Below are 72,089 nucleotides of genomic sequence, written 5' to 3' on the forward strand. Positions count from 1 at the left end.
CAAATTTTTGTTATACAATTTGTAAGTTTTTTTTCTTTATCAACGGTCTGGAATATTTTTAAAAAGATTTGAAAAGAATCGTTGAACTAATCTGTACATGACTATATGCCTGACCGTTTTCGAAGAAAAAATAAGGTAATGAGCTGCCAAACCTAGTCAACCAGTAAGTATTTTTGTTCGGGGAATAACTACCTAAGTATGTTGATTATCTTTATTTGACAAATTCACATAATTTACAAGTCAACCGAGCTAGTTCCTCGCATCTTAGCGGTTAGAACATAGAATACGACTTAAATCTTTGGTTATATTAAGTACTTCGGAGTCAATCGTCATTTGTTTTTATTTTAGGTGAACGTTTTGTAGTAGTGTATTTCAACTCTATTTGAGAGCGGATTTCTTGTCCCATTTTGTGTCCCATTTCGTGTCCCACTATACTCTTCTTGTGACACATCATTAACTTAAGAGAAATTGCTATTAATTTTATTATATGAATGATGACGTGTCGCAAGATAAAAGCAATGGGACAGAAGATGGGACAGAAAAGCGGGACAGGTGATCTCTATTTTTGAGAGCGGATTTCCTGTCCCATTTTGTGTCCCATCTCGTGTCCCACTATACTCTTCTTGTGACACATCATTAACTTAAGAGAAATTGCTATTAATTTTATTATATGAATGATGATGTGTCGCAAGATAAAAGTAATGAGACAGGAGATGGGACACAAAAGCGGGACAGATGATCTCAACCTCTATGAAAGTTTATCGTTGTCAAGAAAAAGAAAACATAATATACTCCTTTTGTTCCAGTTATTTATTTACCTATTCTATTTTTGTATATCTTATTCATTTATTTATCTATTGGATGATATTATATGATGTCGTGATCGTAATAATATCGTGTAATAATTCTCCGGTATCATATCTTCGATAATATTAATGTGTACATATTCTAGTTTCCATATTAGCCTATTGTGTATATATATATATATATATATATATATATATATATATATATATATATATATATATATATATATGGTCGGGATCCAGTGAGAACCGTCCATATAATGAGAACCGTGAGAACCACCTTAATCTAATACAATACCAGACGCGCGCGCTAAATCACTACCCCTAAACATTCTAAACTCCGCCATTTCTCCTATTTTCGTTCCCTCTCATCATTCTTTCTCTCTCCTCGAATATCACCATCTTCACAACACCATTGATCCTCAACTACCGATCCATCAATCTCTTCAACAATCACCTATTCGACGCGTCCTTCATGAATGGAACCTTTTTATTCAAGGTAATATTTCAAGTTCTTTGATTAATTTGTTGATTTTGAAAATTAGGGTTCAGTAATTTGAGAAATTGTTTAAATTGGTTGAAATCGTGATATTATTGGCTGAGTTTTATGAATTAGACAGGTTTTACAATCGTCAAATTATTAGCTACGTGTATCAAATTGTTGCTATGTGCGTCAAATTAGGGTTTACAGTTTGATCTGTTTGTAATTTTTCAATTAATCGATTAAAATTAGGGTTTATAGTTTGATCTGTTTGTAATTTTTCAATTAATCGATTAAAATTACGGTTTACAGTTTGATCTGTTTGTAATTTTTCACTTAATCGATTAAAGTTGTTGAATTTGAGCAATTAGGGTTTCGTAATTTGAGAAATTAGGGTTCTTTAAAATTAGAAATTGCGTAAATTGGTTGAAATCGTGATATTGTTGGCTCAGTTTTATGAATTAGACAGGTTTTGCAATCGTCAAACTATTAGCTACGTGCATCAAATTATTGATATGTGCATCAAAAATTCTAAATTTAGTTTTAGTAATAATTCCCTGATATGATTTTATTGTCGATTAACTTAATTTTAAGTCGTCGTTATTATAAAGAATGACATTCTTAGTTCAATGGGGTCGCGTAGTTCTTCTAATGTCATTACAAATGACATTACAAATGAAGGACAGATGGTTGAAGTTATTGCATCTCAATCCATATCAGAAATATCTGCCCTTAACATTGATGTTCCTGAAATCGTACAAGGTATAATTCTGTTGAACTGTTTGTGCTGAATGATCAGATACTATTCTATATAACCGTGCTGTTGTATACTTGAGTTATCCAATAAATCTAAATCTTAACTCTACTTTAATTTCATCACATTTGCAGATAACGTAGTAGACGAGGCAGAAGTAATAGAGGAGGCAGAGGTAATAGAGGATGCAGAGGAGGAGGAGGAGGAGGAGGAGGCGTCCGGTTCAAGCAACATGAATCGGATTTTTGGTTGTCCTACCCATCTCAAGCCTATTATTGGTATGGTCTTTGATACACTTGAACTCGGTATTGCCTTTTATGAAGCATATGGAAAAGAATGTGGGTTTGTGACTAGAAAAGGCTCACAAAAAAATAAACAGGGTGTCACTACACATAAAACTTGTTTGTGTAATAAGGCTGGAGAATGTGAAGCGAAAGGCAAAAAACACCGTAGGCAAAGGACTCGGGTAGGTTGCCTTGCTAGGATTAACTTTAAACGAATTGCTAACGGTCAATACCAAATTTATGGTTTTGTTGAAGGGCATAATCATATGCCTGCTACACCATTAACAATGGTACATCTGACGCAAACGAGAGAATTGAATATAGTTCATAAAAAAATGATAGTTGACAACTCAAAGGTTAACAAAGGTCCAGTTTATGACCTATAGGATGTTTAAGGAGTATGTCGAGGTTATCGAATGTGGGTGCTTCATTGGAAGACTTTAAAAACTTTTCAAGGGATATAAAAAAGTTCTTGTCAGAAGGGGATGCTCAAATGCTTATTGAGCATTTTATGAAAATAAAAAGAATGTGTCCATCCTTTTACTTTGACTTTGAGGTAGATGAGAAAGGTAGATTGTCACATGTTTTCTGGGCTGACCCTATTAGTATTAAAAATTATTTGTTATTTGGGGATATGACATCCTTTGACACTACCTTTAGGAAAAATAAGTATAGAATGATATTCGCCCCTTTCACAGGGGTGGATCATCATAAGAGATGTGTGACCTTTGGGGCTGGGCTTCTTATTAATGAGAGCAAGGAGTCATTTGCTTGGTTATTTACGAAATTCCTAGAAGCTATGGGGGGTCGTTATCCTGTGTGTATAATAACTGACGAAGATTTGGGGATAGAAGGAGGACTTAAGAAAGTCTTTAAAGATAAAGTGCAACATAGATATTGCATGTGGCACATATTGAAGAAGTTGCCAGAGAAGGTAGGGCCTGTTATATGTAGAGAAACTGAGTTTTTGAAAGAGATAAACTCATGTGTTTGGGGCGAAGATGTGGAGCCTGCTGAATTTGAGGAAAGATGGACATCCATTGTGGAAGCTCATGGGTTGTCGGATAATGAGTGGCTTCAGGAAAAGTATGGCATTAGACATTTTTGGATTCCAGCTTACTTTCGTGACTTGTTATTAGGAGGGTTGATGAGAACCACCTCGAGGTCCGAGTCGAAAAATCATTTTTTTAGCAATTTCACTAATCCAAATTTGACCCTTGTTGAATTTTGGATGCGCTTTGAGAGTGCAATGGATACACAACGATGGGCTCAATCAAAACTGATTGCACAATCTAAGTACTCATTTCCTGACTTGGCTACTCCTCTAGACCTTGAAAAGCATGCAGCAGAAACCTACACTCCGAGAATTTTCGAGGAGTTCAAAGTGGAAATAAAAGCAGCATGCTTTACATGTGCCATTGGGGACAAACAAAAAGATAAGAATCATGCAATTCTCTACATAGATGTCAAGGATCGTGAGAGAAAGAAAGACTATAAGGTGGGTTATAAGACAGCTGAAGTGAAACTAGTATGCAATTGCAAGAAATTTGAACGACATGGAATACTTTGTCGACATATTCTCTGTGTTCTTAAAGATTATGGTTTTGAGAAAATTCCAAGCGAATACCTACTAAATAGGTGGAGCAAACTAGCAACCCGCCAGCCAATATTCAATTCGATGGGCGCTTTTGCTGATTGCAGATCGATCGATGCACAAAAGAACAAACCGACCGAATTGTGGTCGAAATGTTCACTTGTGTCTCACTAGTTGAACGAGTCCCGTTAATTGTGATGAGTTACTAACCATTTTACGCGAGTTCAAGGAAAGGGTACTTGTAGAAACAACAAGTAGTGTCGCTGATGATGGTGGTAATAGTAGTATTGGAAAGAAAAGGGACAAAAATGCGGAAATTGGAATGCTCTTGGGTACAAGCGTGCCTAGCGAAATTACAATTTTGCCGCCAAGACAATGCAAAAACAAAGGCTCGGGGAAAAGAATGATTTCACAAAGAGAAATAGCAGGGGAAGTCAATAAGAAACCACTAAGAAGATGCAAGGCTTGTGGGCAGATGGCGAACCACGATAGCAGGAATTGTGACCGACCAAAGGATCACTGACAAATAGTCGAGTAAGTGATGTCTCTTATTAGCGCAAGTTTTCTACTTTTACCCTTTTTGTTTCCCTCTAATCTTTATCTTTGTTGACATTTGCTTTCTTATGTGTGAGATTGAAGTTTTTTGCGAGGAATTGACTATGCGCAAATGGAATTTTTGAGCATCATTTGAGAAGTCAACACTTGTTTTTGAGCATCATTGAAGTTTTTAGGATTATTTTTGAGCATCATTTAAGTTTTTAGGATTATTTTTGAGCATCATTTGAGAAGTCAACAATTGTTTTGTAATAAATGTAACGGGAGGCTTCCGGATACTTAAATTGTATATTTGAGAAGATGAACTTGTGATTCGATTTAAGATTTAAAAACATGTATTTCTCTGAGCAATTATGACATGCACATACAAGCTCATTTTATGCACGTATGAGGTCATTTTATGCACATGTGATAATTGTTTCTCCAAATTTGGTAATTAGAAAGCTGAAACATGTGACCAATTTATGCCAGCAATAAAATGTGATTAGTTGAATCATCATCGTGTATGACAAGTCGTTAAATATCATTCAACTAAAAGGTTATTCCATGCATATAGAAAGCCATTTTAATTCTCATTTCAAGTCTCGAAACTTAAATGTGAGTGATTATTAAAGAAGTCGGGCGAATCCTATCAGCACTTTAGGCACGGCCCAGCACGTCACGCTCAAAGTACATTGGTAACTCTAAATAATGCAAGTAATTTTGTTTTGAAAATTTTCATGCATGTAGAAGGCTGTTCCATACACATATAACGCCTTCTCATGCATGTAAATATGCAAGTTACTTTGGGATTTTAAAACAACACCCTGACAAATGGGGTTGATGGGGCATATTCTGCACCGCTGACCAAGTCAACACATTGAGCAAGGTCAAAGATATCCACAGCAAGTCAACGACTTATACAGCCTGGCCGATGCAGCCCATCGGCCTGTTAGCCTGGGTCTCGGCGTGACAACCCGCCAGCCGGGACACATACCCGCGTACTCATATCCAAGACCCCTCGGCGGCGAGTCAACACGGCCCGCCGGCCTGCCATAGGTATCTCGGCCGAGGGGTAGATCAGTCTTTCCACCTGCTAGCCACTTGGCCACTTGGCCACTACGTGACAAAAGGTGAAAGCCTATAAATACTCCTCAACCTTCATTGAGGAAAGGATCCCATCAACTAAAACCTAAATACACTATTCATCTGGTAATATCTCCCTTATCTCTCTACAATACGTATCTTGCCAAGTAACACAGCTTAATCCTTTAAGTTTACTGACTTGAGCGTCGGAGTGAGTACGCTTGGCACACAGCCAAGCCCTCAGTTCGTTCATTGTTGCAGGAGAGGCCGAGAGGGACGATAGAAGCAAGAAGGGTTCAACTCAAGACATTATTCTACAAGCCACGGGTGGTAACTAATAACTGCTCTGGAAATTACACCCGGAACAATTGGCGCCGTCTGTGGGGAGAGACACTAGAAGCTAGTCACATTCATTCCCAAACAAAAAAAAAAAAAAAAAAACAACAAATCAACAAAAACCCACCCAAAAAGCTAAGAAAATGTCGAAACAACAAGAGGTATTCGTGACGGACGAAACCGAATTTTACCACGATGATGTCGTCCACAAATCTGGAGTCGAACAACCCTCCACCGGCGGAGTAATTCAACCAGAATTCGGGATGCCAATAATACCCGACACACCGGTGCCAGCCAACCAGGTCACCATCATGGGACAGGTGGTTGACGTAGCAAAGCTCAAGATGCTCCCGGACCTAATCGCATACGCCCGCTCACACCGTCACGCCGACAAGAGCGGCAGAAATCGCCAGAGGCTAGGGCCCAAAATGTGACTCCGAGAAATTTGAACGGGGCACTAGGAGAAGCCGACCCAGCCAAGACGCCGGGGGAGCCCAAAGTGAGCGCGGTAGACCTAAGTCCTTCCCGCACTCGGGGGAGGACAGCGTCCCCGCCACACGAACGAGGCTTACCCCAAAGGGGCCAGAGGAGTCCGACTCAGCAGAGTTGGAGAAGAAGTCCGAGTCGAAGAAGGAGCCCCTCCCGCTACGGAGGGAGGAGCCAGGTTAGGGATGCAAGGAGCCGGTCGCCGCGTGTCGTTCGACACGTGGTTAGGCAGCCCCTCAACGCCTACGTCTTGGAAGTCCCGGTGCCGCATAAGCTCAAGTTGCCACCTCTGTCATACAAGGGAGATAGTGATCCAGCCGACCACGCTGAGGCTTTCGAGTCTTACATGTCGGTATGGGAGCAGCCCGATGAGGTCTGGTGCCGAATTTTCCCAACAACTTTGCATGGGATGGCTCAGAGCTGGTACAAAGGGCTTCCCGACGGCTCGGTGTACTATTACGCCGATCTAAAGGATGCCTTCCTAGCCCAGTACTCTTGTAACAAGAGAAGAGCCGTAGAGACATCTGACCTCCTGACTATCAGACAGGAGGGGGGCGAGTCTCTCCGGAGCTATGTGAAGAGGTTTGATGGAAAGGTCCAGCAGATTCGAGAAATTAATCCCGAGCTGGCGGCCTTCGCACTGATGAAAGGCCTCCCAAGGGGAGCCTTAAAAAACGAGCTCATCAAGAGCGGAGGCCTGGGCTTGAACGCCGCCAGGAAGTTGGCCGACCAAGCCATCAAGGTAGAAGACTATCACAAGACCTGGGTAGATCCCAGTGAAGCCGAACACTCAGAAAAGAAGAGTCACAGGCAGGACAATCAGGACGAAGGACGCCGCGACGACAACGGTTCGCGGTCCGATGGAAGACGCCGTGAGAATAATAGATCACGGTCGGACGATCCGACCGAAACAGACTCGGCGGGCGCCGATGGAACTCGAGAACGTACCATCGAGGCGGTTTAGTGAAAAGACCCCTCTCGTCGTATCGCCGCCGAGGTCTTCGCCCGAGCAAAACGAGGGCCGAAGTGGGAGAGACCCCCAAGCCAAAAAGTGACGGTGACACGAGCCAAGATCGTGAGTACCACGGCCACACCGCCATTTAACCAACGATCGCCGCCATCCGAAGAATGCCATAGAGGAACCGATCCGAAAGGGAAGCCTCGGCAAGTACGTTGCAAAAGGTCAAAAGACTAACGCCGGCAGTTCAGACAAGAAGTCCGTCTTCGAGCGGATAGGAGTGATTTACGTTGTCATCGGTGGCAACGAGAACGGAGGGTCCACTCATGGGCACAAACGACACCTAAACGAGCTATACCAGGCCATCAACTTTGTGCCCAACTCAGGGATCCCCTCCGCAAACATCCCCGACATGACTATCGGAAGAAAGGACTACGAAGGGGTCATCGCCCCTCACAGCGACCCGCTTGTAGTCAATTTGGACATATCCAACCACCTGGTCAAGAGGTGCCTGATTGACACAGGCGCATACACGAACATCATGTTTAGAGAGTGCTTTCTCGGCCTCGGCCTGAAGATCAAGGACTTGAGCCCCGCACCAACCCCTATACAAACTTCTCGGAGCCGGCCCGGTGCCGCCGGGATCAATCGACTCCGGTGACGTTCGGCGAAAAGAACGCGGCTAAAAACGTCCTAGCCGAGTTCGTGGTCATTGACGGCTCGTCCGCCTACAACGTTCTCATAGGCCGAGTCACCCTGAGCGAGGCCGACGCAGGTGATGTCCATCCGGGCCCTAACACCGCCGTACGTCTCGGACCGGGGGGGAAGCGCATAAGCTCGTCTCCAAAGACGAGAAGGATGAGGTGATCAACATCCAGATAGCTGCCCGAGGATGCAACATGCAATCCCTCAAAGAGGCAAGGAAGTCCGAAAAGGAAAAAGCCCATCCTTACAAAGGAAGGCGACCTCATGGATGCAACTAGTGGTGATCGGGAGGGGTACTGTGATGAGCCATTAGGGCAATGGCAATCTCGTAGAAATTGATGTAGTCATGAGGTGCCCAAAATAGTCAGGACACCCCAACGCATGTTTTTACCTAATGAAAAACCATCCAAGCCTTCCATCAAAGCAAAATTTTCACCAGATTATCTATCAAGAAACCGACGCCGCTCACACCGTCATACCGACAAGAGCGGCAATCGTTGCGAAGAAATACAAATACGCGTCAGCATCACCCCAAGTAGTAGACGCCACTAGCCACCCCAAGAGGTAGACTCCGTCGCAGTCAGTCCAAGTGGTAGACGCCACGTAACACGCTATCAAGATACCGACGCCGCTCACACCGTCATACCGACAAGAGCGGCGGTCTCCATCAAGACATCGCCAGCCGTCGCAGCTCACCCCAAGTAGTAGACGCCACGGCAGCCACCCCAAGAGGTAGACTCCGTCGCAGTCACTCCAAGTGGTAGACGCCACGTAACACGCTATCAAGATACCGACGCCGCCACACCGTCATACCGACAAGAGCGGCATCTCCATCAAGACATCGCCGCCGCAGCCACCCCAAGTAGTAGACGCCACTAGCAATCACCCCAAGAGGTAGACTCCGTCGCAGTCACTCCAAGTGGTAGACGCCACGTAACACGCTATCAAGATACCGACGCCGGCCACACTGTCATACCGACAAGAGCGGCAGCTCCATCAAGACATCGCCGCCGTCGCAGTCACCCCAAGTAGTAGACGCCACGGCAGCACCCCAAGAGGTAGACTCCGTCGCAGCCTCCCAAGTGGTAGACGCCACGTAACACGCTATCAAGATACCGACGCCGGCTCACACTGTCATACCGACAAGAGCGGCAGTCTCCATCAAGACATTAGCGCCGTCGCAGTCACTCCAAGTGGTAGACGCCACGTAACACGCTATCAAGAAACAGACGCCGGCTCACACTGTCGTACCGACACGAGCGGCAGTCTCCGTTAAGAAACCAACGCCGGCTCCCACGGTCAATCCGACAAGAGCCATCGCACATTACACTCGCAAAAGCATTCGAAGTGTCTTGGAAGCGTTGAAACACAGTTGAGATACGCACTCTAAAACGGCCCCGGCCAAGCCGAGGCGAAAACAAAAAGGGCGCTCAATTAGGAATACAGGAAGATAACTCCAACAAAGATAAGATAAAGACCTCGGCCAGGCCGAAGGCGAAAGAAACGAACTATTATTAGAAGTTACAAGATTACAAGTGAAAAGAATACAGACGACGGCCGTCCCCCCAGGGATAAGCCGAAACACAACCTACCAAAGTTGTACAAAAAGCAAAAGCTACAATTATGTTCATATACCAAGAGACAAATGGGGAGGAAGGGTGAGAGTAATTGGCCCTCGAACAAATGAAAGCAGATCTGTTGAAACTTGTTCTCATCAAGCAAAGACATGGTAGTGAGAAGTCAAACAGACTCTGCTGTAAACTTGCTCTCCTAAGCCTGTTCTTTGCCATCGCATGTCGGTAGCCGCATCTTCCCGAGGGCAACCCAAAGAGACTTTTCTAGCAAATTCGGCCTTGGCCTCGGCATCCTCACCGCCCTCATCCTTTCAGCTTCTTCCTTAGTCATCCTAGCCTTCTCAGCAAGAGCTGCTTTCTCCGCGGCCGCCTCCCTCTCCATCTTCGCCTTCGCCGCCTCCTGGGCCTTCTCCACCGCGGCTTTCTCCTTAGCCTCGAGCTTGTCATCAAGCAGCACGTTGAACCTGCCCCACGGGAAGGAACCATCAAGAGGGAAAAGCTCCCCAATAACTTCCCTAGCGGCGTCTTCGGCCAAGTCCCTAACTCGGCGCACGACAGTTTGGGAGCATGACGGTTTGGAGCATATTGATGTCCACCTCCTTTTGCTTGACGATGGCCTCTTTGCCCCGAATCACCTCCGCCTGGGCCTTAAACAGACCCCTGTATTCATCCCTCTGCTGGAGACAGAGGTCAGCACGCCTCTGAGCAAGGCTACTTTTCTCCAAAGAAACCTTCGATCTCGGCCGCCGCAGACTCGCCTTAGCCCTCTCGGCAAGGACCTCCTTTTCAGCGTCCTCCCTAAGTTTTCTCTCGGCCCGGAGCGCCTTCTCGCTTCTCCCCTAAGCCTCTCGCTCATTGAGGAGCTCAAGCTTCGCCGACGCAGCCCACCTTAGTGGCGTTACGCTCATGAACAGCCCGAGCCACGGCCTTCTCTTGCTCCATGAGACGAGCACCGGTAGCCACGTTCCACCTCGCCAGCTCCCTAATCAGCTTCGTGCCCTCCTCTATAAGCTCAGAGACGGAAGCCTTCTGGGATGAAGGGACGGTGGATACAATTTGACCACTAGCCCGCGGCTGGGAGACGAAAGCCTTCTGGGATAGAGGGTTGACGGCGGCGCCTTGGTCACCAACCTGCGCAGAGGACCCCATCGCCAGCTGCCTGACGTGAGCAACAGCCGACTGCGGCTGGTCTGCAGAAATCCAACTAAAACATCAGTATCAACATTGACTTACCAGAAACACCTAATGGCACGGCTAAATTTAAGCCACAAGCTAGATAGGTACCGTGTTTGGCCTTCTTGGCCGGAGGAGGCACTTCCTTGCCAGCGGTAGAAACTGTCCCTCTCCTCTTACGGATAAGGGGAGATCCTTCCGCGTCAGAATCCCCCTCATCGGGAATGTCAACAATCTCCACCTTCTTAGGGGAGGGGATGGGAGCGGGAACCGCTGTCGACGCCGTTTTCCGCGTCCGACGCACTACGCCGCTAACAACCCTCGCCTGCGCCTCCTCCTTGCTCAAGGCCTTCAGCCGCTGTTCCATAAGGTCATTCGGCGACGTCCTGCGATCATGGGCTAGAGCCTTGGGACGCAAGTTAGCAACGGTTTTATCTTTGTGCAGCCCCATTCTCCGAAGAAGGTCCTCAGATAGGTCCGGTCCAAAGTGGTCTGCAAAAGAAACGAAGAGTCAAGTAGAGGAAATAAATCGAGGTCCGAGAAAACAGGAACATTGAGAGCGGTGATGGGCCTCACACCGACCCCACTCACCCTGCGCTAGGGCCGGTATGAGGCCAACATAGCAAAGCGGCTCATCCTGAAGAATGATCTATGTCGGGGGGATCCATCTTTTCGGCATCCCACTCTTGTCCACCTCGAAGAGCCTCATCGCCAGCCTCTCGTCCTCCTTCAGATGGACCCTGCTGGCATCCATTTTCAGATGTTTCCGGGTGACCCATCTGTTGTAACACCCCGGCCCAAACCAGGTCGGGAGCGGTTACTTATGATAGCTCACCAGGCTGTGTACATGGCCCACAGATCAACACGGGTCCTTTATAGCGCATTTTTGTCCTCACTCGTGCGCATCCCGGGAACCTTCCCAGGAGGTCACCCATCCTAAGACTACTCCCAGCCAAGCACGCTTAACTTTAGAGTTCTTTCGCATGGATGACCATAAAAGAAAGTGCACTTTGTTGATATGAGTAGTACTTCCAATCCCTTTAAGCACTAGTCATTTAAGCTTATCACTGGACCTCTTCAATTACCGTGGGGTGTTACAGTCACCCCCACTTGAAGAACGCAACGTCCTCGTTGCGCCTGGGAGCATAACCGCTAACCCAGAATCCTCCCCCGCTAGGTGTGTGATCACAATGGAGCGTATAACCACTGCCTCCAGGAGCGTATAACAACTGACTCCGATCACCACACGGTCGCAGGGTTGCTCTGATACCACTTGTAACACCCCGGCCCAAACCAGGTCGGGAGCGGTTACTTATGATAGCTCACCAGGCTGTGTACATGGCCCACAGATCAACACGGGTCCTTTATAGCGCATTTTGTCCTCACTCATGCGCATCCCGGAACCTTCCCAGGAGGTCACCCATCCTAAGACTACTCCCAGCCAAGCACGCTTAACTTTAGAGTTCTTTCGCATGGATGACCATAAAAGAAAGTGCACTTTGTTGATATGAGTAGTACTTCCAATCCCTTTAAGCACTAGTCATTTAAGCTTATCACTGGACCTCTTCAATTACCGTGGGGTGTTACATCTGTCATGCTCCGCCCTAGTCTCACACCGCAAATTAACCTGGTGCTGGAAGGAGCGGGGCAGCGGATAGTCGTCCGGCACCTTAACGTACACCCACCGACCCTGCCAGTCCTTGCAAGAAGAGAGTTTGTCGACAGAGACATAACCCTGCTCCGTTTGCACACTATACCATCCGACGCGGCCAGAGATCGATGGTTTAAGATGATGAAGTCGGCGGAATAAATTCACCGTCGAGCCTCTCCCTTAAAGAGACAAAGCCGATTTAAACCGATTATGGTTCTCATGGCCAACGGGTACAGTTGGGCAACGGCAACGTTCATAGCCCTAATTATGGCCATAACATACCCGTTCAACTAAACCGGAGCCCGTACTCCAAATGCCGCATGTACACGCCGGTGTGGCCCGGTGGAGGGCAAAAGACGGATGACCCTCCCCCTGGGATAACAATTTCATATCCCCTACCAAAGAAAAAATGGCCCTCGAAAAGTTTCTCGCGAACAACCGGCAAACTTATGGGACCAAGCACGATCAAGACCGATCTTACGGACATAGCCGTGATCCATGACGTCTCGTCTCCCCTCACTAGGACGAGATATTTCCTCCTCCTCACCGAAATCATCACCGAAATCACCACAAGAATCTTCATCCTCCCATTCCTCCAGAATTTGAGGATCAACTTCAGGAGAAGGAGACCTATGACCCTCCGACACAGGCCCACTAGGTCCAAAGATCGCAGAAGGCATGTTCACAAAGAAATTACTAGCAAGATAAAAGAAAAATTCGTTTGTTTACCTTAAAAGGAAAAAGTGCTCGCCGGATCAAAGACTCTGAAGATTGGAAGAAAAGGAAGCCCTTGAAAGCTTAAGAAAGATGAAGATTTTAGGAAAATTTGAGAAAATGAAATTAGTGACCAAAATCACGGAAAAACTGCCCTATTTATAGGAAAAAAGCCCATAAAGAAGGACCAATCGAGAGCACAAATTCCCATGGAGTGACATGACCAATCAATGAGCGACACGTGTCGAGCATGCAACCACGGAATGTCAATCGTCGCAACAGTTAAACGTCAATCAATACAACAGTGACCAAGCGTCTTCAACACGCCCATTCACATCTCTTCGACTATTCATCTTCCTCAAACAAACTCCTAGGTATCCGGTCACCGCCGCCACCGATCAACCAAGCCAGAAGCACGGCCGGGGGGCAATCAAAATCAACCGGACTCTCGGCATTGGTCTCGGCCAACGTCATATTCTTTTCCACATCGGATGCCCTTTACGCATCCATGTGGAGGGGGATATGGTATACGGTGCGGCCTAACAAGAGCCACGCCGATCTGAAGAAGAAGCCGATCTGAAAAATTTTTCAAAAATACTTATGCAGAATATATGCTCAACGTACATCGGAGCCCATACCACGGCATAGACTACGCTGGGGGCAAATTGATGGGGCATATTCTGCACCGCTGACCAAGTCAACACATTGAGCAAGGTCAAAGATATCCACAGCAAGTCAACGACTTATACAGCCTGGCCGATGCAGCCCATCGGCCTGTTAGCCTGGGTCTCGGCGTGACAACCCGCCAGCCGGGACACATACCCGCGTACTCATATCCAAGACCCCTCGGCGGCGAGTCAACACGGCCCGCCGGCCTGCCATAGGTATCTCGGCCGAGGGGTAGATCAGTCTTTCCACCTGCTAGCCACTTGGCCACTTGGCCACTACGTGACAAAAGGTGAAAGCCTATAAATACTCCTCAACCTTCATTGAGGAAAGGATCCCATCAACTAAAACCTAAATACACTATTCATCTGGTAATATCTCCCTTATCTCTCTACAATACGTATCTAGCCAAGTAACACAGCTTAATCCTTTAAGTTTACTGACTTGAGCGTCGGAGTGAGTACGCTTGGCACACAGCCAAGCCCTCAGTTCGTTCATTGTTGCAGGAGAGGCCGAGAGGGACGATAGAAGCAAGAAGGGTTCAACTCAAGACATTATTCTACAAGCCACGGGTGGTAACTAATAACTGCTCTGGAAATTACACCCGGAACAGGGGTAATTCTCATTACAAGTCTCATTTAAAAAGGCCATAATCTAGTGACATAATTGTGCCCCATATAGTTAAAAAGTTGTTCCATTCACATATAACTCCTCCTCAGGCACGCTCAAGTCTCGTTAAACAGTCCCGAAAGTCGACAAATTACATGCACGTAGAAAGCTATTGCATACACATACAATGCCTTCTCATACACGTAGGAGGGTCTTCCATACACGCAAAAGTTACTTGGAATACCTAAACATCTGCAACCTACAAATTTAGTCCACCTACAAACTAATGCCTGCCCAAATCAAAGAATCAACAAAAGACAATGAGAAGGTTCTCTGCCACTCCTATTTGCTAAGCACGCAAACTCTCACCATATTCTTGCAAAAAAAAAACACCTAGGTATAATCCTACAAAAAAAAAAGGTAGGGAAATATTGTTACATTTAAAGTCACTTGACATCAATATTGAAAACTGATTGGAAAATAATAGAAACAAAAATAGATAAAGCATTCGGAAGATATTGTTATTACCGTTCTCTTGTTTTCCTCCCATCTGATAAGATCTACAATCATACTCTCACCATATTCATCCAAATTCTGCATATATATTTTACAACAATATTGAAACTGTTGCAATAAAATATGCCGAATAATATTTGACTAATATAACTTGGTTTAGACATCATTACCTCGTAACAAGTCTGATCGGACCATAATGATTGACAACTCAAGTTTTCTAGAAACTTCAGCAAATAGACTCCGCAAGAATACCTTTTGAAATAAGGAAATTTGTTAAACGCTTTAAAATGGTGTGTATCCCATCGAAAATATTTATCACGAGTAGAGTATAGTTTAAACAAGTAAGGTACCCATTCTTTTGTCGAGACACATCCACAAATCACAAACGGAAAATTGTTTATTTGCAACACTTTTTTTGTATCCTGGAAAGTCTCTTGCAATAATCCCCAAAGCAGGAAATAACTACAAAAAACCAAAAAAAGGTAAACACAATAATATAAAAGCGAAGGAAAACCAACACAAAATTGAGGTAACAAACCCCTAAGGCATACGGATATAATCATACCGTTTCAACTAAAAATTTACATCTTGTGTCAGGACGCCTAGGCAAGTTTGAGTCAAGTATAAAGTTGGTCTTTTTAACAAAGTCGACACGCAAGCAAACCAATGTTCACGGTCAACACAAACAAGGGAAGAAAGCCTGCAAAAACGCCCATACGGAAATGAAAAAGTGAGCGGATAATTACCAGTTCGACGGGATAATATACAAACAGGTTAGACAGGATATTTAATAAAGTTCTTTCTTGGGCAAGAACTTAATTAAGTTCTTTCAAAGTAGTAAATTCCGTCGATATAATAAAAATTAAAAAGTGACGGGATAATTACCAGTTTAGCTTTGGTTAGACATTTGGGCAAGTACTGAAGCTTAATGTAGTGACTTTGAAAACTGTTTTTAGCGACAACATCCTGAAAGTTGAGAAAATTTGTGAAAAATGTTGGTAATTCCAAGTAGAAACATTAGCGGCTACTAAGGATGAATATGAATACCTTCATTATTGTCGGAAAGTACACAAGATTTGGTCTTTCAAGTGTTAAACGAAGACCAACAAGGTCAATTACCATATCCATGATCCATTTTCCTCCAAACAAAGTCGACATTCCTTCTTGGGTTACTTGCAGCCATGGAGTGTCTACAACAATGTCACTAACAATGCACATATTGTAATTAGATGCACACACAACAGCAAAGTGGACAAAAACAACTCAAAAAGATGCTATATGGTCAGTGATAACTTACTCCTTATTTGCCACTTTTGTCCTAATAAAATTCATCAAGTGTTCATCTGTATAGGGCAAGTCTCGTGGAACTTCATTCCTGGGGAGAAAAAGGGAAAACACAGAACAATTACATAACCATAGCACACTTTTAATAAACCAGAAGTCATCATATAGTAATGAGAAGCATTGTTGGTAATAGATTTCTGATTACCGAATCACACAGCCATTCTTGTAAGCCTTTGCTTTAGACGTCACTTGATCTTTCACGATGTTGTCTTGCCAAGTCAAAATTTCATTGCAAACCCTCACAATGTAACACTTCACATCAGTTCTCTGAACAATGATATAAAGTAAAATCAACCGCAGAGCCTACACATCTAATACACATACCTACATATCTAATACACATACCTACATATCTAATACACATACATACATATCTCATACACATACAAGGCTGATTCATGAAAGAACGAAGCTAATACATGCATGTTGATGGCTTCTGGCGTCAGGAAATATAGAAACACCAACTAAAAATTTGACTTAAATAATGGAGACTTACGTCCTTGAGCAGCTTTAAAGTATACCGACACTTATTCCCATTGTACGTCTCCATATGTCGCATCATGTAAATTCCAAAGATCACGCTCGACAGAGAAACTTTTATTCAGAACATACTCTTTGGCTACTACAAAATATGTAGCATGCACTTTGGAATCATGGAAGAAAGCTTTGCACTTAATCTGTTTCTTCCATTAGACAAAGACAATGCCAAGCAAATAAGTTCACTATATAAGAATTAAATCAGACATTTAACATACTTATTGCCAAACGGTGTGAAAACATACCACATATTGAACACTGACATGAAAATCTACACACCCTGGATCACACGGGTGTATAACTTCATACAAGTTATGATCAATATCAAAACAATGAAGAAGTGGGCTGGGTGCAACAACAGGGAATAAAACCTGTCAAACAATGGTTAGTTGGGTTTGTATATTATTTAATTATGCACTTTTAAAACTTTTAAAATATTGAACAACTTACCAATTTCACGTCTCTATAGTTGATATCCAATGAGGCTATCTGTTGTTTCAATTAGGTGACCCGTATTAGAGAATAAAAAGGTACAAGTTGATAACCGAGACCAACAAAATTTAAATATCAAACTTACATCAGTTGTTTCAGTGAGAAAGAGACGGGAAATTGATCTACGATCTCTTAACCTGTTTCCATTATTCAGATAATCACACCACACATTGATCACGTCGATGTTAACGCTACCACCAAATAGCAAGGTCTTCATATCATATCGTGTAAGAATCTTGCCGCCACGGCTGAACAGAACCTCGCTACAAAAATAAAACCTTAGTGTTATAGAAAGAAAATATAATACATATACCGAATAAGAAAAAAATAAAAGCAAAATTAATAGACTAATACATACCCTTCATCTAAGTCGGCGGCAAATGCATAGTCACCCATCGGTTTTTCAGATCGACTCAAGGCATCCATCACGTTCACATTTCGTATGAAGAAAGGTGAACGAAAAACGCCGTAACTCAACTTTCCTCTTACACTTCCGAGTCTGGGAGGGGACGGTTGGGGACAGTTCTACAAGCGGAGAAGAAGGCATAATTGGAGATTCATTCAATGACATTTGTGACGAGATAACTATTGGTGATGCGGGGGATGGATTGGAAGGTGCGGTGATGTGCTTGCACGGGGAGGGGAATGAATAGAAGGTGCGGCGGGAGTGCTTCCACGGGGAGGGGATGGGATTGAAGGTGTAGGCGACATTGTTGCACGGGGAGGGGATGGAATGACAGTGCGATTGACGTGCTCGCATGGGGAACATCACACATATCACTGCACCTCGTGCTTCGTGGAACTCTTGAAATGTATATAACGCATCCTCACCGTGAAAGAGACTGAAAGATGGTCCCTCCATGAGTTCCTTGTCCATCTTTTCCTTCGTAACTTGGTGTTCTTTAAATGCCTCACCAACACGGTTATATGCACTATTCAGAATCCCCTCTAAATCAGCCAAGATGTTGGGATCATTGAAAAACTCATCAGAGTCCATATAATCCACATACTTCTTCCCCTCCTCCACTTTACTCTCGTCCTTTCTCTCCTCTTCCTCCATTTCATGGTCATCTTTCTCTTTGACCTTCTTAAATTTAGCCTCCACTTTACCCTCATCGTTTCTCTCATCTTCCTCCAATTCATGGTCGTCTTTCTCTTCATCCTTTCTTTCCTCTTCTTCCATCTCAGATTCTTCTTTACTTTGTTGCGAAAGTGAAAACCCTTCAAATAACGAATCTGCCAAAGTCGATATTTTGGTAACAGCTTCCATATGAGGAACCACAATCTTTGCTTGCATGACTGCCTTTGAGAATGCACCATAACAGTCTGCAAGAGTAACAGCAGTCCCCGCTAAAAACTTGATACAATCTGTTGTTTTCTTATCAACGGGACCTCCTTCTTTAGTATCCTCAACCTTTCCCTTTCCCTTTGTCGTCACTCCAGCACCCTCAACATTTTCCTTTTCCTGTGTCGTCACTGCATCATCAACCCGTTTGTCAGTTTCAGACACGGGTGGTTTATAAACAAATCTGTCTTCTACACGCCCCTCTCCAAAACCATTTGCGTCATGTTTTTCCATCTTCACCCTCTCTCTGATACGTTCGTCAGACCAATTGGCTAACAAAGGGAAAGATCGAACGACCGTTCTTGTCTTGAAAACGACTCTATCCAAGTAGATAAGACAGAAAATGAGAATTGGTCCCTTAAAGAACGTACCAGGGTCTTTAGTCTGCTTTTTTTCCAGGAAATGACATTTTCAATCATGTTGACTCGTGCAAACTTGCACCAATTAAATTTAGGTACATCGAGACGATCGGACAGTACTTAATATACGAGTGCTTGGATAATCACTAGCTACCCCCATCAACGTAATGTAATATATACAAGAAAATTCCTCTTAAAATCATCTCCAAAGATCCCGCCGCTTAATCATCTTCTCTAGTAAAACCTTCTTGGTAATATCTCGTGGTACTAAATTGGTCCTTAAATCTCCTGGACAGACCTCTAACCCTCTTCTTTACAAAAGATTCCTCCCAACCGGATTAATATCTAATGGCCCCATAGGAATTCCCGTGACAAGGTAGACATCCTCATCCGTGATAGTCAAATCCCCATTCATCAACGAACAACTGAATGGATTGAAAGACTCCACAATCCATCTAGCCAAATGGCCATGGATTACTTCCGACTGAAGTTTTAACAGCTCTCCAAAACCCATGCTCTGAATAGCTTCAACTTGCTTCTCAGACGGGTTCGACTTGATAAAATTAATTATCAAAGAAGGACTCATCCTAGTTACCAGCGTATCATAATCTTTACCACACTTCCTATGTGGACTTCCTTTCCTACTAGCAATGCTGCTAGCATCTTTATTATCAGTAACAGTGGACACTCTCCTTTTCTTGGTAGATGGTTCTTCAACATCTTTCGGTAAGACATCCTCATCAACTGGTGTTTTAGTACGAGGACTCACTCGACGCGGAACAGCTGGTTCTGTTTTAGTAGCTTCCTTGTCAGCTGTTTCTGGGTTAGAAGCTTCCTTGTCAACTGTTTCTGTTGTAGTAGCTTCGTTGTCAACTGATTCTGAGAAGACATCCCCATCATCTGTCAAATGTTAAACAGCATTAATTAGGTGATGTACAGAGTTTTTTAGAGAAGTAATGTTTCAGAATTTCAAATTAAATGACAAATTTTAGCATTAATGCATCAAATAGCAAAGCAACAGCTGATAAATTTTGATGCACATATAGTGCGTTGTCATACATGTAGAAGACTATTTGATGTGAACATTATTTGCGCACATTTAGTCCCCTAATTGAGCCTATTTTGCATACTATTATAGCATTTCATGGCCATTTTATCCGTCAAAACCTTCCTATTTGCTTTTCTATCGCATTTCATATGTTTTGTAGAAAAGGAGATAATAAGGCGGAAATTCCTGTCTTTCGTGCATATTTGGAAGCTTATTGATGATATTAGATGGACTAGTATGAAGAGGAGGCAAGAATGATGACCAAAGATGTAGGAATAAAGTGTATGTAGACCGATCAAAGGGTTAAAAGTAAGAATGACGAGAGGGAAAGCATTACAAGAAGAAATCGCTCAAAAACCGAACCAAGGGTTGCTCCTTTGGCTCTGAAAATATGCTAGATGGAACGGCATCGAAAAATCAAGTGATCTAGGCTTTTGAATCACTCCAATAGGAGTCCGGATGAGGAAATAACGTCCGTTTTACAATCCGAGCTCAAGATACAGCTCAACCCGCTCGGGTCAAATTCAACCCGCTCGGGTTGAAGCCCAGGACGCCCATATTTTTCTCGGGACGAGCGGATTCCTGGACAGGAAACTTTTCCTTACTACGTGAACCACAATCCGAGCGGATTCTCCCAAATCCGCTCGGATTGCATCTCCCAAATCTGCCCGGATTCTCCCAAATCCGCCCGGATTGCATTTTCGTAATCCGCCCGGATTCACCTTAATCCGCTCGGATTCCACCGCCCAAATCCGTCCGTCCCGACCTTATTCCGCCCGGATTTCTTCACAAACGGATTGTCTTTTTCAAGCTACGAAAAGAGAAGCCCTTCTCTCAGAAAATACCGGAGTCTCCTTGCTCAACTTAAAATGTGTAATTACTAGTTTAGCCCTTAGTTAACCCTAATGCATCCACCTAATTTTCACTATAAATACCCCATTTGTAATAATCCTTTAACACATCTTTTTAGCTAGTAGAAAATCCTTCCTTAGATTAGATTAGGAGTAGATTAGAATAGATTACTCTTTAATCTTTCCACAAATTACACATTAATCTCTCCTTAATTATTGTTCAAGTTTATTATTCAAGTTTATTATTGGGTAATTGAAGATTATTGGGTTTATTGGGAGATTGACAACCTTACATCAATCATCAAGTTCTTCTATTATTCTTTGCTTTATTGTTTGGATCATCTTAAGTTGGTATAATTCCTTTACTCTTTACTCTTTATTGTTCATTTCTTCATTCCATTATCATGTTGATACTTGTTGTGATGATTGACACCATTAATGACATGTTTTCCATGATAATGAGTGAGTAGTTTCTTTAGCTAGGATTAATGGGTAATTAGGGAAAACCAACATGGGATTGATTCATGCTTAATCTAATATGTTCACATGATTAAATTGCTTGCTTGTTGTGATGTCAACTTTATGCACATGTTATGTTTGATGAAATGCTAAGCCTATGAATCCTTGCATTTACAACCATCTCTTATCTATTCAACTTGACTTGTAAGATATAAACCAACTCGAGTCTTGTTAGACCATGCATAGAAGTTGATTAGGAGGAAAGTAAGTCGACTTGTAGGTGTTGTACAATCTAATCGATTCGGCTCCGGGACCCAACTCTTCCTAAGAACCGTAAGATATAACCCAACTCGGTTCCTCCACAACATTAATTGCTTGCAACCTTGTAAACATGTTTGTATGATCAAAACCATGAATCCCCTATGAACCCATGACATCCTAGCACTTTTAATCAATTGTTTACATCCTTCCTTTTATTGTTTGCTTTACTTTATTGCTTGCACTAGTCTAGAACACAACTACAAACCCAACCAAATTGTGACACTAGCATAAATTGAGATAGATAGACTTAGAACCTAAAGCACACCGTCCCATGGATCGACCTCGACTTACCGCTAACTAGTTGTATGTTGAGTATTATAAATGTGTTTGATTGGTTGAGTGACGACCTCGTTCCACATCAAAATGGCGCCGTTGCCGGGGATGGTGCTATGTGATTAAGTTCTTACTTGTTTGTCTATTTTGATTTTGCTTTAACCTTGAGGAACTTGTTCCTCAAGGATTGTTTTTACCGTTTTCTTGTAGTTTCCTTGTTTGTAGTTATATCTTTGTCCTAGTTATGATGATGACCGAAGGCTTGGCACATGGAGTATGTGGTGAATCTTTTGAGTATGACTACCATGGGTATGGGGAGTTTGAGGAGCAAGTCAACACAAACCTACCTTATTATTTGTACAACGAAAATCCTAACCACTACCCCAATTTTTCCCACCAAAATCACCACACCCAATATCAACAACAACCACCCACCCAATACCCATTTCACAATGAACTTCAATTGCCACAATACAACCACTTTCACACCTACCCACAACAAGAAGATGAACCCATTGAAAATGTGATTCTCCAAATGATGGGAGATCAACAAAACTTCTTCAAACAAATGCTAGAAGAGAGCCAAAAAGAAGATAATGTTCTTAAAGGCATTGTTATCCAAAGAGAGGAATTGGGGATTCAAATTGCCCAATTAAAAGAATCCCAAGCAATCACTCCCCACCACTCCTTGGACATTGACCATGAATGTGAGTTTGAAGGAGTTACCTTTGATGAGAAGTGGGAAGAGCCAACCTCTTTGGGGTCTTGTGAGTATGAAAGTGTGGTATTTGATGATGAAGACATGAGGTTGAGTAAGCCAAATACTCTTAGCCTTTGTGAGTATGAGGGTGTGTCATTTGAAGTAGATGTTGATGTGTTAGAGAATGAGTTGGTGAAGAAGAGTGAAGCCCCTATTTATGATTCATACGGAGAAAGCGATGATGATGCATCTATGGAAGAAGATGATGAGGGAAATATGGACTCAAATGATGAAGGGAGTTATGGGATTAGCTTTCTTGAGGAACCCGTCCTTGAGAAGTTTGAAGATTACTTCGATGAAGAGGAGGAATGCCTTCATGAGAACCTTTTCACACCCACTATGGAGCCCATGATAGTTGGAGATGACATTATGGACCTTCTCACGAAAGTCAAATCGTCATACAAGAATTACTTAGTGGAGAAGCTCAAAGAAAAGGTTAAGAAGGAGTCTATATGTGGAAATTTGGCATCCACTATCCCAACTCCTAAGACATCCCATCATCAAGACAATGAAATTTCACCTTCTATTCTTGGAAGATCACCTAGTCCAAGCATTTGCGTCATCAACTTTGGAAGAAATAGGAGCAACCGGAAAAGCCCCCATGACAAGAATCTCAAGTTTGCTAGTTTTAAGAGCCGGGAAGGCCATCATCACAAAGCAAAAGAGAAGGGGAAGGAGTTCAAAGGGAGGTCCCTCATGGATTGGCCCTACTCTATTTTGCAATGGTTCAAGACTTATTCATGCTTACTTGAGGACCATTCACAAGCTTTTGACCAACTATTGAGAGCATTGAGCTCCATGGATAATGGAACTTGAATGAGTTTGGTGGAGTCCTATCTCAAACCACCATTTGTAAGATACCCTTTTCTTTCACTTTGCATTACATTTCCACTTGCATTTAGTTATGTACATATACATTTAGCTTGCATTTGTATTATATTTCATATTGCATTTACATTATTTAGTTCATATAGTGTAGTTTCATTGTAATATATTTCACATGATTCATATACATAGTTGCATATAGACTAGAATTCATGAATAGTCACTAATGACCAATCCTATTCTTTTCTACATTAGAAATAATGTTTAAATCGGTTTGGGGAGGTTTGATCATAAGTGACTTAAGCATTTAGCATGCATCATATAGTATAGTTTAGATTGCATTCATTTGTTATATATGTCATATAGAATTGCATTTAGTTAGAGCATGCATTCATTCATACCATATCATTGCATTTGTACGTTATTTCAAAAAATCAAAAATCCAAAAACATGTATTTCTTTTTCATTCCTACTCCTACATGTACATTGAGGACAATGTCCAAAATAAAGTGGGGGATGGGAATTTATATTCCAAAAATGCATAAAAATTGAAAAATTTTGAAAAATCACAAAAATATGTCTTTTAATTTCATAAAAACAAAAACCATAAAAATTTAAAAAATTGAAAAATCCAAAAACATGTTCATTTCCTCTGTAGTGTAGTCTTGTATATATTGTTTTGTATATATTGTTTTTGTTCATCCTTATTCACATTGATTGACTACGCCACATCCGAGACATGAGGATATTGAAGACCGCATGGTATGATCTTTCCAATCTCCTTTTTCCTCTTTATGTTAATGACTATGTGGCTTTATTTTGATTGATGCGGTATAACAATGTGAATTTAGGACTTGCATTTAGTTTATTTGGCATATTAGTTGGTAGAATCATTTGCATTAGGATGTTTATATGTTAGTTGCATCATGGCATGTAGTTGCATGTTAGAAAAATTTTGCGAAACCGTCTACTTGGGAAGCTTAACAAGTGTATATAGGCCCTAGTAGATGCTTTTTGTTCTTAAGACTTTGCTTGTTAGAATACTTGTAAAACACCCTAGGATGTGTCATGCTAGTATCCTTTGACCCATGGTTTAAGGCCTAGTCAAGAGTACCTTGTGGTGTGATAACTCCTTGGCTACCGTTTATTCCAAGGTGACCCTTGAAACCATGCATCCATCCATCCATCATCCATGTTCTACCACATTTTTGTCATCAAAGGGAATAGGCACAAAAAGAAAATAAATTTGAGTTCAAAGAAATGAAAAGAAAAGAAAAAGTTTGCGAAAATGCATCAAAAGAAAAGAGGAGCAAAAATAGAACTCCTAAAGCTTCAAAAATAAGGCACCCTCCCTACATATGGGGTGACTTTGAAAATTTTCAAAAGAAATGAGAAAAGTTGAAAGTTGTCAAGTGTTGAAATGCCAAAAATCAAAAAGAAATGGCAAAAAGAAAGTGTTCTCAAATGTTATATGCCACAAGAAATTGGGGGAAAAACAAAAACGAAAGCAAACTCCCAAAATGAAACTCAAATTCTATCGATCCCTTTATCCACCGTATCCATTTTTGTGCATGGTAGAGAGGGGACGACCCTTCTTCTTGTCTAGGCAAGAGGGGGAATTCCGCGATCCTCCAGTGTTTCTAACACCATAGGGAGTCTACTCTTGACAAAAGCATTTAACGATTGAGGACAAAGGTACCCTAGCTTGACACAACTTGGAGGTGATTTATTGGTATCCTTCTAGGCTTAGTAGTTTGAAGAAATTGTATCTATGAAAGAGTGTGTACCCTTGAATTGCTTCCCTTGTAGATAATTTCCGCCACTTAGATGAGGAAAGTGGCTATTCTTTTGTAGATGCATCCATTATGTGATTTTGTGTGCTTAATGATTGGATGTATCGCCATTTTGGCAAGCCCCACCTTGCCTTGCAAGAAGGCATCCTACCTCATGGTTGTCTTGTTGTGAGTTGAAGGGGCGGAGTGAGACCCGCTAATTGTCTCATATCGGTTATGTTATTAGGTTAGTTTAAATAAAGGTCTAGTTTTAGTCACCTCTTTACTCGGGACGAGTAAAGGTTCGGTTTGGGGATATTTGATGTGAACATTATTTGCGCACATTTAGTCCCCTAATTGAGCCTATTTTGCATACTATTATAGCATTTCATGGCCATTTTATCCGTCAAAACCTTCCTATTTGCTTTTCTATCGCATTTCATATGTTTTGTAGAAAAGGAGATAATAAGGCGGAAATTTCTGTCTTTCGTGCATATTTGGAAGCTTATTGATGATATTAGATGGACTAGTATGAAGAGGAGGCAAGAATGATGACCAAAGATGTAGGAATAAAGTGTATGTAGAAGGATCAAAGGGTTAAAAGTAAGAATGACGAGAGGGAAAGCATTACAAGAAGAAATCGCTCAAAAACCGAACCAAGGGTTGCTCCTTTGGCTCTGAAAATATGCTAGATGGAACGGCATCGAAAAATCAAGTGATCTAGGCTTTTGAATCACTCCAATAGGAGTCCGGATGAGGAAATAACGTCCGTTTTACAATCCGAGCTCAAGATACAGCTCAACCCGCTCGGGTCAAATTCAACCCGCTCGGGTTGAAGCCCAGGACGCCCATATTTTTCTCGGGACGAGCGGATTCCTGGACAGGAAACTTTTCCTTACTACGTGAACCACAATCCGAGCGGATTCTCCCAAATCCGCTCGGATTGCATCTCCCAAATCTGCCCGGATTCTCCCAAATCCGCCCGGATTGCATTTTCAGAATCCGCCCGGATTCACCTTAATCCGCTCGGATTCCACCGCCCAAATCCGTCCGTCCCGACCTTATTCCGCCCGGATTTCTTCACAGCACGGATTGTCTTTTTCAAGCTACGAAAAGAGAAGCCCTTCTCTCAGAAAATACCGGAGTCTCCTTGCTCAACTTAAAATGTGTAATTACTAGTTTAGCCCTTAGTTAACCCTAATGCATCCACCTAATTTTCACTATAAATACCCCATTTGTAATAATCCTTTAACACATCTTTTTAGCTAGTAGAAAATCCTTCCTTAGATTAGATTAGGAGTAGATTAGAATAGATTACTCTTTAATCTTTCCACAAATTACACATTAATCTCTCCTTAATTATTGTTCAAGTTTATTATTCAAGTTTATTATTGGGTAATTGAAGATTATTGGGTTTATTGGGAGATTGACAACCTTACATCAATCATCAAGTTCTTCTATTATTCTTTGCTTTATTGTTTGGATCATCTTAAGTTGGTATAATTCCTTTACTCTTTACTCTTTATTGTTCATTTCTTCATTCCATTATCATGTTTATACTTGTTGTGATGATTGACACCATTAATGACATGTTTTCCATGATAATGAGTGAGTAGTTTCTTTAGCTAGGATTAATGGGTAATTAGGGAAAACCAACATGGGATTGATTCATGCTTAATCTAATATGTTCACATGATTAAATTGCTTGCTTGTTGTGATGTCAACTTTATGCACATGTTATGTTTGATGAAATGCTAAGCCTATGAATCCTTGCATTTACAACCATCTCTTATCTATTCAACTTGACTTGTAAGATATAAACCAACTCGAGTCTTGTTAGACCATGCATAGAAGTTGATTAGGAGGAAAGTAAGTCGACTTGTAGGTGTTGTACAATCTAATCGATTCGGCTCCGGGACCCAACTCTTCCTAAGAACCGTAAGATATAACCCAACTCGGTTCCTCCACAACATTAATTGCTTGCAACCTTGTAAACATGTTTGTATGATCAAAACCATGAATCCCCTATGAACCCATGACATCCTAGCACTTTTAATCAATTGTTTACATCCTTCCTTTTATTGTTTGCTTTACTTTATTGCTTGCACTAGTCTAGAACACAACTACAAACCCAACCAAATTGTGACACTAGCATAAATTGAGATAGATAGACTTAGAACCTAAAGCACACCGTCCCATGGATCGACCTCGACTTACCGCTAACTAGTTGTATGTTGAGTATTATAAATGTGTTTGATTGGTTGAGTGACGACCTCGTTCCACATCAAAATGGCGCCGTTGCCGGGGATGGTGCTATGTGATTAAGTTCTTACTTGTTTGTCTATTTTGATTTTGCTTTAACCTTGAGGAACTTGTTCCTCAAGGATTGTTTTTACCGTTTTCTTGTAGTTTCCTTGTTTGTAGTTATATCTTTGTCCTAGTTATGATGATGACCGAAGGCTTGGCACATGGAGTATGTGGTGAATCTTTTGAGTATGACTACCATGGGTATGGGGAGTTTGAGGAGCAAGTCAACACAAACCTACCTTATTATTTGTACAACGAAAATCCTAACCACTACCTCAATTTTTCCCACCAAAATCACCACACCCAATATCAACAACAACCACCCACCCAATACCCATTTCACAATGAACTTCAATTGCCACAATACAACCACTTTCACACCTACCCACAACAAGAAGATGAACCCATTGAAAATGTGATTCTCCAAATGATGGGAGATCAACAAAACTTCTTCAAACAAATGCTAGAAGAGAGCCAAAAAGAAGATAATGTTCTTAAAGGCATTGTTATCCAAAGAGAGGAATTGGGGATTCAAATTGCCCAATTAAAAGAATCCCAAGCAATCACTCCCCACCACTCCTTGGACATTGACCATGAATGTGAGTTTGAAGGAGTTACCTTTGATGAGAAGTGGGAAGAGCCAACCTCTTTGGGGTCTTGTGAGTATGAAAGTGTGGTATTTGATGATGAAGACATGAGGTTGAGTAAGCCAAATACTCTTAGCCTTTGTGAGTATGAGGGTGTGTCATTTGAAGTAGATGTTGATGTGTTAGAGAATGAGTTGGTGAAGAAGAGTGAAGCCCCTATTTATGATTCATACGGAGAAAGCGATGATGATGCATCTATGGAAGAAGATGATGAGGGAAATATGGACTCAAATGATGAAGGGAGTTATGGGATTAGCTTTCTTGAGGAACCCGTCCTTGAGAAGTTTGAAGATTACTTCGATGAAGAGGAGGAATGCCTTCATGAGAACCTTTTCACACCCACTATGGAGCCCATGATAGTTGGAGATGACATTATGGACCTTCTCACGAAAGTCAAATCGTCATACAAGAATTACTTAGTGGAGAAGCTCAAAGAAAAGGTTAAGAAGGAGTCTATATGTGGAAATTTGGCATCCACTATCCCAACTCCTAAGACATCCCATCATCAAGACAATGAAATTTCACCTTCTATTCTTGGAAGATCACCTAGTCCAAGCATTTGCGTCATCAACTTTGGAAGAAATAGGAGCAACCGGAAAAGCCCCCATGACAAGAATCTCAAGTTTGCTAGTTTTAAGAGCCGGGAAGGCCATCATCACAAAGCAAAAGAGAAGGGGAAGGAGTTCAAAGGGAGGTCCCTCATGGATTGGCCCTACTCTATTTTGCAATGGTTCAAGACTTATTCATGCTTACTTGAGGACCATTCACAAGCTTTTGACCAACTATTGAGAGCATTGAGCTCCATGGATAATGGAACTTGAATGAGTTTGGTGGAGTCCTATCTCAAACCACCATTTGTAAGATACCCTTTTCTTTCACTTTGCATTACATTTCCACTTGCATTTAGTTATGTACATATACATTTAGCTTGCATTTGTATTATATTTCATATTGCATTTACATTATTTAGTTCATATAGTGTAGTTTCATTGTAATATATTTCACATGATTCATATACATAGTTGCATATAGACTAGAATTCATGAATAGTCACTAATGACCAATCCTATTCTTTTCTACATTAGAAATAATGTTTAAATCGGTTTGGGGAGGTTTGATCATAGGTGACTTAAGCATTTAGCATGCATCATATAGTATAGTTTAGATTGCATTCATTTGTTATATATGTCATATAGAATTGCATTTAGTTAGAGCATGCATTCATTCATACCATATCATTGCATTTGTACGTTATTTCAAAAAATCAAAAATCCAAAAACATGTATTTCTTTTTCATTCCTACTCCTACATGTACATTGAGGACAATGTCCAAAATAAAGTGGGGGATGGGAATTTATATTCCAAAAATGCATAAAAATTGAAAAATTTTGAAAAATCACAAAAATATGTCTTTTAATTTCATAAAAACAAAAACCATAAAAATTTAAAAAATTGAAAAATCCAAAAACATGTTCATTTCCTCTGTAGTGTAGTCTTGTATATATTGTTTTGTATATATTGTTTTTGTTCATCCTTATTCACATTGATTGACTACGCCACATCCGAGACATGAGGATATTGAAGACCGCATGGTATGATCTTTCCAATCTCCTTTTTCCTCTTTATGTTAATGACTATGTGGCTTTATTTTGATTGATGCGGTATAACAATGTGAATTTAGGACTTGCATTTAGTTTATTTGGCATATTAGTTGGTAGAATCATTTGCATTAGGATGTTTATATGTTAGTTGCATCATGGCATGTAGTTGCATGTTAGAAAAATTTTGCGAAACCGTCTACTTGGGAAGCTTAACAAGTGTATATAGGCCCTAGTAGATGCTTTTTGTTCTTAAGACTTTGCTTGTTAGAATACTTGTAAAACACCCTAGGATGTGTCATGCTAGTATCCTTTGACCCATGGTTTAAGGCCTAGTCAAGAGTACCTTGTGGTGTGATAACTCCTTGGCTACCGTTTATTCCAAGGTGACCCTTGAAACCATGCATCCATCCATCCATCATCCATGTTCTACCACATTTTTGTCATCAAAGGGAATAGGCACAAAAAGAAAATAAATTTGAGTTCAAAGAAATGAAAAGAAAAGAAAAAGTTTGCGAAAATGCATCAAAAGAAAAGAGGAGCAAAAATAGAACTCCTAAAGCTTCAAAAATAAGGCACCCTCCCTACATATGGGGTGACTTTGAAAATTTTCAAAAGAAATGAGAAAAGTTGAAAGTTGTCAAGTGTTGAAATGCCAAAAATCAAAAAGAAATGGCAAAAAGAAAGTGTTCTCAAATGTTATATGCCACAAGAAATTTGGGGGAAAAACAAAAACGAAAGCAAACTCCCAAAATGAAACTCAAATTCTATCGATCCCTTTATCCACCGTATCCATTTTTGTGCATGGTAGAGAGGGGACGACCCTTCTTCTTGTCTAGGCAAGAGGGGGAATTCCGCGATCCTCCAGTGTTTCTAACACCATAGGGAGTCTACTCTTGACAAAAGCATTTAACGATTGAGGACAAAGGTACCCTAGCTTGACACAACTTGGAGGTGATTTATTGGTATCCTTCTAGGCTTAGTAGTTTGAAGAAATTGTATCTATGAAAGAGTGTGTACCCTTGAATTGCTTCCCTTGTAGATAATTTCCGCCACTTAGATGAGGAAAGTGGCTATTCTTTTGTAGATGCATCCATTATGTGATTTTGTGTGCTTAATGATTGGATGTATCGCCATTTTGGCAAGCCCCACCTTGCCTTGCAAGAAGGCATCCTACCTCATGGTTGTCTTGTTGTGAGTTGAAGGGGCGGAGTGAGACCCGCTAATTGTCTCATATCGGTTATGTTATTAGGTTAGTTTAAATAAAGGTCTAGTTTTAGTCACCTCTTTACTCGGGACGAGTAAAGGTTCGGTTTGGGGATATTTGATGTGAACATTATTTGCGCACATTTAGTCCCCTAATTGAGCCTATTTTGCATACTATTATAGCATTTCATGGCCATTTTATCCGTCAAAACCTTCCTATTTGCTTTTCTATCGCATTTCATATGTTTTGTAGAAAAGGAGATAATAAGGCGGAAATTTCTGTCTTTCGTGCATATTTGGAAGCTTATTGATGATATTAGATGGACTAGTATGAAGAGGAGGCAAGAATGATGACCAAAGATGTAGGAATAAAGTGTATGTAGAAGGATCAAAGGGTTAAAAGTAAGAATGACGAGAGGGAAAGCATTACAAGAAGAAATCGCTCAAAAACCGAACCAAGGGTTGCTCCTTTGGCTCTGAAAATATGCTAGATGGAACGGCATCGAAAAATCAAGTGATCTAGGCTTTTGAATCACTCCAATAGGAGTCCGGATGAGGAAATAACGTCCGTTTTACAATCCGAGCTCAAGATACAGCTCAACCCGCTCGGGTCAAATTCAACCCGCTCGGGTTGAAGCCCAGGACGCCCATATTTCGCTCAGGACGAGCGGATTCCTGGACAGGAAACTTTTCCTTGCTACGTGAACCACAATCCGAGCGGATTCTCCCAAATCCGCCCGGATTGCATCTCCCAAATCTGCCCGGATTCTCCCAAATCCGCCCTGATTGCATTTTCAGAATCCGCCCGGATTCACCTTAATCCGCTCGGATTCCACCGCCCAAATCCGTCCGTCCCGACCTTATTCCGCCCGGATTTCTTCACAGCACGGATTGTCTTCTTCAACCTACGAAAAGAGAAGCCCTTCTCTCAGAAAATACCGGAGTCTCCTTGCTCAACTTAAAAAGTGTAATTAATAGTTTAGCCCTTAGTTAACCCTAATGCATCCACCTAATTTCCACTATAAATACCCCATTTGTAATAATCCTTTAACACATCTTTTTAGCTAGTAGAAAATCCTTCCTTAGATTAGATTAGGAGTAGATTAGAATAGATTACTCTTTAATCTTTCCACAAATTACACATTAATCTCTCCTTAATTATTGTTCAAGTTTATTATTCAAATTTATTATTGGGTAATTGAAGATTATTGGGTTTATTGGGAGATTGACAACCTTCCATCAATCATCAAGTTCTTCTATTATTCTTTGCTTTATTGTTTGGATCATCTTAAGTTGGTATAATTCCTTTACTCTTTACTCTTTATTGTTCATTTCTTCATTCCATTATCATGTTTATACTTGTTGTGATGATTGACACCATTAATGACATGTTTTCCATGATAATGAGTGAGTAGTTTCTTTAGCTAGGATTAATGGGTAATTAGGGAAAACCAACATGGGATTGATTCATGCTTAATCTAATATGTTCACATGATTAAATTGCTTGCTTGTTGTGATGTCAACTTTATGCACATGTTATGTTTGATGAAATGCTAAGCCTATGAATCCTTGCATTTACAACCATCTCTTATCTATTCAACTTGACTTGTAAGATATAAACCAACTCGAGTCTTGTTAGACCATGTATAGAAGTTGATTAGGAGGAATGTAAGTCGACTTGTAGGTGTTGTACAATCTAATCGATTCGGCTCCGGGACACAACTCTTCCTAAGAACTGTAAGATATAACCCAACTCGGTTCCTCCACAACATTAATTGCTTGCAACCTTGTAAACATGTTTGTATGATCAAAACCATGAATCCCCTATGAACCCATGACATCCTAGCACTTTTAATCAATTGTTTACATCCTTCCTTTTATTGTTTGCTTTACTTTATTGCTTGCACTAGTCTAGAACACAACTACAAACCCAACCAAATTGTGACACTAGCATAAATTGAGATAGATAGACTTAGAACCCAAAGCACACCGTCCCATGGATCGACCTCGACTTACCGCTAACTAGTTGTATGTTGAGTATTATAAATGTGTTTGATTGGTTGAGTGACGACCTCGTTCCACATCACTATTTAATGCACATACTATGTTTTTTCATTCATGTACAAGGTTGTTTTAATAAAGACACCGTAGAGGGGTCGAGTGAACACTTGTTTGGGGACGGGATTAAATGTAGAAGGCTAGGGAACCTAAAACGGGACGGGAAAGGGTTAAGGGTTGGATTAGGCGGACCGCTACCGCGGATCCGCCTAATCCAACCCTCAACCCTTTCCCTTATTTTTTATACATGTAGAAGACTATTTAATGCACATACTCTACATTGTCATGCACATACGCGGTTGTTTAATAAACATATGTTGTCGGGTATCCTAAAACGGGACGGGAAAGGGTTGAGGGTTGGATTAGGCGGACCGCTACCGCGGATCCGCCTAATCCAACCCTCAACCCTTTCCCTTCTCACATTATCGGCATGAGACCAAAAGACATCCTCGAGGGGATGAGTGAACCCTTTTTTTGGGACGGGATTTAAAGTAGGGGGCCGGGTATCCTAAAACGGGACGGGAAAGGGTTGAGGGTTGGATTAGGCGGATCCGCGGTAGCGGTCCGCCTAATCCAACCCTCAACCCTTTCCCTTCTCACATTATCGGCCGCGAGACCAAAAGACATCCTAGAGGGGATGAGTGAACCCTTTTTTGGGGACGGGATTTAAAGTAGGGGGCCGGGTATCCTAAAAGGGGACGGGAAAGGGTTGAGGGTTGGATTAGGCGGACCGCTACCGCGGATCCGCCTAATCCAACCCTCAACCCTTTCCCTTCTCACATTATCGGCCGCGAGACCAAAAGACATCCTAGAGGGGATGAGTGAACCCTTTTTTGGGGACGGAATTTAAAGTAGGGGGCCGGGTATCCTAAAACGGGACGGGAAAGGGTTGAGGGTTGGATTAGGCGGACCGCTACCGCGGATCCGCCTAATCCAACCCTCAACCCTTTCCCTTCTCACATTATCGGCCGCGAGACCAAAAGACATCCTAGAGGGGATGAGTAAACCCTTTTTTGGGGACGGGATTTAAAGTAGGGGGCCGGGTATCCTAAAACGGGACGGGAAAGGGTTGAGGGTTGGATTAGGCGGACCGCTACCGCGGATCCGCCTAATCCAACCCTCAACCCTTTCCCTTCTCACATTATTGGCCGCGAGACCAAAAGACATCCTAGAGGGGATGAGTGAACCCTTTTTTGGGGACGGGATTTAAAGTAGGGGGCCGGGTATCCTAAAACGGGACGGGAAAGGGTTGAGGGTTGGATTAGGCGGACCGCTACCGCGGATCCGCCTAATCCAACCCTCAACCCTTTCCCTTCTCACATTATCGGCCGCGAGACCAAAAGACATCCTAGAGGGGATGAGTGAACCCTTTTTTGGGGACGGTATTTAAAGTAGAGGGTCGGGTATCCTAAAACGGGACGGGAAAGGGTTGAGGGTTGGATTAGGCGGACCGCTACCGCGGATCCGCCTAATCCAACCCTCAACCCTTTCCCTTCTCACATTATCGGCCGCGAGACCAAAAGACATCCTAGAGGGGATGAGTGAACCCTTTTTTGGGGACGGGATTTAAAGTAGGGGGCCGGGTATCCTAAAACGGGACGGGAAAGGGTTTAGGTTGGATTAGGCGGACCGCTACCGCGGATCCGCCTAATCCAACCCTCAAACCTTTCCCTTCTCACATTATCGGCCGCGAGACCAAAAGACATCCTAGAGGGGGTGAGTGAACCCTTTTTTGGGGACGGGATTTAAAGTAGGGGGCCGGGTATCCTAAAGCGGGACGGGGAAAGGGGTTGAGGGTTGGATTAGGCGGACCGCTACCGCGGATCCGCCTAATCCAACCCTAAACCCTTTCCCTTATTTTTTATACATGTAGAAGACTATTTAATGCACATACTCTACATTGTCATGCACATACACGGTTGTTTAATAAACATATGTTGTCGGGTATCCTAAAACGGGACGGGAAAGGGTTGAGGGTTGGATTAGGCGGACCGCTACCGCGGATCCGCCTTATCCAACCCTAAACCCTTTCCCTTATTCCTCATTGTAAGGTGAGGTTGCATTTTGCGAGGGTGTCAAAGTTAATGTTGATTAGTTCATGCATGTGTAGGGTTGTTTAATGTACATATATTTTTTGTTTCATGCGTGTGCAACGTTACGTCATGTACTGATAAGGAATTTTGTTTTCATGAATGTGCAAGAGTGAACTAAATTTCTTACTCAAATTGCTTGGGTCAACAGAATTAGTTGTCGCAGCTTTCGATTTTGCTGGAAAATAATCTTTGACTGACCGTCCTCCTTTTAGTAGAACTTTTTTCTTCGATGCAACACTCTTTCGCCCCATATCTATCAATCATTTGAGGGATATTGTAAAGACAGTTGAAAGACAAACTATTGTACAAATCACATGTTTATAATGAAGGTAGGTTGAAGCATTTCACAGTTAATTATGTTGCAAAACAATGGTGAAAAGCATAATATTACTTGATGAATACAGATGAAAACTAAGTAAAATTGGGAAATGAAAGAACATAAGCTGTGAAAGTCAAACGAAAAATATGAAATATATAGATATATATATATGTCAAACCAACATTCATAACAACTTCTACAATCCAAAATGCCAAAACTAATTAGATAATTATTAGTAAAGCCTGACAAAAAGGAACATTTAAACCTTAACGTTCAATACCCTAAGTGGCCTAAGTACAAATACAGTTCGTTGGCCAGAAAGTTTTACAAACTTATGATAGACCTGAAGGAAATGTAGATTCATATACATGTTAACATAGTCATATATGTCTAAACTAATTTGTCATAAAATTAAAACGGATCTTATGCAAGCAAACAATAATATAAATAGAGGAGAAATCATGTCCTTACATATTGAATTTCGGTTATTTGGGCACAAAAGAGATCACCTTTCTCTTTTGTTCTTGAGCTTATTCCAATGGAAGAATGAAGATCTAAGTGTAAGATCTCTCCCTATGTATTATACCCAAGGCTCCTCTTAATTAAAATTAATATTACAAGTACTAGTTATAATATTAAATTTAGAAGAAAATTGAACCAAAAACTTTATAAAAACCCTTATGTGTTTTCGGTTATAGAGAGAAGAAGAGAGGATTTTATTTCTCTAGAAAATCTCTATCTTTGATGATGGAATTAGAATGAATACACTACTAAACATTTTTAGTGTTATTAGGTGGAAAAATAGGAAAAAAACAATGATGAATTGTGCTTCTCCAAAACCGTGTAAGAGAGGACATAAAGGGAGCCAATGCATGAAGAAATTGTTCTTCACAAGGAACAATAGGTATGCAAGGCTAGGGTTGCCTTTAATCATTGTGTTTTCCCACTAATTATAAACAACATATAATTAGCTTAAGTCCCTCTATTTTTCGGCCCATTTGGTAATATGGTATCCATATTATTTTTGTCAATTGTCTATATGTTACATGTCATATGTCACATATATTTGTTATGTATTTTTAACATGTTAAAAATCAACGTATTAATAAAAATACGTCACATACAAAAATTGACTTAGTAATTTCATAATTACTTGTGCCAAAAATATTTTACCATTTATAAATCACAACAGATTGTATTTATAACAATTCATTCAAATTTAATTGTTACATTAAACAATTTATTTCATCCGAGTAATTATACAATTTAATTACTCAGACCGTATCTTATTTAATCACATTTCAATATGATACGTAAATTTTACTTCCAAAATCGTCCGTCAATTTTCAAGTAATTTAATTAACTCGTAACATTATACGATTAATTAAATAATCAATTAAGAGTATTGCCCTTTAGGTATGACCTAGGGGGTCAACTGATCACCACCGTCACACGACAGTAATGTCAAACTCTAGTCAGCCAATCATTACCGATATATGTTGACCAGTTGACAGTAACAATATTACTTCCCAATTGTATTCATTTTAATGAGACTTAAACATGTGATCATCATGATCAACAGTCGTGATCGCATTATTGTCGGAGGACACATATTCCAACAATCTCCCACTTGTCCTCGACAAGTGTGCGTCACCAATTCTCTTGTCCTATTACTATCTCCCACTCAATGCAAGGTGTCTTTCAGGTCGTACTTGCAAGTGATCATATCGAGAGTGGTTTCCTCGATCCGGAGAATAACCGATTGACCGGATTTATCCACACCGGATACCTTCCGAGCGTGGCCACGCATTTTCCAATTCATTACTCCTCGAGTGGCCCCGAGATATTGTTATAACCCTGACTAGGGGTGGACAATTCCTATCGCACTCATTCCCTTCGACTAGCCACAGCCATCATAACCCAAAATATGCCCATTTGACCCCATTTACGAAGGTCGTAGTAACACAAATCAAAGTTAATCTGAAACTGTGCCATCTTAGAAGAATAGTCTTTAGTCAAAAGAATCGACTCATTTTGAATACTATAGTAGCTCTCGCCACGACCAGGCTATATAAATTTGCCAGAACTCTATAAGCGGTCATTAGGCCCGACAAAATGTTCTTAATACCGATGCTATGTGATCGACTAGTCATCTCACATGACTCTATGGCACTTGAACTTGCCATCAATCGCATCACACTCTAGTCACTTCGAGATGTCACCTCATATAAGTAACTATGGGCAAAAACAATGTTAATCCATGTTCACTTTAACGGGGTTCAATTGTCTCTACAACCCGTTTGGATATAACAATGTACAAAGTGAGTTAATAATAACTCAAACGACAAATGTCGACATCACACTCGGGTAGTCAATATCATATTACAACCTTGTGATGTTTATCATAAGTGTAAACACTTATTGATTTCAATAGAAGTTTAACATTTCATGTGTCCATGTGTTCAAACTTCTTGCACTTGCAATTTCCTTCACATTCATGTTCTCATAGCATGAATCTTACCAAGTACACATCAAAGGTTCTCGACCTTGGTTTTGGTTCTTTAACTTGAAAGAACTTTCTTATCGATCATGTCATAACGAACGAATTTGCGATGAATAATACAACTTGTACCGATCAAGTATTCCATCCACACGCAATGCACTAGGTATATGTTTTGTAGAATCTTGTAACAATTGACAAGATTATTAGCTTAGCACTTCTCGCAAGTCCTAGCTTAACTAGGAAAGATTGTTTTTGAATAACTTCTTATTCAACCAAGCATCTTTCCAAAACTTCTCATTTCTCTTTCTAGGCTTGAAATATTTGGGACTCTCATAAATCCTCATATGTGCTCGGATTTTCTACAATATGTGCAACCTCTTAACACACAATGGAACATTCCGTCAATCACTGAAATCGCTCATCGAATTCTACTCGAGAATTCATGACGTTTCTATTATGGCTCACAAATCATTCATCATGCTCTCATGCATATGATTCATTATTGGACATGTACATGATTATTCTAATGGCGGAAACATTAGTCACTAATAATCATAAGATCAATCGTTCTCGTGTTCAATGAACTACCATGACTGCTAATGGTAATCCCATTTTCATTCATATGAATAACCTATGTATATGTTGATACGATGTGTATCTCTTTAATACTAATCCAACATCCCATGAGGTAATTGGATTCATCTTTGTCCATTTTCATCCAGAATTGAAAACTCAAAAGCTTCTTTATGAAAAGAAGGTATTAGCTCGTCATTCTTTAATGAGTGATGAGTTGTAAACATTTAAGGATGATAGCTCCCACTAAATTCCATGTCTTCACATGAGAATTTCATAACTCCCACTCAATTCTACACATTTCGAATTTGACTTCTCAATCGAAATTTATCAAGAATTGAAATATAAATTGCATTTCCAAGTTATTAGGATAAAACCATATATGTTCCCATCATATCCCTTCAAAATGCCAATTTTGAAGTGGTCTTATCTCAACCATACGGAAAGAGATTTTAAATCTCTAACACACTCATGTCATAATGATGTGCAACTATGTCATTATTCAAGTAAATAATATTTAAAATACGTCCCTCGCAAATACCCTTTTGGAAGGAGATTTAACCATTTCATAGGGAGGTTAAGCAATGACATTTGTATGGTTAAAACGTTGGCTATAGAAGATATCGGAATATCAATTTTGCAATTTGATTTTGATCATAACTAGTATGTTACTTTGATTCATTTAGGCTCTTAAGTAAAACTCATGATTGAAACTATTGGTCAAATGTTTCATAAACTTAGTCAAAAACTTGTTAAGACTATACATTAGTTATTTTTCTTCCAAAACTTTCTTTTGGTCTCCTCGTGTAGTTATCTTTCGAAAATACTCTATATGATTACCACACTTGGTCTCTTTAGTCATGTAGAACTAACTTGAGACAATAGATCTCATCTATTCGGCATACTATGTAAATAGATATACCTTTATTCAAATCATTTTCTTTTGCGTAGATCTTCATATACACAAGTACACAATAGTACACAATTTCATTTTGCCTTGTGTCCTCATTTTTCTCCCACTCTATCTTTAGAATGAATACACTAAACATTCAAAGATAGCATATGAGACACAAATTAATGATGTTGAAGTATAAGGAGAACTATCTCATAGATAGACTAATAGTTATGAATTTCATATGAATTCTTGGTGATTGACATTCCTTTAAGAGAGTTCATAGACTCAAAATCGCTTCATAAATGATCATACACAAGCCTTAAGCATGTGGACATATAATGAAACCGGTCATTATATTTGTCTATTAGATCACTTTTAGTGAATAATCTTATGTTTCAAAACGCAAGCATTTAAAGATGAAATTTTTAGAACATAAAGGATAAATGATAAAACGGGTGACTTGGGTTGCAAACCAAGTCACTATCATCCAAAATACAAACCATTATCCAAAATACCTTTCCATGTCGAACACGGAAACTTAAAGTTCTAAAAATTCAAAACATTACTTAAAATAAGACAATGAAAAACAAAACTCCATAAAAGCTATCCTTAGCTTCTCCATGGTTTATCATGCTTGTTTTTCTTTTCCCTTGTCTTTGCTTGGTGGAGGCCCTATTTACAATAAAAAGGGAGATACATTATCACAACTTTGCATCACATTACCATAGTTGTATTAGAAACATAAAAGAAGGTTAGTCATTTACCTACTGGAGTGATCTTTCCAACTTTGATATCACCAAGGTATTTGGAACAATTCCTCTTCCAATGTCCCATGCCATTACAATAATGGCATTTGTCAAGAGGACCCTTCTTGACTTTGGAGGTGCTAGCTTCACAAGACTTAGCTTTGGTGAATGTGGGAGCTTGCTTTTTACCCTTTCTCCCATTCTTCTTGAACTTCCCTTACTCTTTGTGCTTATGTTAAGCACATCCTTGGGAGGGTTCACATTTAACCCCATGTCCCTCTCGGCTTGCACAAGTAACTTGTGCAACTCCTCAAGAGACACATCCTTGTCTTGCATATTGAAATTCACCCGGAATTGCACATATGCCTTAACCTTAGACAAGGAGTGTAGAATCCTATCTACGATGAGTTCTTTGGGGATTTCAACCTTTTGAATCTTCAAGGTCTCGACAAGCTCCATGAGTTTGAGCACATGAGGGCTAACCTTTTGGCCCTCTTTGAAGTCGAGATCAAAGAATGCCGCGGCCGCCTCATATTGGACGATCCGCGGGGTTTGTGAAAACATGGTCACAAGTTTGGAGTAAATCTCATTAGCATTGCCCATTTTGAAGGCTCTCCTTTGGAGTTCCGCCTCCATCGCAAATATTAAGACATTTTTCATTGCGGCGGACTCCTTTTGGTAAGCCTCATAGGCTTCCCTAGTGGCCGCGGTGGACCTAGTGGAGGGCTCGGGTGGAGAGGCCTCGGTAAGGTAACGAAGCTTGTCGTCACCTTCGGCGGCTAATTTGAGTTGGGCATCCCACTCGGAGAAATTTGACCCATTCTTTTCAAGTTTACATCGATCCATAAAGGATCGGAGCCAAGATGAAGTAGCGAGTGGTGTAGCATTAGGAGTTGGTGTTGCCATTTGTTATGAATAAGAAGTGTTCTACAAAACAAAATATAAGGAGTAAAACAAAAGTCGTTTTAATTACACTCGTAAAAATGTATGATTTAAACAAGTTTTAAGCATTTTTATAGTGACCTCTACCCAACTAGATAAATGATTCCAAGACCCAAATTCATATCGACTTAGGCACGGTATGGCCGATGAAACCTTTATCAATATAACTCGGTGGATTAACATTTTAATCGATTCTACTTTTAGAACTCTTGGTCGATAAAATTACTCTAATAATTATCTATAGCCCGGAACACATGCAACTACGGTCGCGAATACTTCCGTTGAGCTCAATCCAAATTTCGAATAAATGTGTCCATTATCCAAATCCACATCAACTTGGGCACGGTATGGCCGATGAAACCCTCATTAACATGAACTCGGTGGATTAACACTCATCACCCACTTCCCCTACGTAACAAGGTTTGTACCCCGGTAGGGCCGAGTGCACTCCCTCGCGAAATAGGTTTTCATGGTTTCTACTATTTGGTAAGGCTATGTCTCAATTGTTTGTTTTAGCGAGAGGTCATGTCAATTTATTATCTATCACGTTTTAAGTGAACTAAAGCGGTGAACTATGATAATTCTAATTGACACAGTCGATAAACTCGATAAAAGGACAATGCATGTTTAGTTATGGCGATTTAGCGATGCATGTGACATAAAATAAAATGCAAGCATAAAGATAAAAAAAAATCCTAGTATGGCCTTTCCTAAAATAGAAAAACTATTAATCTATTACATATTCGGAAACCAACTCCATTGGTCCCTTGAACTTCGGTTGTGGCACACATCTCGAGGTAACACCGTCTTTATGTATCGCCATTCTTGAAGAAATCCGTCTTTTGGAACTCCGGAATGAATAAAATTACATAATAAATTACATAATTTCCTATTATACATTTGTAACTAAAATAAAATAAATCTATTAAATTACAAAACGGTGATACGAGATCACAATAAAAATTACAACCGAATCGATATTCCCATACATTTCGGGAAATACCAATTAAAATCTAAGGCCATACTAAGTAAAATTACATAATTCAAAATTACATAAATTAAAATTATGACAATCATAAAGAAAATGCAGCATTATATTATGTACGAACATGCTCAATTTTATGCTAAATCGCCTTTTAATTAGCCAATATCGTATATTACTCGGTTTTTACGGATTTGCGTGATTTCAACATTTTATAATCACAAAAATGCACAAACTCATATTTATGCATAAGTTAATTACCCTAACCTTTTAGGACTCAAAATATAGTCTCCACTAGTAATTTGACCATAATTAACTTTTATTTACAAAATTGTTCATAAATGGACAAAAATTACAAAAATAAGCTATTAAACTTCAAATAAATCCAAAAATTTCAATTAAATTCAAAATTTGAAATTTAAATTCATGAACATTCTGGAAAAATTCCATGACACTCATAATGTTCAAAATCTTAGGTTAAAAATTTCAAATTTTTCCTAAAAACAATGTTGCGGTTTATCGATATTTAATAAAATAATCATAAAAACATGGAAAAATTATTTTCATTAACTTTTCAATTTAGATCTGAAAAATATAATAAAATGCAACATTAGACGTTTTTCCTAAGTCATAGATTATGTATTATTAATTTTCAACTAATAATGTCACTATTTATGCCATTTTTCTTCAAAAATTCATAAATCATGCTAAAAGACTTCTTTATAGCCAATTATTTTACACACATCTTGTAAAATTGCATGTGACAACATATTAATTTTCTATGACCAGATTCGAAATTTAACTCATATTAACCTATTTTTCTCTTAAATCCGAATTTAATGATGAAAAATTCATTTTTCGAGCATAACAAGTCCAAAAATTATGAAAATTTACAGGTTATCTCAAAATAATATATGTAACAACATATCCAAAAACCAAGTGAAAATTCGAAGTATAGCTAATTTTCGACCAAAAATGACATTTTTACTCATAAAATCACATTTAAATGTCATTATTATTAAATATGAACAATAAAAATCCGAAAAATTAACCAAAATATCCTAAAACATTTTAGGACCAGAAATATTAACATGCATGTAATAATTTCGTGATATATCATAATAACACTAATTTTACAAGTTTTATTTTGTTATTCATATAACTCGGAAAAACTTTTAACCAATTTGCATGCAAACAACCGTGGCTCATGATACCGATTGAAGGAAATGTAGATTCATATACATGTTAACATAGTCATATATGTCTAAACTAATTTGTCATAAAATTAAAACGGATCTTATGCAAGCAAACAATAATATAAATAGAGGAGAAATCATGTCCTTACATATTGAATTTCGGTTATTTGGGCACAAAAGAGATCACCTTTCTCTTTTGTTCTTGAGCTTATTCCAATGGAAGAATGAAGATCTAAGTGTAAGATCTCTCCCTATGTATTATACCCAAGGCTCCTCTTAATTAAAATTAATATTACAAGTACTAGTTATAATATTAAATTTAGAAGAAAATTGAACCAAAAACTTTATAAAAACCCTTATGTGTTTTCGGTTATAGAGAGAAGAAGAGAGGATTTTATTTCTCTAGAAAATCTCTATCTTTGATGATGGAATTAGAATGAATACACTACTAAACATTTTTAGTGTTATTAGGTGGAAAAATAGGAAAAAAACAATGATGAATTGTGCTTCTCCAAAACCGTGTAAGAGAGGACATAAAGGGAGCCAATGCATGAAGAAATTGTTCTTCACAAGGAACAATAGGTATGCAAGGCTAGGGTTGCCTTTAATCATTGTGTTTTCCCACTAATTATAAACAACATATAATTAGCTTAAGTCCCTCTATTTTTCGGCCCATTTGGTAATATGGTATCCATATTATTTTTGTCAATTGTCTATATGTTACATGTCATATGTCACATATATTTGTTATGTATTTTTAACATGTTAAAAATCAACGTATTAATAAAAATACGTCACATACAAAAATTGACTTAGTAATTTCATAATTACTTGTGCCAAAAATATTTTACCATTTATAAATCACAACAGATTGTATTTATAACAATTCATTCAAATTTAATTGTTACATTAAACAATTTATTTCATCCGAGTAATTATACAATTTAATTACTCAGACCGTATCTTATTTAATCACATTTCAATATGATACGTAAATTTTACTTCCAAAATCGTCCGTCAATTTTCAAGTAATTTAATTAACTCGTAACATTATACGATTAATTAAATAATCAATTAAGAGTATTGCCCTTTAGGTATGACCTAGGGGTCAACTGATCACCACCGTCACACGACAAGAAATGTCAAACTCTAGTCACCAATCATTACCGATATATGTTGACCAGTTGACAGTAACAATATTACTTCCCAATTGTATTCATTTTAATGAGACTTAAACATGTGATCATCATGATCAACAGTCGTGATCGCATTATTGTCGGAGGACACATATTCCAACAAGACCTACGTCAAATCAACGACTTCAACATAAGACAACCTTCGACGAGCTAGTAAAGGTGTTGCTATTGATTTCGCTTCTTCATGTAACAAAGGTGGCATATCCCGTAACATTTCATCAACTTGCTTAATTTTACTGTCATTAAGTGGATTGAGATGTGTGTTCTGAAAAGCATTTCTTCGTTGGAGAACATGCATGATGAATTTGGCTGCCATATTACCCGTCATAAAACACTTGCATCTTTTGGAAATTAGTCTACCACGACTACGCACTATCCTCACGCCATTAATGTCATTAAATCGCAAAGTTTGCAGGTAAGCTATCAGCACACCAGGTGAATACGGGAAGAAAAGAAAGAGTTTAGCCCACAATAAGCAGACATTGGTCATGCTTGCCGTATCAGAGCATTTATCAAGGTGATTGAAGATTTGTAACACAAGATTTGGATCAGTTAAGACATCATTTCTTGACTGATTGCGACGATCAGTGAACTCCACTTTGGTAACTTGACCAAGGTAAGGCAAAGACTCAGTTTTCTCTTTGACATAATGTTGGATAAAAAGTTCTTGTTCTACTTCCTCGCGATTGACTACCCAACCTTTGCACCAATTTTCCATTTTTTAATGTTTTTGTATGCAGAATTGAAAAGAAGGAATACTTGTAAATGGAGAAAATATGTAAAAAGTTACTTGAGTCAGTGGAATAGTTACTAACGTTAGTAGCTTTACTTAGTATGCATTGTTTGAGCTTGAGATTTAAACAATTTCAGAGAAAATCAGAACAAACATCAACAACATGGGGAATCAGGGTTTGATTATTGCGTAATTACAAACACAGAAACACTGTAACCCTAATTTCGGGTATGGTTTATCAATTGAATTATTAGTCTTTAGTCGTTGTCAAATCCAAGTTTCCCCAATCGAATTCACCAAAACCCTAATTTAACAAACATAATTCATTATTCCGACTGTAACACATTAATGAAGGCGTAAATGCAACTAATATGGTCGACAAATGTAAAAAGTACAAACACAGAAACACTGAAACCCTAATTTCGCAAAATCAGTTCCTAATATCATGATTTCAACTAATGTACCTAATTTGACAAACATAATTCATAATTCCGAATATAAAATATTAATGAAGGCTTAAGTTCAACTAATTTAGGCGACATAAAAATTGCAAAGACAGGAACACAGAAACCCTAATTTTGATTAAAATTAATCATGAATATCGGAAGTTTACCTCGTTGAATTACCAAGATCTGTTGCTGGAAAAAGCGTCGAAGATTTTGATGGACGAGGAAGTTGATCGGAAGATTTGTGATGCTCGAAAATGGAGGAAGGATCTAGAACGGTTTTCGCGAAGAGAGAGAGAGGGAGATGAGTGAAAAAGGGAAAGTCGCAAAATGAATTTGATGGACGGGTTTGGGTGATGGCCGCGTTAATTACAAAGTTTGGTTCAATTATAAGTGGTTCTCATGGTTCTCATTATCTTGTTGGTTCTCACCGGATCCCAAATATATATATATATATATATATATATATAGAGAGAGAGAGAGAGAGAGAGAGAGACAGAGAGAGAGAGAGAGAGGATCAACTAAGTCCCTTATATCATATTAAGTCCATAAGTCTTAATGTGGGCTGTTGGATCAAGCAAACCAATGGCCAAGATTTCACAGGAAAAGCGCAGTAAAACCCCACTCAATTTATATTTCAGATTTACCTCTCTCCTCTTACACACTAACCCATGCATGCTACTGTTATGTCCATCAGTCTGTCATCATTTCCCACATAATTAAAAACAACTTGCGTTTTTTTCCCTCTATTTCCTGTCATTTCGTCTTCCTTTTTCTTTCTTCACATTGTTGATAACTCCACACGCCAATTTCATCACTACCAATTAATTCTAACTCGCCTGCAAACTCGCCTGTCACCATTTTTTTATAAGGTATTTTTTTCATTCCTTATTTAGTGATCTGTACGTTGTTTTTTGTTAATTATTACCTTTGTTAAACTATTATAAAACGAGTTCATTTGATTTTTCAATTTTCAATTATGGGTTTGCTGCTGTTGATCTGTTCAATTGTTAATTATGGTTGTGCAGATCAAATACGAGTTCATTTGATAATTAACAATGGTTTTTGCCAAGAAAATTGCCAAGAAAACTTCCAAGAAATCTGAATCAAAGGTAAAAAATCTCGTCTTTTTGGTATAACTCTTATAGAATGATGTATAACTTCAATTAAATATATGCATAATTTTAATCCCAATTGTTTGTCATCTACAGATGGATGTTGTAGAAAGTATTGACAAAGGACTTGATACCCAGGTTAAAAGTTTTGACTTTTATTTATCTGCAGTCAGTCGTTGTATAACTCTTACTACGTTTTGAATAACTTTAGTACTCAATATGTATAACTCTGGTTACTAGATGTATAACTCTGGTTACTAGATGTATAACTCTTCTGATTCTGTGACCAACTCTTCTTTCATAATGTAAAACTCTAATTGTTATATGTATAACTCTACTTCTATTTAGTTTCTATGCCTAGAGTTATACAATATATGCCTAGAGTTATACATTTTATGCCTGGAGTTATACAGTATATGCCTAGAGTTATACAGTATATGCCTAGAATTATACAGTATATACTTTGGAGTTATACACTAGATGCCTGGAGTTATACCTAGAATTATACCTAGAGTTATTCCTGGAGTTATACATTTTACTGTATATGCTTACAGTTATACATTTTATTGTTAGAGTAATACATTCTATGGTTAGAGCTATACATTATATAAATTTCACATGTAAACATAAATTTAGAGGATCTTGATTGCAATGATAATTACAGATGAGTACTTACGTGGAGTAGTCATTAGATCTGATAAGGAGATTCCTTGAAATCAACAAGAAGATAAACTCCAATCTTTTGCCTTCTCCTACCTTCCTTATTCTCTAATTCTCTTCTTGTGTGTTTCTCTTAATGAATATGAATTAGGTTAAAACCACAAACAGGTGTAGCTTTTATTATATAGGTGGCAAGAGGGGCATAATTAGATAAGTGGACCTAATATGTTAATGGCCTGTAAACATTAACCGTAATCCACTTAGTCTATTACTCCGACTAAAAACCCGAAATATCATATTTAGCTATTATCTATTAGAGTGACTGACGTCAGTAATTAGGTCCACATAATAGAGAATTAATATGATAATTCTTACATTCTCCCACTTGGACCATATTACTGACCTAAACATAATGTCACGTGCAAACAGAGTCATAAGTCGCGCAGAAAACTAAATGAATACATAATGGGTTTATCTTAATTACCCTGATCATTCCGAACAACTGGTTGAGTCATGGCGGTAACACTACTATACAAGAGAAGTGGTCCTTCCATGTACTACGGACCAGTCATTTAGAATAATCAGTCTGTACAAGGAGCAAACATAATCCCCGATAATGTCTTTGAGGAAAAGGACTGATTCTGTTAATCGTGCAATAATAATGTATAACTCTTGTTGTTATATGTATAACTTTACTTCTATTTAGTTTCTATGCCTAAAATTATACAATATATGCCTAGAGTTGTACATTTTATACCTGGAGTTATACAATATATGCCTAGAGTTATACAGTATATGCCTAGAGTTATACAATATATACTTGGAGTTATACATTATATGCTTACAGTTATACATTTTATTAATAGAGTTATACATTCTATGGCTAGAGTTACCCATTATATAACTTTAGTTTCAGATTGTCTAACTTTTGTTATTATATGTATAACTCTAATGTTATTCTGTATAACTCTCCTAATTATATCTTCTTTTGAATGGTGAAAAGAATTTTGGATTTTACAGAAATTTGATTTTACAGAATTTTGGTTATACATAATCTGAATCCCTATTGTTTGTCACCTACAGATGGATGATGTACCAAGTACTGACAAGGGACCTGATTCCAAGGTTCAAAGTTTAACTTTTTTATAACTGCAGTCATTTGTTGTATAACTCTGATTACATTTTGAATAACTTCTGCTGTCAGAATGTATAACTCTTGATATTCTCTGACTAACGCTACTATCAGAATGTATAATTTTACTTATATTTTGTATAACTCTGACTATTTATTGTATAACTTTAATTCACAAGATGTCTTTTCTTTGTTGCAAATATCTCTAATTGCAACTACGGTATGTCTAATTTTGTGTGTTGTCCTTGTTTTTCCCCGGATGGTGAGGCCAAGCCCAAGGGTAAAGAGGATGCATGAAATCATGGTTTCGTGTCGACCTCAAAGGCTTGTCTCTCTCATTGAAAAGCTTAATGAGGATCGGTGTCCGCTTGTTAAGAAAATTGGGTCCGTGGCCTTTTGGAGCTTAAGATTAGCAGCTTCCCACTTGCACACGTTCGCCTATTCTTGGAGTCCTTCTCGATGGGTCATATGTGTTCGGGCTTCTCGAAGAAGGAGTTTATGATCAGTAAGCATGACGTGCATGACTGTTTTTTTATACCTTTTGGACCCAACCGTCTCCCGTTGGTACCTACTGGTTCGCAGAAAGGGTCCAACGATCCCGAAAATAAGGAGCTGAAGGACAAATGGCGGCAAGCTTACGGGGTGGAGAAAGCAAATAGTTCAATAAGTTTAGGGAAAGTTCACAAGGAACTTATGGAGTACAAGGAGGCGGACGATCATTTTTGCCGGCTATTTGTTTTGTTCTCTATGTTTTCATTCCTCGCACCCACACCAAACAACGGGATAGATTTGAAGCTTTTAAGGGCTGTAGAAGACCCTAAAGCTATTCCGCATTTTGACTGGTGCTCTTATATTTTGGAAATTATGGTGAAAGCGGGGACAAACTGTAAAATAGGGTTAACGATGTTGGGTGGCTATATCCCCTTCCTCATGATAAGCTACTTTCAGCGATATGATTACAAGGGTAGGCCTTTGATTAAGCATTGGGATGAAACTTCGCTTGTAAATAGGGTAAAATTTGAGGTGTCTCAAGGGGGATTGGGTACTTTAACTTTGTCTAAGACCAGGTATCCGAGGTGCCTTCAAGACCCCTCTTATATTAAGAGTTTGGACAGTATCAGCCTCAGCGACCCTCGTGAACCCAAACTACTGTTGCTATCAGCCCCCCCACCCCCTCTCTCCTGCTCAACTTCTGAGAAGAAGTTCATTCAGATTGAACTACCAACAGGTGTCGAGGATGACCAGGAATTGAAAGCTAGGGCTGTCGATGTAAGTTCAAACTATTATATATTTTGCGATTGATTCTTTTTCAAATTTAACGAACCCATCTATTATAATATAACTAACTTACTGTACTTCTTCAATGCAGCGTACTCACAAGCTTTATCTACAGATGCAAAGGAACGCTATTATGTTCTATTCATGGTACGCAGATATAACCGCAAGGATCAAAGCTGTAACTAGTGATCCGACGGACCTAAATCCTAGTTAGGCCTCTCAAGAATTCTTTGAGGGTGAAAAAATTCAAAAGTACGTCGCTGAAGCAGAACAGATTGCAGAAAGGCTGAAGGTTTCTGTTGGTAACGCTCCTGCATTTGGAGAGGTAGTTAGTGAGTCCCCAAAAAAAATGACGGAATTGATGCATCTACGCGTCAAATAAGTGAAGTTCTGTCTAGTCTCGCCAATGATGGGGGTGGCAGGGGTGGTAACCCTTGTGTTGAGCCGCGTGGAGAGTCAGACAAAGCTGACGCGCCAACGAAATCAGTTGCAGTTTCATGGTAAAAGATTATGGAGGAAGTGGGAGGTGTTACAGTAGTTTCTAATCCGTTGTCAGATGCTAGCCCAGGGTTAGAGGATCAAGTTGTGGGCACCCCCATCCAAACTGTCAGAGAGCTGTTGTTGGAGGCGAAGTACACCGTGGAAGAAATTAACCAAGCTTACTGACAGTCAGAGGATGCTGAAACTCAGCCCGGGGTAGGTGATGAGGTGCATGAGCAAGTTCATCGGGAGGGATTAAAAGAAAATGTTGAAAGATTGTCAGACCATCAACCGTCAGATAAGGAGATAGAAAAATCTACGGTCCCATCATTGCCAATGGATACACAAGAATTGATGGAGTGTATATTTTCTACTGCTGAAATCAAGGAAGCTTTATGTGGACCTCCAGCGGACGGGAGTGGTCTTGGTGGCGAGGTAAGTTTGTTAATTTGTGCTAAATACTTGTTATACATTCGTTTTTTTTAACTCTACGTGTATAACTCTAAGTGTATTATGTATAACTTTGTTGAAACTTATGACGAGGCCTTGTAACTGTAGTGCCTCTTTGTATAACTTTATTTTTCAATCTGTACAACTGCAACGGCCGTTTGGTACAACTCTTAACCATATGTGTAAAACTCTAACTCAAATATGTATAACTCTTATAGCATATTTGTAATACTTCACACATGTGTATAACTCTTGCCCTTCTATGTATAACTGTAATTCATTGTTTCTGTAACTCTGTGACCTCTTTGTATCACTTTTTGAGTTATACCTGTAACTTTTCTGATACAAAAGCATGGTGTTTAATTTTATTATTTTTCATTCAGGCCACTGTACTAAAGGATGTAATTGAGAATGTTGAACAACATTCTAAAAACGGGGGTGAAAACGTAGTTGTTGTCGATGGTTCGGAGATCACCCCGGGGGATCCTTCAACGGAATGGAGTGGAAATCACATCCCTCTGACTTTCATGAGCATGGCAGATGTGAATGAGGCATTTGCCGGGGTTGATGAGCGAACGATTAGTGCGGCCAAAGAAGGTGTGGTAGTTGAAATCGCTGGTGCTAGGGTGGAGCCGGTTGCACCACGCCCCCTATTTATGTGCCGCGTTGTGACATGATCCACCATCATTTCTTACTTCATTCAACTGTCCCCTTTCCGTGTATAGACATTTTACCTAAGAACCTAGGTTGTTCTGAGGATTGTGGGGCACCCGAACCTGACCAGCACGTATGCTCACAATTGCTGCGATTTAATAAGAAACGTTTCAGGACGGTTTTCAGGGTGAGGAAGGATGTAATGGATTACGTCTTTGATCAATTCCACGACCATAATAAAGAGTAAGTAAAAGATAAGTTTTACCTATATTTCAATATGACAGTGAAACAGGTCATGAACAACACTTGCTGCGTGTCTCATTTTGCCAATCCTTTGTAGGGAACAATTGGTCACATATAACACCCCAAATTGCATAACGCGTATTGATCTCCAGACGTTGATACCCGGGTTTCATATTATGACCAATGTCATCGACTGCTGGTCTGTACTACTCAATCAGCTTACGCACGCGAACACCGCAGCTGTTGCAAGTTCGCGCTGTTTCTTTGGCCTAGGCCACGCTGTAAGTGTGCTCGAACTCCGCAAGTTATTTTATGACAAAATGTACGTAACTTGTGATATAGGCTGACAACCCCCGTCTATCATTTTTATTAGACCTAGCAATTGCAATTGGGCAAGGCAGGAAAAAAAACGTGGTTGTTGATCAATCTGAAGGCTTTTGTGCCTCGTGGGACATGTGGCAAGAGTCGTGTTCTAGTCCATTCCAACTAGAATCTGATATGGTGAGCTCAGATATCAATATAGAGATATTTCCATACTGGAGTTATACATTATTTGCCTAGAGTTATACAGTATATGCTTAGAGTTTTGATGAGTGACTAACTTCACTCCATAACTCTAGGCATAGAATGTATAACTCTAACCATAGAATGTATAACTCACTACACATAATGTGCAACTGTAAGCATATGCCTAGATTTATACAGTATATGCTTACAGTTGTACATTATGTGCAGTGAGTTATACATTGTATGGTTAGAGTTATACATTATATGCCTAGAGTTATGGATTGAAGTTAGCCACTCATCAAAACCCTGAGCATATACTGTACAACTCTAGGCATATAATGTATAACTCTAGAAATAGAATGTACAACTCTAGACATATAATGTATAACTCTAACCATACAATGTATAGTTCCAATTATGCACAATATGTATACCTCTAAGCTTCTAATTATGTTTTATAACTCTTAGACTTTTGGTGCATGTTTGTAGGTTTTCGTCCCGGTAAGAACTGGAGATCAAGATCACTACTCTTGCATTTGCATAAATTTCCTCTCTGAGCAGATCGAGTACCTTGATAATCGTTCTTACGACGGCGATCTTCTGAAATTACCATATGGAGGGATTGCGCGTATTACTGTAAGACTTATAAAACTGGTGACTAGATTAATTTTCAGCTCCATTGTTTTGTTAATTGGTTTTCCTCTTTTAAACGCCTTGCCTAACTTCTGCCAGGCTGATGCGATGGGAAAGTATATGGTCTCCAAAGGGCTCGACAAAGGGAAGAAAGTTGAAGGGTTTCCTTTTGTAAACATTAAATTCAACTGGTAGGAAGCAGGGTATACTGACAATGACTGTGGTCTTTACGCCATGCTTCATATGTTGCTATACCGTGGAGAGCCATTCGAGTGTACCATAGGGACAAAGGACAGCAATGACCTCATGCGAGCGGAAGTTGCTGCCACCCTTGTCCTCAGTGACATTAACGTGGATAGGGAAGCTGTCTTATCTAGGGTAACAGCTTTTAAGGAGGTTAAAGACCGTGAAATGGAGTCACTGCGTGAGGCACATAGGTTAGCTGGCAACACAAGTGGAAGGAAGAGAGGTGTCGGAATCGCCGGAGAGAACAATTTTGCTAAACGCCCTTGCTCTAAAGTCAGTTCAACCTATCAGACTCCACCTTCCAAAGCAGCCTTGGGCCAGACGTCGTCTAGTCGGGCCCTCTCAGCTGTTAATAGCCGCTCCCGGGGTAAGGGCGATGGTCTTGGTTGCACCACATATTGCGGGGAACCAGACGCCGACCTTACAGTGGTCGCTAAGATGCTCAAGTTAAAGAAGGCATTAATTAAGGATATCCTGGTGTATCGCAAACAAGTGGCTGATTACATTTTCCTTGATGACTACAAATTTCCAAATGGGTAAGCTGTCTAAAATCAACAGAACCACTTGAGTACTGTTTTATGCTTTGTATAACTTCAACTATGAAATGTATAACTTTACCAACTAAAGTTATACATATTGTTAATGGAGTTACACCTTCCTAATATGCAGTTATATGTTTCATCACTGAAGTTATGCAGTCATTTTAATAGCAGTTACCTTCCCATTTAGTAGACGTTATAGCTTGATTAACACCTGCTGTCTGAACCACAGTGAACTACTTGTGAACTATTCCCGGCACGCAACAATTAATAGGTTGCAAATGTTGTCCATGCTCCCTGAGACGCCAATGGATGATTCAGTGATTGAGTGTTGGTCCTTGTTGCTTAATCGTTTGGAGGCAGAGGAGTGCGCGTTTTCTCGTTCGTCTTTCTTCGGTATGCGTCATATGGTATGGTTGTAATCAATCCTTTAATATGCTATACGAGTTTCACATACCCTCTTTAGAGTTATACATTGAGGGTATGATATTTAAAACTTTCACAGTGGAAAATATGACTAAAGTTATACATACCCTCTATGGAGTTACGCATTTTGTTTTGAGAAGTTATTAACAGCCAATATGAACTTAGTCTTACTTCAATATGCTGTAAGAGTTACTGTGCAACTCCATTTCACAACCCCTATAACTCCTCTGGTATTCTAATACATATACTTCTACTTGAGCAGGAAATAATCTTGAACTTTGTACGAAACCCTGTCCAACAAACACAAAACACCGAAAGGTTGTACAATGTGTGGGACATCTTCAGAATCGACAGTGGATCTGATTTCAGCTTGAAGGCTGATTTAATCTTCGTACCCATTAAGACTGAAGCCTATTATGCATGTGCGTGTATCAACTTTAATTCACGTACGATTGATCTTCTTGACAATAAGTACTACTCAAATCCGGGCCAGTCGGAGATATGCAAAGCGTGTCACATAATTGTAAGTGGAATTAAATTGTAATTACGTTCAACTCAAAAGTGTTGTTACCGCTTTACAATTTCACTTTTTGACGTTTCTAGTTTGTGCCAGACGAGCCTCATGAGCGACTATCTAGAGTCTAGGGACGAGGACAGAGGGAAATTCCTACCGGAGTACCAGTTTCGTCAGGTCCAGTTTGCTTGGCATAAGCAAACGATCAACGACACCGAGTCTGGCTTGTTCACAATGATGCACATGTTAATGTACGAGGGTGATAGTTTTGGTCATGTTGCTCTTAAGAGGAAGGTGAACCGTCGATATTTGATAATCCAGCTGGCAGCGACACTTGTCCTAGCTAACATGAACATCATCGGGCAAGGAGTTCTGACCAAGGTCAACGGTTCATTGGCGAGAAAGACCAGATCCTGAAGCAACTAGAAGCCAGACGAAAAATGGCGCGGAAAGCAGAGAAAAAACCTGAGAAAAAATAGAATGTATTTCCATTCATTTTGTAGTCTATGTTTTTGCAACTCTAGTATGTTGTCAAGAAACTCCTTAAAAACTTAGACAAATTTTTTGGAATAGATTGTTATTATACCATCTTGGTCTGTTATAATTAAAATCCAAGTTATACAGATAAGTATAAGAGTTATACACTCTGTGAAGTAAAGTTATACAAATTGTGTACAAGAGTTATACAACACATGACTGCAGTTATGAAAAAGGCAAAATTTAATAGGCAGTTATGAGTTATACAAAAAATAACAAGAGTTATACAAATTGTGTACAAGAATTATACAACACATTTTAGTCAAATATATCGACAATTATAGAAACAAGGGCAAAAGATACACATAATTAGAAGTGTTATACAGATAATTATAAGAGTTATACACTCTGTGAAGTACAGTTATCCATATATGGGTAAGAGTTTTACTTAAACCCACTGAAGTTATAATTCGTTCTTTATCAAACTTTTAAATATTGGAGTTTTTGCCATGAACAACAAGCTACCAAAATGGGTTCCGGACAAAGTCATCCAAATTGTGTAAAAGACTTATACAACATTAGCTTGAAATTTCACACTCATATTACTGAAGTTATACAATCTGGAAGGTGAAGTTACCAAATTACATCATTTAAGTGCAAACTCCATTCAAAATAGACAAAAGCTAGCTACTGAATACCCCTTCCGTCTCACCAGATTTTTTACCTTTTAAAGAAAAATAGATTGTAAATAATTTGTTGAGACGGAGGTATTTTTCTACTTTACTACTACTACAACTGTTAAGTTTCTCTATTCTTCTTCTTCTTCTTCTTCTTCTTCTTCTTCTTCTTCTTCTTCTTCTTCTTCTTCTTCTTCTTCTTCTTCTTCTTCTTCTTCTTCTTCTTCTTCTTCTTCTTCTTCTTCTTCTTCTTCTTCTTCTTCTTCTTCTTCTTCTTCTTCTTCTTCTTCTTCTTCTTCTTCTTCAGATGCTGGTGAAGACGTTGGATGCTCAGAAAATGGGTTAGGGCAGTTCCGTTTGTCGTGGTGTGTCATTTGTTTGCAGTTATTACACATGCGCTTTGGCTTACAAGCCAAGGCAATGGCTTTAGCCTTAGCTGACACCTTTCTTTTACCGCTGCCTTTGTTTTTGGATTGTTTTGGTGGAAGTATTGTTACCTCGTCACTGGCGGGGCAACCAAGAATTTGCTCGAATTCCTGCTGCTTAGTTAAATCTTTCTTGTATGGTAACATTTTCTCCTTGAACTGTCTAATTAAGGAGCTTAAGTTCACAACTTCAGTCACACTCATGCCACGAAGTAAACCAATGGTCGCATGAACTTCTGACCACAACTTCACCATCTCAACTTCTTTTCTATCAGCGCTACTATTTGAATCCGTTTGTTCACCATCACATTCTAATAATCTGAATTGCAATGCATCTTTTCTCCATCTTGTAGAAACTTAATCATCTGGAATTGTCTTCTTGCCGTTAGCCGACAAAATCCATACTATATGTCGGCACAAAATTCCCATCCTTTCAAACATCATACAGCTGCACCGTGTAGCCAGTGTCCCTGTAATCAAATTAAATTATGAAGTTACTGTCATCTAAATAATGTCTCCATCCATATAGTAGTCTTATACATATAATAATAAGAGTTAAACATTATCAAGGTAGAGTTATACATATAGCAACAAGAGTTATACATTCTGCAAGTAGAGATATACATATAATAACAAGAGTTATACATTCTGAAAGCTAAAGTTATTCAAAATGTAATCAGATTTATACTACAAATAACTGCAGTTCAGTGAACAATTGTATAACTTCTAAAGTTATTCTGAAAGTAGAGTTATACATATGGCAACAAGAGTTATACATTCTGCAAGTAGAGTTATACATATGGCAACAAGAGTTATACATTCTGCAAGTAGAGTTATACATATAATAACAAGAGTTATACATTCTGAAAACTAAAGTTATTCAAAATGTAGTCAGATTTATACAACGAGATAACTCAGATTCGGTGAACAATTGTATAACTTCTAAGTTCAGACAATGTAACTTTGGCACGATATCTAGCAACTTCAGTGAACTACCACATAGATAAAGATTATGCCAAAATGTTGTTACCTGGATTGTACTCTACGTTGAAACTTTTCTCTCTGATTGAATCCTTAACGACAATCACTTCAACTCCATCGACTTCAGTATAGCCCCCGGTCTTACATGTATCGTTTGAGCAAATGACCTTCAGTTGGAATTCCTTGAAAACCTCACGGGTATAAACATTTGACGCATATTCCTCTATGGGTAAATGCGTCCCCCTTGCTGGTGTTGAGTGTCGGTTTTCATGGTCAAGTCTCTTCTGTGTATGCCGTTGATGGTCCATAGCGCTTTCAAAACGCATCTAAAACTCCACTAACGTACCTGACTTCTGCTCAAACTTCTTAAAAAAACTATTAATGCTCTCTGATCTCTGGGTTGTCCTCATTACACCACCCATGTTCAAGTCCCTGCAATGCGCCATCACCCATTGGCTCCTTTTATCGTACGCTTCTGTAAACCACTCTTCGTTCACAAGACCATGTACTTCCATTATTTCTGCCCACCTAGCGTCAAAGTCGTCTGCTTCTAGGTTGTCGTCCCATATAATGTTGTTCAATTTCTGAAGGAACTCCTTATAATCCTCCCTTGTCACCCCGAACTTCGATGACACCTTGTTCATTATATGCCATATGCAAAATCGGTGGCGTGAAGTCTTCAAGGCAGGGGGTACGGCCTTAATAATGCCCGCATCCTGATCTGTGATAATGTACTTGGGCTCTTTTCCACCCATAACATTCAAAAACCTGTTGAAAACTCACTGGAAGGATTCATGGTCTTCATGGGCAATCAATGCCCCACAGAATGTTACTGATCGCTTATGGTGATCTATGCCAGTGAATGGCATGAAAATCATATCGTACTTGTTTGTTGAGTATGTTGGGTCATACGACACTGCATCTCCAAAAACGGAGTAGTTCCTTCTAGCGGTTACAAAATTTCCCATTGCCCTTCGAAGGCTATTATCCTTGTCAACTTCATAATCAAAATAAAACCCTGCCTATTTTGTGCCATATTCTTGAACGGTCTATGAACAATTGACCGTCCCGTTTATGGATGAAGCATTTCACATCTCGGTGGAAGTTCTTAAAATCAGTTAAAGATGCACCAATGTTCTCGAACCCGTTTACGTGTTCCTTACACATGTTGTACGTCCAAGTTGCTCCTATCCTCAACTGCAGTGGACAACAAATCTTGATCAGTGCTGAGTAATAATCAAGACTTCCTCAACTATAACTCTTACACCTTTTCATATAACTTCATGAAACATATGCATAACTCCATTGATTGATTGTGCAACTTCTTATTATTTATAACTCTTACGTCTGAAAGTATAACCTTCACTGCGATTATGTATAACTCTCACAACTTTATATATAACTCTAAGGCTGTTATAAATTATTCTAGAATTTTAAAAAATATTTAGAAGTTTCACAAACAATTACTCGAGGTTTACATAACTCTAAGATCTCGGTGTATAACTTTAGAAGGTTGCCATTCAATTAGTGGAGGTTTGATTAATAGTAAACTAACCCTTGAGTTGTACATTATCAAGTACTTGTGAAAATCTTCTATGTTCCGCGGCATCTTTTGAAACTGACGATCCTCACTAGATACAAGCTCGTGATTATGCCCCATGTGGAATCGGTCAATTACTAATACTCCATTTTTCATAAATAGCCTGACATGTGCTTTACACCCTACCCTCTTGACTGTATATTTCCTCTGTTTCGTAGTTTTTAATCCCCATTGCATTTCTTCTTCCCTAATCCCGGTCTCATTTTTTTAATTACTGCCTCGTTTTTTGGGACATATGTGAATCCCTCTCTGTTGCAAACCAGCAACTTTGACTTGATTTCACCGTCGCGCCATTTTTTCGTCGTATACTTCCGAACATCAAACCCGGACGCCAATGCATAAATGTTATAGAATGTCACTGCCTCGTCGATTTCAAAAAAAATTTTTCCTACACAAGGTGTAAACTCCGCTGCGAAATGCTTACAATACTCAGTTTCCGCTTCCTTACGACCATCTGAGTAGAATCAAACATCCATGAAATGATTAAAAAATATATAACTCCAAGCATAGAATGTATAACCCCTTAGCATTTGATACCGTCATTTAGTATCAAAGTTAAATTTATAAACCTAATTACTAGTAACAGAAGTTAGCGGTACGCAGGGTCGAACCACAGGGAGGCAAATGAGATTCATCTGTTTAATTTAGTCTATAGAGTAAGGGGGGTTGAATTGAATTAAAACTAATCTAAATGCAAATAAAATAAATCTAAACTAAGTGCAAATAATTTAAAGCAGGTAATTTAAAGAGATGTAAACAATATTAAAAAGAATGCTAAGACGGTCGGTTCACTGCAGCTACGACGATAGGTTCCTAAGTAAGTCTGAATAATCACGATTGGTGGGAAAATAAGAAGTCCTCTCGGTCCATTCTTAACTAGTAGCGCCTCTCAGCCTATGCTACTGGTCCCTAGGCCTCACTAATACTAGCTCTCGCCATGAAAAGTGATTCCTAATGCCTAAACTTTACCTATCTTTCGATCTTAGTAAAATTTAGTTGTTTCAATTTAGTCAATTTCCCTTCCCTATCTCTCGATCTGTGGGTTGGTCAATTCCTAAGTATTTAACAAGTCTCCTCTCGGTCTCGTTGTCAAATATTGCAATTAAAACTTTGAAACGAAAGCTAAACTATCGCACGTCAGTCGATCGACCAGCTAAGCTAGTCGATCGACCAACAGGTCCAGTCGATCGACTGAATAATCCAGTTGATCGACCAAAGGCCGACATCAGGTCACTTATTCTGCGTCGTCTTCGCTGCAGGTCACCTCGCATCTTAGCACGGGGTTTCTAGCTACGCATATTAATTCTAACTACGACTAATAAAGCGATAAAAACGAATAGCGAAGACATAACTAAACTACTTGAATTATAAACTTGCAACAATTGAATTAAAGGTTTGGGATCTAAACTAACAATCTAACTACTGAATGAATTGAAATAATACTGAAATAAAGAGCAGAAATACCGAATAAAAGAAAGGCAGGACGAATTCGGTTGCAAAAGGAAGCTTGTATTGAAAACTCTAAACTAATTATAATTGAATCTAAACGATAAAGTCAAATCAGTAGACGGGATTAACCCCTACTGAATGCGTCCCCAAAACTGATGTTCGAGGTCCTATTTATAGAGATGTCACGCAAAAACCTAAAAACTAATTACAATTGGGCTTTCTAATTCTCGTTCTTAACTTGCGTCAGAGTCGAGGGGTGGTCGATCGACCACTGGGACCAGTCTATCGACCACAGAGGCTGTACGGTAATGCATTCTGACGATTCCTGCAGCGCGCACCGATCTTAAAACAGCTGTCATTTCTTCGTTGCTTGGTCAAATCAGGCGTTCTACGCGGCGTTGGAAAGCTAAGAGGATAAGCTTTCATATATAAGTGGAATCAGTCGATTATCTGCTCTAGAACTCGAGATATAGCCATCTGAATAAGGCTGCAATGTTGAGAAGCACTTCTTCGCTTGTTTAAGCTTTTCAACTTCTACGCAACCATGCTTTTGGTATCTTTTAGGCCTTGAAACGCGCACCAAGTTCATCTCTCGAGTCACTACTTCATGTCAGGTCCTGTTATAAATACTCGGGGACGGATTCGGCTCATTTTCCGCTGAATTCTTCATATTTCTGCAATAATACACAAAAACACGAAAGTAGACGGAGATAAGGAATATCGTAGAATAAACTACACAATTGAGCTCTGAAATGCGTGTAAAATAGGGTGTAAAATATCATATTTTGGACACACATCACTTCCCCAAACCAAACCCTTACTTGTCCCCAAGCAAGAACTAGACTCGATCCTAAAACCTATTGGAACGCATTCATTCTTAGAGCGAAATGCAAACTGTAATGCCTAAACCAATTTAATGCAACAATTGACAATCAACTAGCAATATGAATCATGCAAACGAGTTATGATGTCGTTAAAAGCTGTCGAACCGTTGACCGTAGAGACTTATCAAATTGGACTCTCACGAGTCGCTCAGATCACAAAAATAAGCATAGGTGAATATATGTAAAAGATAGAAAGAAGTAATTTTGTAATGACTCTCACCTAACTACGACCTATAAAAACATGCCTGCAATCTAATATGAAAATGATCTCTACAACCGTACATATGCATTCCAACCATTAAAGACCATTGACACATGCCGAGGTAAATTCGGATATGTGAGTTATGGGTAAGAAGGGGCTAAAATAAATTTGAGAAAGCAGAGTTATAGCCAAGCTAGTAATTACTGAAAACCAAATTATAATAACATCCCAACTTCATACTCAAAATAAATCAAAACGGTGCTTATACTAGCACAATTCTCACAATCTCCATAAAATATTAATTCCCCAAATGATATTAATCGCAACATAGGAACAAAATCACCATCTAATGATAATAAAAACCATGTGATTTTTCGAATTTTCTTTCGCTACTGCAGCAAGCAGTCGATAGACCAAGTGGGACGGTCGATCGACTGATCCTTTTTTTTTTCGAATTCCTGTTTTCTTTTTTTTTTTTTCTTTTTTTCTTTCCCTTCAACATTTCACCAACATATTCTCAACACGAGACATAAAAACCAAAATGCAATAAAATATTCCCGTACGACTACCAATACTAGCTCAGCAAGGATAGGCTAAATATGGAATGTAGCTTTGGGACAAAAGGGCTATTTTGGCTTTTGTGGATCTTATGGGTAAAATGAATAAAAGGGAACCTCTTCCACATGTGTCAACAAACCACAAACCGAATGCATACAGGTATTAAGCAGATTAAGTTCATATTTATGCATATTGATATAACGTGTCTCATAAGGAGTACTACTCACATTCTAAATAAACTGGTCATGGATGACAATAGTTATAAAGCTCTAAAACTCAGAAAATTATGTAGTTTGCCAAAAATCTAAGTCAAGTTTAAAGATTCAGCGAATAAATTAACGAAAACTCGTAGATTATGCATATGTGATTCTACTAATAATATGTCAATTGAGCACGGCTTATGCATAAACAAATGCAAATGCAATGTCATCATTAAAATACTACCGTTCCGACTCGACCTACATGCTAAAATAAACGTGCATTTGAAATTTTTGAAATTTTTCAATTTTTTTGAATTTTTGTATATAAGAGAGAAAATAAACAACGATGCAAGACAAAAACTAAACGTGAATGCAAAACAGAATGGATCCAACGCAAAACCCTTCCCCAAACCAAATCACACAATGCCCTCATTGTGCGAAATCATAGTATAAAGAAGCGAAAGGAAATGGGGAGTTGCGATAACTAACTAAACAAAACATGAAGTTAAACTCGGAAACTCACAAGATTTTAAGCGCTTTAAAGGAAACCTCCCCAAACTCGCGTGAGCTAGGAGGTTTCGGGAGCCAGCAGTGCTACCGTAAGGTACCTGAAAAGACAAATAATACCGTGCATAATCCGAGAAAAACAAAAATGGGACGGAAATTACGTGCAAAGAATAAAAATAGAAGAAAAGGAACAACAGCAATACTGGTCGATCGACCCATGGCACCTGTCGATCGACCAGTGCTCGATGAACAAAAGCTACTGTACTGCATATGGCAGTCGATCGACCAACTAAGTCAGTCGATCGACTGGCCTACCTGACAAAATAGATCTCTTCTTCGAATTAACTCAATGAATTTAGTTAATTTGGTCTAAATACCTCCAAGTGCACATAAATACGCGCCCAAAATTTGCGCTAAACCCAATTGTAAAGTCCAAAGACGGAAAAAAAACTAAACTAAATAAGAAACACACTCCGGGTTGCCTCCCGGCTAGCGCTGGTTTCAGTCAGGTCCCGCTCGACCTCTTTTTCAGCCAACTACTCTAATTGAACCCAATCAAAGCAGCTCAAAGCTCGCAGCAACCTATCAAATAGCTGAGCATGTGCTATACAAAACTGTAAGTAGCACCATAAGACAACAATAACATAGGAAAGTAAAATAAAATAACATTTAAGCCTAACAAATTTCCTATGACAGCTCCTAAAATCATTCACAAAATTATTCCTCCCTCCAGCTAAGGGTGGAATATAGAAGCTCAAATTAACCGCAGGTGGAGAACAAGAGAGCTCAACAGAATTCAACCCAAAAACAATGCGAGTAGAATTTAAATGCTCAGACGGGTAAGAACTGTGAGGTGAAGGAGTCTGGTCAACTAAAGGTGAAGGTGGATAATCGTCCCAAATGCATGGGGATGTAAAGTCAAATGGGTCAATGAGGTCTCCTAAAATAGGCTCATCATCTATATCATCATAAGTATCCCATTTGACCTCAAGACTGTCTAAATCTACCTCCTCACTCTCCGCATCGCTAGACTCGTCAAGATGGAGATTCTCAAAGAGAGCCTCCAAATCATCCTCACTATCTGTGTAAGAATCATAAAGGGGTTGTTGACTATCCTCATAAAAAGGATTGTCAACCACGCTAGTGGTCTCCTCTATGTCTCCGTCAGCATTTCCTAGATTGGTTTCTAAGGTCTCACCCACCCCTTCATTCAAGTTAACATGAAGAGAAAAGTCAGGTTTACGAGTTTCAGCAGCAAACCAATCAAAAAATTCTAATACCTCACTCACGGGGACTCCTTCGAAATCCCACTTACCAATAGATTCAAGGTATGCTCGCGTAGGGTCATTCATTCCATGGATGATAGTCCAGCATAGTTGGAGTCCAGTATGAATTCCCCGTCTGGGTTCGAGCCACTCCAAAAACCTGGCTAAATAAGCACCAAAAATCTCGTCTTCTCCCTGCGGAAATCTCAGAAGGAAAGACATGAGAACGGTCTCAAGGAACCGAAGCTCCTTGAGACAAGAAATAAACTAAATAAAAAAGATAAAACTACGCTGCCTCCCCGGCAACGGCGCCAAAATTTGATATCGTCGTTTAGTATCAAAGTTAAATTTATAAACCTAATTACTACTAACAGAAGTTAGCGGTAAGCAGGGTCAAACCACAGGGAGGCAAATGAGATTCATCTGTTTAATTTAGTCTATAGAGTAAGGGGAGGTTGAATTGAATTAAAACTAATCTAAATGCAAATAAAATAAATCTAAACTAAGTGCAAATAATTTAAAGCAGGTAATTTAAAGAGATGTAAACAATATTAAAAAGAATGCTAAGACGGTCGGTTCACTGCAGCTACGACGATAGGTTCCTAAGTAAGTCTGAATAATCACGATTGGTGGGAAAATAAGAAGTCCTCTCGGTCCATTCTTAACTAGTAGCGCCTCTCAGCCTATGCTACTGGTCCCTAGGCCTCACTAATACTAGCTCTCGCCATGAAAAGTGATTCCTAATGCCTAAACTTTACCTATCTTTCGATCTTAGTAAAATTTAGTCGTTTCAATTTAGTCAATTTACCTTCCCTATCTCTCGATCTGTGGGTTGGTCAATTCCTAAGTATTTAACAAGTCTCTTCTCGGTCTCGTTGTCAAATATTGCAATTAAAACATTGAAACGAAAGCTAAACTATCGCGCGTTAGTCGATCGACCAGCTAAGCTAGTCGATCGACCAACAGGTCCAGTCGATCGACTGACTAATCCAGTCGATCGACCAAAGGCCGACATCAGGTCACTTATTCTGTGTCGTCTTCGCCGCAGGTCCCCTCACATCTTAGCACGGGGTTTCTAGCTACGCATATTAATTCTAACTACGACTAATAAAGCGATAAAAACGAATAGCGAAGGCATAACTAAACTACTTGAATCATAAACTTGCAACAATTGAATTAAAGGTTTGAGATCTAAACTAACAATCTAACTACTGAATGAATTGAAATAATACTGAAATAAAGAGTAGAAATACCGAATAAAATAAAGGCAGGAAGAATCCGGTTGCAAAAGGAAGCTTTTATAGAAAACTCTAAACTAATTATAATTGAATCTAAACGATAAAGTCAAATCAGTAGAGGGGATTAACCCCTACTGAATGCGTCCCCAAAACTGATGTTTGAGGTCCTATTTATAGAGATGTCATGCAAAAACCTAAAAACTAATTACAATTGGGCTTTCTAATTCTCGTTCTTAATTTGCGTCAGAGTCGAGGGGTGGTCGATCGACCACTGGGACCAGTCGATCGACCACAGGCGTTGTACAGTAATGCATTCTGACGATTCCTGAAGCGCGCACCGATCTTAAAACGGCTGCCATTTCTTCGTTACTTGGTCAAGTCAGGCGTTCTACGCGGCGTTGGAAAGCTAAGAGGGTAAGCTTTCACCTCCAAGTGCAATCTGTCGATTATCTGCTATAGAACTCGAGATATAGCCATCTGAATAAGGCTGCAATGTCGAGAAGCACTTATTCGCTTGTTTAAGCTTTGCAACTTGTACGCAACCATGCTTTTGCTATCTTTTAGGCCTTGAAACGCGCACCAAGTTCATCTCTCGAGTCACTACTTCATGTCAGGTCCTATGATAAATACTCGGGGACGGATTCGGCTCATTTTCCGCTGAATTCTTCATATTTCTGCAATAATACACAAAAACACGAAAGTAGACGGAAATAGGGAATATTGTAGAATAAACTACACAATTGAGCTCTGAAATGCGTGTAAAATAGGGTGTAAAACATCATATTTTGGACACGCATCAGCATTTACTCTGTAACTCCAAGCATAGAATGTATAACTCTAGGCACAGACTGTATAACTCTAGGCGTATACTGTATAACTCTAGACACAGACTGTATAACTCTAGGTATATAATGTATGACTCTAGACACAGACTGTATAACTCTAGGCATATAATGTATAACTCTGTGTCTAGAATTATACATTATATGTTTATATATTTTCATTATATGCTAAGAGTTATACATTATATGTCTAGATTTATATATTGTAGACTGTATTACTTTAGTTTTCAGAATGTATAACTCTAGTCAGACAATGTATAACTCTTAGCATATAATGAAGAACTCTACAACATATAATGTACAACTCTAGACACAAACTGTATAACTCTAATCATATAATGTACAACTCTAAGCAGAGAATGTATAACCCTCCAAATCCTATAACTTCACTTAATGAATGTATAACTTTCGCTATAACATGAATAACTATATCAAAATTGGTTGTTTAGTAATATTTTTTATGCAAAATTTAGGGTTAGAATTACAGGAGTTATGTACTCTGTTACCTGATGCTGCAGGAAATTGTCAAAGAGTTATACAAAAAACCACTGGAGTTCTAACACGATGAATATAAGAACTACATGAGTACACAAACTATATTAGGGTGAGGGTGAGGCGGTAGCCGTCGGAGGTGGCAGTGTCAGTCTGGTGGTGGGTGTGAGTGGTTTGTGGGTAGTGGGTTGGTGAGGAAGGGAGAGGAGATATTTTGGGGTTTTGAATTATTTGACGATTTTTCTGAATTATTTGGGGTTTGAGAGAGGTGAAGGATGAATTATGTGAGATGAGAGAGAAGTGAGTGGAAAGAAAATCATATATAGTGAATTAGCGAATAATTAGTGTGGGTTGTGTAATTAGTATGAGAATGAGAGAGAAAGGGTTAAATTAGATCATTAATCCTTTTTTTTAGCTTTTCATCTTAGCCCTCCATTTTTAAGATTCAAAGGCTTATAATGAGACTTATGGACTCAAGGGAAGGAGGGGATCATATGATCCTAATACTATATATATATATATATATATATATATATATATATATAAAATATCGTCTCATTGTATTAGTTCTGAATCAATTGAATACACACAAAATTCTCCATATCGATCACTGCCTTTCCAATTCTTTATGGCATCAAGAGCAATTTGATCCTGAGCAAAATTCCGCAAAAATTACCAGAATCGTTTTTTTTATCATAACATCAAACCATGCTAGGGGCACAAAGTAAATGAAGCGATGGAAAGCACGGAAGCAAGACAGTCGAACAAATTGCTCCAACATCGCCGTTATACCTCCACCCATCTAATAGTGCGAGTTTGATGCTAACACAAACGCTTTTTAATGGTGAAAATTATGAGCTTTCGGCAGATGCAGTATGAAACTGACTCGATGCAAAAAAATAAATTGGGGTCGTCGAGACGATGGTGAAGAAACCGCAAGTCAATCCAGGGGAGGAAGAGATCCGTGTAGCGTTTGCCTGGCGTCAATGCAACGCCATGGTTAAAGCTTGGTTGAGAAACGTCATCGAACCTAAACTTCATCCAAGCATCTCGTTTTCAGGCTCCGTAACGGAAATTTGGAAGGAACTAAAAGAGCGTTATTCGATTGGTAATGCACCCTGTGTACATCAGTTGAAAACGAATTAAATGAGTGTATTCAAGAGAAGAATTAGTCCATTGTAGAGTACTATACCCGGCTGAAAGCAATTTGGGACGAGCTCGGAAATTACACCCATGTTCCTCAATGCACTTGCAGAACAGCAACGACCCTAACTAAGGAACACGAAGAAGAAAAAGTTCATCAGTTTTATGGGACTCGACACCAGTCTTTATGGACACATCCGAACAAATTTGTTGATGGTGGATGATATAACGTTTCTTAGTAGGGCATATGCGCCTGTATTACGGGAGGAAAGACAGAGAGTCGTGACCAAGCATAAAGATGAAATCAATGATGCAACAATGGCAGTTAGAACGACTCATGAAGAAGGCAGAGGATGTGGTCTTGGTTCGAACAAAGAAGCAGGGGAAGTACCTCCGGTCCGGTGTACGTACTACAACAAATGGTACCACACGGAGGATAACTATTGGGAGAAATATCCTGAAAAATTCCCAGGCTGAGGACGAGGCCGTGGACGCCGAGGGGGTTGTGGATACGGACATGGTGGCAGAGGACAAGCAAACAATTTTCAAGTAGCCAATGCCACTTTAGCAAGTGAAACGGAGTCAAAGCACGCATTCACAGCCGAGGAAGTAACTCAATTAGGAACCTTGTTGGGGGCAAGGTCATCAGACGGTAATCAAAAGATTGCAAGTATGATAAATACGATAGTTAGCAATTGGTTATTAGATAGTGGTGCTTCGCACCACATGACAGGACAACGAACATTGCTTACGAATGTAAGAAAAGAAGCACCTTCCACCGTTTCACTATCGAATGGAATGCATATCTTTGCTCAGGAGCATGGACCAATCGTTTTAAGTGATAATTTCGTCCTAAAGGACGTTCTATATGTTCCAAATTTAACTTGTGATTTAATTTCAATGAAACAATTAATTAAAGAAAATAATTGTGTTGTGACATTTTTCCCTGCCTATTGTGTCATACAGGACCAATCTACGAGAATGACGATTGGACGGGGTGAGCACAAAGAAGAGGGTTTATTACTTAAGCCATGATCGAGAAAGCGTCGCAACAACTCGAACAAATAGTAGCGTTCGTCTTTGGCACAGGAGACTAGGTCATCCGTCTAGTAGTATTTTATCTTCTTTTTCTAGTTTGGTTGGCAATAATTTAATTTGGAACTCTTGTGACGTTTGTGAACCATATTGCCGTGCTAAACAAACATGATCCGTTTTTAAGTTGAATAATAAAAGAAGTGTTGTTTTGTTTGTACTTAATTCATTGTGACATATGGGGTCCCTATACTACGAGTAGCCTGTCAGGTGCCCATTATTTTCTGACCATTGTAGATGACTGTAGTCGGGGAGTATGGGTATACCTTATGAAAGATAGAGGAGAAGTAAGCCAACTAATGAATATTTTTTGTCAGATGACCTTAACTCAGTTTGGTAAACAAGTAAAAGTGGTACAAAGCGATAATGACACGGAGTTTCTTTCCGGTACAATAAAAGAATACTACAGTCAACATAGTATGATATTTTAGACAAGAAACATAGATACCCCACAACATAATGGAAGGGTAGAACTAAAACATCGACACATTTTAGAAAAAGTTAGAGCCCCTCGTTTCCAAGCTGATTTGCCTATCGAATTTTGAGGGGAATGTGTGCTCACAGCGGCATATTTAATTAATCGTACTCCAACTCGCATTCTCAATGGTCTTACTCCCTATGAAATATTGTACGTTACAAAGCCTTGCTTGGACAATATTCGTGTTTAGGTTGTCTTTGTTGTACTACTATGGTTTTCTAAGCATGTTACTCGGCCGAATATGGCTTACTCGGCCGAGTAATGCGTCGTGTATTTCTGGTCAGGCTACTGTCCAGGAATACTCAGCCGAGTATGGGAATACTCGACCGAGTAGTGGATACTCGGCCGAGTATACTCTATACTCGACCGAGTATCCGGTCTGACGTTGTTTATTTCCGCTGTTTGATTTAGAGAGGATTAGAGTTATATAAACGGGATTTACAGTTTCTTAATCACTTTTACCAAAACCTAAACTTTCAACGTAACTCTAATCACCACTAATCTCTCTCAAGTTCGCGGATTGTTCGTGAGTCTTGTTCATCCTTCTTTTGTGTTGATTGTGTCGGTAAGCCTCTAGTTCTACAAGTTTGTCAATTTGTCTTTTAAGGTTTTGCCCTAGTTTTATGATTTGGGGGAAAGGGGTTGTTGTGCATGTTTGTGATCCAATTGTATGATTATTGTTAGGTGGATACTTCGTAGAGGAGCTATTTTAGCTTACTTGATTGCCTCGTGTCAGATTCGTGCTAAGGTAGGGTTTCCCTACTCGGTTTACTGTATAATTGATTTAATGCATTGTTGTGATTGATTGATTTGATTCATGCTGTTGATTGATTGTTTTTGGTGGATTGGTGTATGGGTTTTGGTGATGATATGGTTGGTGTTGTTGCGAGGTGCATCCTCGGCTGAGTGGAGTCACTTGCGGGAGTGGCTTCACGCCCTTGATTCGCCCTCTGTGGAACCCGCCATAGCAGGGGATGTGCACATTAATGAAAAGGGTTTTCACTCGTTGATGAGCGGGGCTTGGGTGGGCAAGGGTGCAGTCCCCCACTGGCAGGGCTACACACTTTAGCTACACACTTGAGCGTGTAGTCAGTTATGAGATGTGATAGGGAGTTGGAGGTAGATTGTGGAACAACTGTTTATCTTTATCTTACTATGTTTTATTTTTATTATGCAGTGAATTGACCCCGTTGTTGTTTGGTAAAATCTGTGGTGATCCATTCGGAGATGGTGAGTAGATTGTGACAAGTGATGATGGTCTTTAGCTATGGGGACGAGATGGGGAGTCCTCACTTCGAGTCTAGCTTCCACTGTCACGAGATTAGCTGCTTTAGATTCAGTTGTTTTGAGTACTAGTGAACTTTTATTTTGGATTTGATTTTGGAACATGTAATCGATAACACTTTATACTTTAATAAATGTTTTGGGATGGTTACTTTTCATCTACTTGGCTCGGGAAACCGAGATGGTAACAGTCTCTCATGCTAGGGTGGTCCTGGTAAGGCACCTTGGTATGTGGGGGCTGTTATAAAGTGGTATCAGAGCGACGATTCTGGAACCTAAAACCAATGAACCTAATGAACATACGGAGTCTTAATAAAATGAACCCGGGGAGAGTTGTTTGGAGCTACCGCAAAGACTTGGGAGACATCCCGAAGTCTCATTGAGGCCCTTACGATCTCGAGCCGGTCACATGGGGGAGTCTTGGGAACCGTTGTGTGTTTAAAGCTTTGTGTGTTTTACTTGTAGCTATGAATCTTGTGAAGTTGTTGGATGAAATGATAAGAGAATTGCGTAATTTGAACATGGTGATATATGAGGAAGTGAATTGCGTAGTTGAACATGATAGATTTGAACATGATTTCTGATTTATTACTACTTGGCTTTCAAAAGGGTAGTGGAGTTTCGTATATAGAGATGCATGTTTAAGTATGTTAACGTAAGTTTATAGCTTGTTCTGGTATGACTCGGCCGAGCAGGGCAGGTACTCGACCGAGTAGGGGATACTCGGTCGAGTAATCATGCACTCGACCGAGTGTTGGTTAGTGTGTACGTAATAGTAGCTACTGGTTGTGATCACTCGGCCGAGTAGTATGCATACTCGACCGAGTGAGGCATACTCGACCGAGTATCACCCATACTCGACTGAGTATGTTTTTTGTGTTTTTGACATTGGCTAATGAAGTGGAACACTCGGTCGAGTAGTAGTAGTACTCGACCGAGTAGTCCATACTCGACCTAGTATCTCACCATACTCGGCCGAGTGTTTCTTTGGCGGAGGGTCTTGTTTATTTTGAGCCGTAGGCTATATGCTTACGTTTCCTTGCTCTTATCAGCTCAAATGCCGCCAAAGAAGTCAGCAGCATACATCCAAGCCACTGAGATGTCTGTGGATGAGGTCGCCTGTATGATTGAGCAGCAGGATGCACTCTTGGAGGCTCTTAAGAATGTGGGAAAGGGAGGTGAGAAACCGGTGGACGGAACCCACTAAGCACCATTATTGCTCGCTTCAACCCTTCGACTTATGAGGGCACTAGAGAGCCTAAGTTGCTCGATAACTGGCACCGCGAGATGGAGAGTCTTCTTGAGGTTGTGAAGTGTCTGGCGGAGTTGGTAGTCGAACAAGTGGTGTACTACCTAAGAGGTGAGGCTGGGGTTTGGTGGCAGAACCTAAAAGAGGATGCCAGAAAATACTATAAGGATGAGGGATATGATGCTATACCGTGGTCAGGTCTAAAGAGCGCTATGAGGGAGCATTTTGTGCTGGAGCACATCCATCACAAGTTAAGGGCTGAGTTTGATTATTTCACCATGGCTGATGATATGACTGTCATAGAGTACTATCACCGGTTCCTAGATTTGTCACGTTATACAGAGGATATGCAGCTAGGTCAATGAGGTTTGGCTCTTCGTTTCGAAAAGGGGTTGGCACCTAAGATCATGGATAGA

At 39.6% G+C, this 72,089-nt stretch overlaps 2 protein-coding genes across 2 annotated transcripts; one reads left to right on the plus strand and one right to left on the minus strand.

The window, feature by feature from the left end:
* Nucleotides 1–2,725: 2,725 nt before the first annotated feature.
* LOC141613298 (protein FAR1-RELATED SEQUENCE 5-like) lies at nt 2,726–4,093 on the plus strand. The gene has a single exon (XM_074432034.1). The coding sequence runs from the start codon at nt 2,726–2,728 to the stop codon at nt 4,091–4,093; it is 1,368 nt and encodes a 455-aa protein (XP_074288135.1).
* A 15,224-nt stretch (nt 4,094–19,317) lies between these two features.
* On the minus strand, nt 19,318–35,473 carry LOC141613299 (uncharacterized). Its single transcript, XM_074432035.1, has 2 exons — nt 35,350–35,473; nt 19,318–19,904 (listed from the first exon to the last, which is right to left on the minus strand). Exons 1-2 carry the CDS (start codon nt 35,471–35,473, stop codon nt 19,318–19,320), a joined length of 711 nt encoding a protein of 236 aa, XP_074288136.1.
* Nucleotides 35,474–72,089: the final 36,616 nt, after the last annotated feature.

Source organism: Silene latifolia, chromosome 11, assembly GCF_048544455.1.
Source record: "Silene latifolia isolate original U9 population chromosome 11, ASM4854445v1, whole genome shotgun sequence".
Lineage (NCBI taxonomy): Eukaryota > Viridiplantae > Streptophyta > Magnoliopsida > Caryophyllales > Caryophyllaceae > Silene > Silene latifolia.

Excerpts from the sequence above, each read along its gene's own strand:
- LOC141613298 (XM_074432034.1), top strand. The coding sequence starts at position 2,726 with ATGTCGAGGTTATCGAATGTGGGTGCTTCATTGGAAGACTTTAAAAAC.
- LOC141613299 (XM_074432035.1), bottom strand. The coding sequence starts at position 35,473 with ATGGGGCGAAAGAGTGTTGCATCGAAGAAAAAAGTTCTACTAAAAGGA. Across the intron at positions 19,905-35,349 it reads TGTTGACCCAAGCAATTTGA|ATGATGGGGATGTCTTCTCA; the intron begins GTAAGAAATTTA and ends AACATTTGACAG.